Source organism: Python bivittatus, unplaced genomic scaffold, assembly GCF_059951505.1.
Source record: "Python bivittatus isolate LINGU-HERP-01145 unplaced genomic scaffold, Pbiv_v1 ctg000020_np1212, whole genome shotgun sequence".
NCBI lineage: Eukaryota > Metazoa > Chordata > Lepidosauria > Squamata > Pythonidae > Python > Python bivittatus.
Genome location: NW_028277030.1, coordinates 125,832,460 through 125,904,548, shown reverse-complemented (window position 1 = coordinate 125,904,548; position 72,089 = coordinate 125,832,460).

The window sequence follows — 72,089 nt, the reverse complement described above, 5'->3', positions numbered from 1 at the left end:
CTCACACAACAGCACAAGAGAATCAAAGTTCAATTCAATTTTAATAGAGTTGATTAATTTGCAATTATTATGGAATAAGATTTAAATGCATGTAAAAAAAGAAAGCCAGTATAATGTAGTTGTTAAGGTGGACTAGGACTGGGGAGACACAAGTTCAAGTACACTTACTATATAGAAATTTACTTGATGGCTTTGGGACAGTCATTGTCTCTCCATCCAACAGGATTGTTGTTTTGGAGGAGGAAATGTTATGTATCCCATCTTAAAACTCTGGAGATAGAGTTAATATAGAATTAATAGATAATTAATTTTATTGAATAAAGAATAAGGGATGTGAGTAAATAGAAACAATGCAAATCAAACTTAACAGAGGAAAAACACCTTATGAATAAGGTTGGCTGGAATTTGAGAACTCAAATGATGATTACATGAACCTGTCTGGGACTCTCAAGAAACTTAACAAGAGATACTAAGGGCATTAGTTTTAGTCAAACCAAGGTGCTAAAAAACTCAGGAATGTAGGAAAAGTGAAAAAGAAGTGCTAACAAAGATTACTAGAGGAGAAAGAGAAACAGACTGAAGATGCCTAGGAGGCTTGTCCTATGCTAGTAGAAGGAATTGTGTTGAAAGCATCTGGGTAAGTGTATGATCTGTTTGCTATATTTACAACTCAACTATAGTCTAGATCTCTGGGCAACTTTCTGCCATACCAGCTAACTGAAGATTTGCTTAGTTGGGTAATAGACTTCTAAAATATTATCCAGAAATCCCATTAAAACTCAGAGGATTAATTGACTTTTAGATGTCATAGGCCCTGAAGGACTCATCTGCTAACTAGCTTGTGGAAATAATTAATATCTGGGGTCATGTGATCATAACACTAAAATGTCAAGGAAAAACAATTTGTTTGAACACACAAAGCATTGCAGATTATCATCAGCCTTTGTAGCAATGAGGTTTCATTTGTTATGTTCTATTTGTTCTGGAATCAGTATATATGGAAAATGGATTTATATTTAATTCTGAAAGGCACATTATAGAAATTGCAGTTTCTTCAAATATAAACAATTCCAATTATCAATGGGCCAGTTTGTGATGCATTCCAATATGAGGCTCATATATTAAGGGTAGAAAACATCTATTAAGCAATGGAAACAAACAGCTTGTAGCTAGCTATGCCCTCAAAACTGAAGAAAATAGATTTGTGAGCATGAGGACCTCCCACTGAAGATTATTGAGTAGGGATGCTCCCTGAAGCAACTGTGTCTGCTTAAATATTTGAGATCAGGATCCAAATTTCCATTTAGGCTTCCCTGGGTCTTATAAACCCCTGCTCCATCCCCAGCAATGCCAAAAGTCTCTGTTTCTCAGGACAGGCATCTATTACCAAATGTCTTTATTTACTGAAGAGTCAGTTAATAACGTTCAGTGCCCTTAGCAATTTGTTACTTCAATGTTTTCCCACGCTTTCCTTTTTGGGGATATCTTATCAAATGTTGTTACAATAATATGAATTATGAGAATCATCTCTTCTTTTCTGGAGCTTATCAAAATCCAGCCTACTGTGATGGGTGAACACGTCATACGTCTATTGCAGATGCACTAAAACAAATCCATGAGCATTAGGGTTCCATACTGTATACAGTCCATGGTACCTACTGATTTCTATTCTGAAACACTGATAAATGTAATTGATAGGACAGTTACATTTGACTAATTCATCTTTAACCAAGGGAAGCAATACTCTCTCTAAAGGTACAGTGAATATCACATACTTCCACTACATATACTTTTACAGAACTGACTTACATCCTGTGGAAAAAAAGTATTTTAAGGGCTGTACTAACCATAACGAAAGCAATGATTTTCTCCCCCAAAACACGCACTGGGAACAAAGCTGCATCAGGACATAAAAGAATTCCATCACAGGTCTGTAGAAGGCACCATGTTACCACCTGGACTAGCACCAAGGGTGGTGCTGGGGTCTTAATAAAATAAAACATTGGCCATTTTATCTTCAAAAGTAAGAACTTGGGCCCATTCTCTAAATCCATCTATCTTGTTGAAGATCAAACCAATCTTCAGATCTATTTTTGTGGCTTAATATCTCATTTTGTATCTTGTTCTCATTCACCTTAGAAGCCCAACAATATATATTTAAAGAGCTCTAATTGCAATAAAATCCTTCTTCTTTCTCCTCTCTCCCTGGCAGTATGGTTTCCCTTTCTTGTTCCTTCAGTGAAACAAAATCCAGTTCTGAACACACTAACCTAAAAGATGCAATACTGGATCCATCCCTGAAACCCAAAATGTTTACCTGAGCTAAATGCTTTGAGCCAGCACCAACTCTCATTTAAAAAGAAAAAAGAAAAAAATGGGAAACACATTGTGGCTGGAAATTCATTCCTAAAATAAAATAAAAGTAACTGCCATAATCCATTGCTTGAGAAAAACATTAGAATTTCAAAAGAGTGAAATTTAATTTGGGAAAGTGACATGGATACAGACTGACTAATTCGGTGATTGCATCTCCAGGTAGCCTGGGAAGGACTCAGGTCAGAAATCTCACACAGTTGGTGCCTGGCAACTTAGATGGAGTAAAGAACAGCCCTTTACTGTTTTTACTTCTGAGATATTGGAAGGTATGTGAGCAAGCAAAGGTGTATACTTATCTCTTCCACGTTGTTAGAAAATGGATGCTGTGGTTCTAGAATTTTCATAAATACATGCCACTTGAGAAAACATGTTATGCTAATCATATAAATTAAAGGAGTGTGGGTAAACATCTTATTTCAAATCTCAAACCATTAATTTTCATGTGTACATCTGAAAATCTAAATTTTAAATTTGCTATGGTTTCTCAAAGGCTTAGACTTTGCTTGGTTTAGGTTTTTGACAAATCTTTGTAGGTCATTGTGAACATTTTGTTTACAAAACCAGAACTTCCACTACAAAAACAGTTTCTATTTTTTATTAGCACTGGGGCAAAATTTTAGCTCTGCCACAACTGGTAATATTTAGAGAACAACAATGCCCTCCCCTGTCCTATATATTTTTAATAAACTGGTTGAGACTTTCAGTTGAAAAATAATACCTTAATTTCTTTACAGTAACTACAATAAATAGTTTACATTTCTTTGACTTTTTTTTAAGTGAAACCTCATCCCCTAGTTAATTCCTTTCTGTTCTTTTTGGATTCTTTCTTGCCATATAAGCCATTCTCCCCCCTCTTATTCACTGTTTTCAGTCTCATTTCACTACATTTCCTCTTCTTTCATTATTATATGGAATCCACAAACAGCAATTTAGTGTTCATTTTCCTAACTCTGCTGAGTAGATGATCAGTCACATCTAATAGTGACTGATAACTGGTACAAACTATGATGATGCACAAATGGCAAGATTTGCATTGCAATATCACAAAGCAAACTCTGGGCTTTCATACTTGTGTCCCAGTGTCAAATACAAGTAAGTAAGTCACGTGGTTTGTGTCATGACATTGCAATATACATTTCCTCATTGGCCTCTTCCCCCGCCCCCCTGTGGATGCTTATCCCAGGCATTTATTCTGCCCAAATAAATGATGGCTATTTCTACATAGACAAATTACTCTATAATGTGAAGGCTTCTGAATCACTCTGCCTCTAAAATTATAGGTTCTGTGCTTAAAGCTTGGGAGCAAGCCTGATAATGGTGTCTGTACATTGTCATTACTTCATGATATCTACTTAGCTTCTGAGTGTGAATTTCTTGGCACGCCTTCTGTGCTTGAACCTATTTCTGGAAGTTCTTGGGGAAATGAACTGCACGTGTCTTCTGTTTCTCCTAACAATCCAAGGTAGGATTGAAATGTTAAACAGTGTCCCTGCATAGAAGCTGGCTCTGATCATTCTTCTCAACATCTGTTTTAATTTACACTTCTGATAATGTATGTACTTAATCATAGTTATAAAAGTGGGATTGGTAGGCAGCTTTTGCATCCAATCCACAGCATTCCTTGAAATCAAATCAATGAAGGTTCATTGGGGTTTATACCTGCCAGGTCATCATTAGTTATGCTGAGCTATACTTATTTGCAGGGATGGGAATGGCTCTCTAACATAATAAAGAATCCATCTTCCTTTGCTAGATGTTGTATGGTAGTTTGATTCCCTGTAGCTTATGGATAGTGGAGATTGACTGTCCCAGGCAACCAACTGTGTCCAGTCCAAACAGTGTCCATAACTTTGAAAGTTTTCATCAAAATAATGGAAGGGACATTGTACCACTGTGACACAAACTCTGCCCCTCTCATACACAATGAGAGATATCACAATGCCCATACAACCTGGGGAGGGGGGGCTTGAGGCACAATGCCATGACATGTTTTGTCATTTGCCCCCCTGTCCTCCCCCCACAGATATTTCTTTCATGGTCTATATATAGCTGGTAGGATTCAAGCCCATAAAGGTACTTGGAGCACTGTTTATATGTTCACACTGCTGTGAGACACTCTTTCTCAATTTGGTAATACCAGGTCTCTAGAGCTATGAGGGCTTTGGAACAACAGACATATTGTTTAAGCATTGCTGCTGCTGGCAGTCATAACAGCACACTGGTTGACATCACAGAACAGAAGAATTAGAGCTTTGTTTGTTGGATTCACCTGAAATTTTATTTAATTTTATTGTATTATAATTATATTATTTTATTATTACTTAGTTTTATTTATGTCAGCATTGCCCAGTGATATCTGTTTTCAACAGCAGAATCTTTGCTAATTCTTCCGAACAGTTCTTGCTTATCTTCCAAGGCACAACACTACACATACCCTCTTCCACATCAAGAACATCTAGAGTCCAGCAAATCCATTGGTATAGCTTGCTTTGACTGTGGGACAAAATGTGTCTGGCTAGGCTTTCTGCTGGCCTCCTTCTTTAGGCTTGTGACAGTAGCTAGAGCCTTTGAGCAACCTCCTCCAGCCTCTTGCAAGTCAAAACTAGGATCTTGATCTCTTCAAACTTTTAATCATTTGTACAAACCCCTCCTGCAGTTAAGACAGTGTTTATCTGCAACTTTTGGGACAAAGCCTTGTTCAAAATCCCTTCGACCAGTCTGTCTCTAGTAGGTTCACTTATTCTGCCTCCATTTTCCCATGCAACCTTTATATACAGTAATCACCAACAGATTCCCAAGCTTCCTATAGCATTTAATGGAAGAAATCCTTCTCGTGGATCAGATTTTTCTTGGATGTGTAGATCACATCACATTTTTTTGGACATAAAATATTCATCATAATCAAAGGAGATATCTTCATCTGCAAAGCAACAAAGGTGATTTTAAAAAAATGTGCTCTGCCTTGTGGTCCAGTGTCATAAATGACAGGGTCTACATGGATCTCTCCTTCTGTTGTGCAAATGGATAGCAGTTCTGTAACAGAACTCTTGCTTCCAAACAGGCCCCTAAAATCCAAAGCCTCACATGGGAAGCTTTGCCTCCCAATTATAGGATTTCAGATTTCAAATAGGATTTATTCTTATACACAAGAATCTCCAAAATGAAAGGTGGGTCACATATCTAAACCACGTTTGTTATTTATAATCTGTCCTGAACTCTAAATTCAATTATTCTAATGAATTTACAACAAACAAGTATATCAACTGCTTACAGTTCTTGGTGCCTTTTTTTCCCCCTAGTATAAGTCTCTGCCACATAACTTCTAACCTGAAGGACCGTCTCATCCCCGTTACATCAACCCAACCCACCCGGTCATGCAGAGAGGGCATGCTATGGACCCTATCTGCAAGAGAATTTCATCTGATAGGGTCCAGGAGGTGAGCCTTCTCTGCAGTAGCCCCTGCCCTTTGGAACACTCTTCCCCCAGAAGTGAGGTTGGTCCCCTCCCTTTTAGACTTCAGAAAAAAAACTGAAGACCTGGTTTTGTCATCACGCATGGGGTGGGGATGGGAATGGTCAGTTTTGGGGTTGGCTGGTTCCCTAGTCTTACCTTTGACAGATATTATCTGGTCACAGGCTGAAATAATTTCACCATCTCTTGGATTTTATTGTATTTAATAATTGTATTTTATATTTGTATTATTTATGTTTTTACTGATTTTAAATTGTTTTGTTGTGAACCGCCCAGAGTCCCTCCTTGTGGGGAAGTTGGGTGGTGATATTAATTTGACCTATCAATCAATCAATCAATCAATCAATCAATCAATCAATCAGTCTTCTGCTTGTGTCCATTCTTGGTTTTTCCTTTCCACAAAGTATTGTTTCATCTCTTTATTAGAAACCATTTCACTACACACATATGCACAGATAGTGCACAAACTTCTGAACTATATTCCTATTTTTTTCTGTCTACCTTATGAGGAGCTGCGGTGTGTGTTTTTTTCAATCCATCTCCCAGAAAAACAAGAGTCGGGGGCCTTAATGCTCTAGCCATATTGCTAACCAAGAACTACCAGCAGGTTCCCAGACCTCTCCCAGATATACTGAGATGAAAGGAAAGAGAGGCTTAAATAAAAGCTCCAGAAATAGGGAAGAAGAAGAAAATGGCAGGAGGGAAACTCTTCTGACAATTGAAATTATGGAGAAAAGCACATGCCAGAGATACTAAATTAACAAAGAAATGTCTGACTAATAAGGGATGCATCTGGTGTACTGAGAAGAGACCCATAAAAATCTAGTTAATATTGAGGACTAATGTGAATATCTGGCAAACGGCTTAGTTGAAACAAGCATATTGAACTGAACTGAATCCAGATTCTATTAGTTCCTGAGGATGGAGATGGATTGAGAGAGAGACAGAGAGAGAGAGAGAGAGACTACACAATTTTCTTTGGTTTCTGCAAGATTGTTAGTCTATAACAATTGATTATTATTATAGATACCCTGGTGCAGGTCTATTATTATACTTATATATTTAAATTAAATAAATCACATCTTAATTAAAATCATTACTCATCCTGTTCAGAAATATTTACATTAGGGAGGGTGCCTTTACACACACACACACACACACACACACACACAGACAACCAGAAAAATCTATATATTAGGAAGAATGTACATGACAATGCATACACATTTTATTCAGACTATTGTGATAAAAAGTTAGAAGATAAAGGCCTATTCTTTCCACACTTGGAGTCTACATAAAGTCTAAGGAACAGATGAAGAGGACCAAATGAAAGAGAAATGGACAGACAGACCTATCTAGAGCTGCCATCCATATCATCTTAGAACAGACATTTCTTGGCCTGGAGGCTGTACTAAAACTTGCTGTCTTCCCTAAGGACCACAGAAACCATGGCCAATAATGTGATGTCAACGGAGGGTATACTACCAGTTCTTGTTTGGGTTTTGGGGTGTCTTAAGTGTGAAATTGGTGCCACAAGCCTCAAAGAGACTTAAGATGGCAATTTTGCCTTTTAAATCCTCTCCTAAATGGCAAGAAATTGCCTCTTTTTGGGGGGAGGGATAATTTAAAGAGGTGCAAATGATACAGGCTTTCTTCCTTAAATATGTTTCCCAAAGCCTAATAATGTGATGATGACAATGATGATGATGGTGTATATTGTACATTTCAGCACAAAAGTTTTCTTCCCATATGAAAGAGACTTTTGTTTTTCTAATTTTATTTTCAGGCCATGTGAACATTTCTTTCAAATGTCTTTTTGGTGAGTTTTTAAACCTATTCTCTTGTTGAAGATAGCAAAAGTGTCAAACTTGAATCAAAACACTGCATCCTGGAAGTATCATCAAGCTGGTTTGAGTTGGCTGCAGTTCAACAAACATAACTCAAATGGATTTGAGTGTTCCATGATTAGTTAAAACAAAACTCAGGATAGCTTCAAGTGATTCAGCCATGGGAAACAGTGGGGACTCAGAACAAGTCTCTTGAGATGCAAAAATGCTGCATGGTAGCAAAGAGATGCACAAATTCTAACCTTTCCTGCAGCCTAGTGATTGTCTGAATTTTGGTAGCCCCAGTGTAATAGCATTAGCCTTCCCTGAACATGTATCTAATTTGCACTGGGAGTATACTGACTGAAAGGAATGTGAGGAGCAATTACTTCTACAATGGCTATATATTTCTTTTTATCTCTCACATAAGATATAACCCTAGTGGTCACCTGGAGCTTTTCAGCCTGGTAGCCTAGCTTTCTTAGAATTCGAAGTACAATATTAATTTGCCTTGGGAGTATAGTTATATATTAACTGAAAAAAATGTGAGGAGACAGCTTACTGCTAGTTAATTACAATGCTCTCAGACTCTTTGTCCAAAAGATTCTGAGCCAATCTAAAATACTTTCCAGCTTTGGGTCCACTGTGACCTGGACAAATGCACTGACGTTTCTTATTGCCCATTCTTACCAGGGTAAATATCTCCTGGAGGTTTACAGCACCATCCTGGTGTCCAACTCACTCCAAGTGTGCCCCAGAATATCTCCAAACTGAGAACCTTTGAGCAGTTCAACCAAGAAGATAAAATATGATAATTCTACTTGAGATGGTTGGAGCAGCAAAGGACTAAAAATATTTAAATTTGTAGGAGCATATTAAAAGGAATATTCACATGTTACTTCTACAGTGGCTATATATTTCTTTTTATCCCTCACACAAAATACATCCCTTTCAGTACAAATCTCCTCCAGGACAGGAGGATTTCCTAACAGAAAATATAATATTCCAAGTCAATCTTTTAATGGGTTATTTAATTTAAATACAGTATATATTTTATTTAAATATGTGTGTGTGTGTGTGTGTGTGCGTGTGTGTGTTAAAATAAACTTCTAAATCTATATTTTCTGTGTCTAAATCTAAACTTGCAGGCAATTACAAACATGGATTGTCCCTCTTCCTCAGGTTCACCAGTGGGTTTATTTTTTCTTTTCTTTTTGAGAGCCAAAGAAAGAATGAATGGTAATTTCTGCCTGATGGAATGAGAAGATAGGAATGAAAGAACAAAAGGGAAAGGGAAAGAAGAAGGGAAGGAACAAGCCAAACTGCTGGCCAGAAAAGGGGCCTCATCTGGGGGAAAAATGGTTTCTCTTTGCTGGCTTTTATCCATGTAGATGCACAGACACTCCTGTTACATTTTTCTCCAGTAATTTATGGCTTTTCTTTTCAAGGACATGTACATTATCCCACCCATGTTGAAGCCTAATTTCTGTTCTTGAATCTTTACCCAACCAAATCCTCTCTCCCAGCCCCAGCTCAGCTCCCATGCAATCCAGTAATGGCATGATGAGTGGAGAATGGTCCTCATCTGTCTCAGCAATGTGCCATACGGCTGGCCATAGCATTATCTCCATGCTGTGTGTGTGTATATGTCATAGGTACATGTGGCCCCCAAGCCAGTCTGAAAAGATAAGCAGATGAGCCATGTGGATCTCCTCCAGTTTGACTCTCAATCATTATTTACTCTGGAAATGAAAGGGACAGGCAGATAAGCCAGATAGATCACATCCAGTGTGCATCTCTCAGATAAGCAAGAGACATACTGCTAGGCAATCACTGCCGAGTCTAAGCAGACCTTGCAGTTGTTGTCCAAAACTGGAATTGGTCCATCTCCTCACCTTCCCTTGCTTGCTCATGTACTGCAGAACAGAGTATTCTGGATGACATATCTCTCTTGTCCTTGAAAATGGCCTACCACATTGCCCCAGGTTGAGGTTGGCATGCTTGGATCTGCCAAGGAAAAGTCCATGCCAGAACTGAGGCCCTAAGTGCTCCTGCTGACATAAGGGTTGAAGCTGGCAAGGAACCAGCAGTTCCCAGGACACAGATGGTATTATGGAAGCATATCACAAGTGTCTTACTTCAAGACCTCCAAATATCAACTATCTTTTATATGGGAGCAAAAGCTCTCAAGTTTAAATCTTTGAGAATACAGAAAAGTCCCTGACATCTTGGTACTGCAATGGGTGATCAACCATTGTGTATGTGGCTTCATTTTTGACTGTGATATGCTATATCTCTGAGCCTTTTGCCAACTCAAGCCAAGCAGTTGATTTAAGGTGATGCATTGGAATGTTGATAATTTATTACTAAGCCCCAGTGTAAAGCCTGATAGCTGAGGAGAAACATCCACTGGATTAATAGAAGCAAATATGTGTAGCTCAGGGTTGAACCCCAAGGACTCCACAATCCACTGGATTGCCCCAACCATCCTCCTGGCTGCAGTCCGGTTTTGTCTCTTCCACCAGGGCCACTTCTGCAACCAAAAGCTCTTTCCACCAGAGGAGACAGTCAGCATGGATGTTAGTCTCCCTCATCTTTGGACAACCCAGGCTGGCAAGCATCAATGCTTGTTTAGAATCCAATGGCTTCAGCTTCTTCACCAACTGTGCAGGCAAGTTGCTTTGCTTGACAGCCTTGCTGGTTGTATGATACAGGCCAAGCAAACAGAAAGAAACAGACAGAAACAGATGGAAATGATCCATCCCATCCAAAAGTATTTGAAAACTGATTGCAGTATGAATAAAATTCACATTTGATACACAGCAGTTGCTGTAATTCTTTGTAACAACTTGTGATAAATCAGTTATTGTATTCTTGGATGCCTATTTATCTGTTTCAGTCTTGCTTGCCAAAGAGAAGCCGGACAGCTGCTAGTCAACAACACAGGTTGTGTAATACTACTAGAAGTAGAAAGGACATCTGGATGATGTCTGGACAGGTGCTAAAACATTCCTGGGGTTGAAAGCTGCTTGGTGTCTTTCCTCCTGCTGACCTGCAGTTGCAGTGGTTGCAGACAGGATAGTATGGGTCCTCAAGAGCTAGTTCCGCTATAGACGCCTCTCCAATGGGAATTAGATCCAGAACAGCTCCCTCCCTATGCAATGTGCCCCTTAATTGTCTCTGGCTTTCACTCCAAAGACCACCACAGATTGCCTCCCAACCAGCCTAAGCAAACAGCAGCAAGAATTTGACTGGTCTCCCCATCCCCCACCCCCACTCAAATGGCCAAGACAAAAGAATTCACAAGATAACAGCTGAACTGTTCCAGGCAAGAGAACTTCTAATCACATAATCTAAACCAGAATGGAAAACTTGAAAACACTTTCCACCTGAAACAACCATGTTTCAGTCCATGTCTGAAAGAAAATGGCCTTGTTTTGGTTCGAACCAAAAGATCTGAGACACATATGCTTTGTTCATGTATACACAAGTTGAAACAGTTGTTCTTACTTGACATGGTTCATATTTGAGCTGTTTTGCATATCTGTACTCTGGAGCTTAATCTCAGATCTTGTAACTAAATCAATCCTGAACAGTTTTTTTTAAAATTTAATTTAATTTTATTTCATTTATCTTATTTCATTTTATTTATTTTATTTCACCCACAAATTATTGGAGAATTCTGTCTGCTGCAGAGGATAGTCTTGTAAATCCCCCTTTCCAATTTAACTGCCTCCCCTATGCTTCAGCTGCACTGGAAGTATGTCTTCCTTCAGACTTACTGTTTTACTAACCCATCTGCCTGGATGAGGGAAGAGGAGAAAAAACTATATATTCCCCAAATTGTTATTGATTTTGGACTATGAACAGGCAGCACAATGCTGAGTCAGTAGATTTTGGATATGAAATCTCAAATTAATTCTTTTATAGTCAAGTTAAATTAGGGAACTAGGTGAATAGTCTTAAGCCGTCAGAATATCTTGATCAGCTTACTCCACTTTGAGATCTCAGCAGTTCTAGAAGGCAGATTAAGGAAATTTCCTTATGCTGATAGAATCTATCCATGTAGTGTCTGAACAGTTAATTTGCTCCTCATGACATACTATGCTGTGATTGTTACAAAGATTTCCATAATAGGCTGATTGCATCCCTTATTAAATCTTTTCCTGGGTGACCAGATATGTCCATTTTCTTTTCTTTTCTTTTCTTTTCTTTTCTTTTCTTTTCTTTTCTTTTCTTTTCTTTTCTTTTCTTTTCTTTTCTTTTCTTTTCTTTTCTCTTTTTGAGCAGGACACAAAAATCAAATTTTATGTAGCCATTTTTTCTGTAATATCTTGTAGAATTGCCTGCATCCAGCTGATTAATGTATTTTTGATTATCTTAGCTGGAAGTTTTAATACTTAACTATAGCATGGAATGATAAATTCTGAATGTCTAATGGTCTGATGTCAATTTTAGTGCCTTTGTTGTTGTTTTTTCTCTGTCTTTTATTGTGCCAACTCTTGTATTTTATTTGTTAATTGTTGTATTTTATCCATCCCATTAGTCAGTGGCCATAATAAAGAACTGAAATGAACTGAATTAAACACTTTTTATACAAATACTAAATAAGGATATGGCTGATTTGGTAAATATTTGGCTTTGATTTGTTGTTAAAGTGCATATATGGTTGCCTGGTACATGCTTGGTAAGTTTTTTCTAATTCTGAGAGATGGATAGTGGTAGAAATTAAGAAAACCCTTTCAAAATGTATTAACTAGCCCTTAGCTAACTCAACAGTTACATGTGCAAGGACTGAGGAATTGTTATGATCTTCCTAGTCAGTTCCTACATCCAACTGCAATCTTCCACAAGTATTTCTTCCATCTGAGAGGTGAGATGTAACTGATGGCATAATCAATATCCTTCTGCAAAATCATAAATCCTAAAAATGTATCTTCCATTGTAGAGACTTGGAGTTGTTAACTGGCAGAAGATTTTTGGATGGTTGGATGGTCCTGCCTCCAGATTAGGAAGAGTTTTAAAAACAAACAAAATTGTATAATTCTTCCAATTCTGGAATTCCACAGGTCACTGAATTAAAGAAACAGTGCAGTGTTTGAAAATAAAAGATGACGACCATTATCAAGAAGTTGTTAGACTTTGGACTGTGTTTTTGAAGAAAAAAAAACTTTATAGAATGAAATGTTATTTTCACATTTCATAATGTGCATGAATTATATTGGTGTGACTTTTCCATTATGTTTATTCTGTCATTTTGTATGAATAAAATTTCTGTTTGTTATTTTGCCTTGATTTCCATAAGGTGTTTATACAAGATAGCCACATATTTATGAGACTACTTCAAGAATACAGGAGCTGAAAATGACTATGCTTGTGGTTGCAAATTAAAAAAAAGGATAATTTGCATCACATACTTACTATATATAATGGCATATTAAATAGTTTACAATTCCCAATCTACTTGAGCCAGTCTTGTGTAGTGGTTAAGGCATCACGATAGAAACCAGGAGACCCTGAGTTCTAGTCCTACCTTAGGCACAAAGCCAGCTGGGTGACCTTGGGCCAGTCACTCTCTCTCAGCCTTAGGAAGAAAGAGGCAAGGGCAAACCACTTCTGAAAGAACTTGCTAAGAAAACTGCAGAGACTAGTCCAGGCAGTTGCCAGAACATATACAAAAAGAAGAAGAAATGCTTGACTTTAGCTGAGTCCCAAAATAGAGTTTTATTGCTTACCCACAAGGATGCTGAGACTGTTATAAACAATATCCAGAATGCAAGGTTATTACCAGGCATTGATAAAAGTGAATATTTCAAGGGAAAATTGAAGTTCCTATTCCAGTAAATGTTATAACATTTTTGAGGAAAATTAAAACAGTTTCCAAAAGGCCCAAGGTATTTATACCCATCTCTGGAAAATTCATCCATTCTAAACATGTTTGCCTTTCAATCCAGTCTAGGTTGAGTAAATGTGTAGACATAGGTTATTACACAAGGTTTACAGAACAAGATTAACCATCGTTAATCTTCACTGAGTTTATGCAAAATATTGACCACATCAAATGAGGTGTTTCCTTTTACAATCAATTGTCATGGCTTATTAATTTATTTATGTTTCAAAGGGTCAGGTGTTGCCTTAACAGCTTACAAAGAAACAGGCAAAATATCCATTAAAAGATACTTAGCTGAAAAACTAAAACAATAACATTAAAAGGCGTGGAGAATAAATAGATTGTGAGCATGCAGCTGAACTGTAGTAAGAAAGGAATGTGTTTTAATTCCAATGTAAGGTTTTGCCAGAGGGAAAAAATAGAATTAATCTCTGATAACAAGCATATCCATGGTAGGACCTGCCAGTGATGCTCCATTAATGACCTATGAATGTGGGGCACACTACACAGAGTAGGGAGGAACATATGTACAGCTGTCTTCATCCCAAAGCAAACCTCTTAGATGGCCCTCCCATCCCAATATTGGTCATCAGTTAAATAGCTAGTTGCTACCTTTGAGAAAGCACCCAGATCGCTCTTGGGGAAGAACACCTGTGGGCACTCCCTTGGGGGCAGAGTGGCACCAGCAGGATACATAAGGCTACCGGGCCTAGGGTGCACAGATCTGGGCATTCACCAGATGGGAGGAAAGATTTAGAATTGTTTTTACGGTTTTGCTGCCATCTAGTAATTGCCCTAGTCAGTACTCATTCCCATCCGCAGCGTTCAGCTGTTGCTGGCTTCTGTCTACTGCTCCATTCCCAGCCTTTCTGGCATCCAAGGAAAATGGCTAAACTCCTCTGTGAGCCAGTCTGGTGTAGTGATTAAGGCACCAGGCTAGAAACCAGGAGGCCGTAAAAGCCAGCTGGGTGACCTTGGGCCAGTCATACCCTCTCAGTCCTAAGAACCAGGCAGTGGCAAACCACTTCCAAAATCTTGCCAAGAAAACTGCAGGGACTTGTCCAGGCAGTCGCCAGGAGTCAATGATGACACGAAGGCACACAAATAGACCTCTGTGGACACATGCTGGTCTTGCAGCAGATCACAGTGAGGCTTGTTTTTTTAAAGACTGATGATACAAGTGGGGCTTCCTGTGCCTGCAAGCCCCAGTAGCTACCAGCCTTTCCACAATCATATTTACATCACTGGGAATAGGCAGTTTTAAGTCATGTAAGGCTTTATGCACTACTGGGGATATGGGCTCATAAGAAACTGATTGCCAATTCAGTGCCAAGGCAATCATTGAAGTGGTTTCAACATGAAGATAAAGTGGGGCACTACTGCTGTTGCAGCATGGTGGGTCAGCTGCCAGAGTTCCACCTTGATATTACCAGTGCATAATCACTGAAGCTAGTTCTCTCTCCTTCAATACACCTGATTTATCAGGTGAAACAGAAAAGGACCTCTTTGCTGCAGATATTATGCGACTGTCCACCATCATTACTGGCTCCAGGATAACCCTACCCACCTCTGACTCAGTCTAGTCCAGAACAGCCATATCTTCCAAACCCTGATGTCCAGCATCCAAATCAATAACAATTTCATCAATAGAGTAGAGTTGCAGAGTCTGTTTTCTAACCTGTCCTACTGTGAAGGGCTGAAATTAAGTGATCTTTGCCAGATGAGGGACAGGGAAAATGGACCTTTGCTGATTCTCCTGGTCCTTAGTATTACAATATCCTTCTGGAATAGTTGTCCAAGGTATGTGTTGTGGAACAGCCTTGAAATGTTTTTGCCAATATCTAGATGGTTATTTCCAGAAGATAGTACTGAAGAATTTTCACTCAATCCTATGGCTTTTGTGCTATTGGATTCCACAAGGCTCTTTTTTATCTGCCATGTTGCTCAATGTTTACATGAAACCACTGAGTAAGATCATTCAGAGATTCATAGTAAAGTATCCTCAGAAAGAACCTAGGGTGGAAAGGATTGAGATAATCCATTTCCTCTAATAGCAGCAGCATCTTCTTGTAACTTTCACCAAGGCTGCCTTGGTGAAAGAAGCTGCAGGCTGAGAGATCTAGACAGCAAGATTTAATAACAGGAATACTTTGTTTTCACCACAATCTAGATGAAAGGAGCCCAGTATTTTAAGAATCTTTTCCTTGAGAGATGAATATCAGGGACAGTGAAGGAAGTATTGAGGCAACTTATCAATCAGGAATTTGCTCTATTTAGAGAACTATTGTGCTGATGGGATTTGCCATTAACGTTTTTTGAAAACCCTAGGTTAAATTATTTTAACTGAGTAACTGGCTCTCTAATGATCTTTTTTCAGCCTACCATAGTATGGACTGAATCTTGATGCAATGATAGCTCACCTGTCAATTCCAAATTTGGGGGTGGGGTGGGGTAAATTAAATGATGTTCCTGGCATTTATTATGTTGATGCATGATATGAAATGATTTGATCCTTATTTTATGTGCTTTTGTGTTTAACCTGATTTATAGATGTTGGATATGTATACTTTTATTAGTGATCTGGGCAGCCTATAAGCCAAGCAAGCAAGCAAATGAATAAAATCATTTTTAAAAAATCTAGCTCTTCAGGGTACAAAGATTTATATCCATGAATGAGATAGAGATTATTAGAATAAAATACTAACTGTCCATTTTCATGCCTTCAAAGCCATGGCTAACCAGGGATTTACTGTTCCATATCCAGATGCCTTCATAATTATTACTCAAGGCTTTGTGACTCTGAGCTTGCACTAAAGATAGGTGAAGCTCAGTTTGTTATTCCCTGGAACATGCTAAATATATTTGCTGTCTAAGATATTTTTGCCCTTCTGTCCAACTGTTTTTATTTGTCTTCTTTATTTTCCAATTAACTTCAGTGGTGACCCACTGTCAACTCTCTAACTCTGGTATTTTCTAAGCAAATGGCATACCAAAAGCATAGCATCTACAAAATTTCAGACAGACTGGACAAAGAACCACTATTTTAGAAGTGATTAAACAACATGAGTTTCATGCATAATTAAACTATGCATCAATTATTAAACTACTGAATTTGCTGCCATCAAATGTGCTGCTGGCCACCAGTTTAGATGGTCTTAAAAATGGAATAGAAAATTCATGAAGGATCAAGCTATCAAAGATTGCGTACTACTTTCTGAATCACAGGCAACAAGAGCCGTGCTGCTTATCCTGGTAAATGGGTCTGGATATCTATCCTAAAGCTCTACCCAGACAGCATATCCCATTGTAATTATTCAATACAATGAACTTAAATCAAATCCATGGAGTATGGGCTTACCTGCATAGTGCACAGGAAATTCCATATGCAGACTGAAAAGCATTCAAGTTCATTGCATTTCTCATTTTCATTTTAAACATATCAATTGTTCTGATATGTGATCCTTCTTTTTTAATTATCTACTTATCTTCTGTTGTTCAGTGTTATTTTTCCTGTTGACTTTTGTGGAAACAGGCTTTGGTAGAGTTTGAAAGTCTCTACCTTCTCTACCTGCTGAATGGCTCCCCAAATCCCAGAAGAAGCCACACAGAGGGTCTTTCAGAGGCTGTAAGGAGATGTCTTACTCCATTACTAATAGAAACAGGTAATTACATTCCAGGTCAGTTTTTAAAGCCAATCTAGAGAAGAATTTGACTTTCTGTAATGATTGCTTCTTGCTTAAAACTAGAATTAATAACCCCTAAAGTTCAAATCTGGGCCTGTATCTAATGAGTTTCACAATCCCTGGCTAAATATTAATATGCCTATGTATACAATCCTCACACCCCTAAGAAAGACTAGGGGTAATAGGAATTTATTTCATTTGTTCCTTTTTCTACTTTGATGAGCACACCAAAGGATAAAACACATTTAGGACATGCCCTAACTATGTTTAAAGCTACAGTACCCTCTTAGCTACATGAAATCTTTTTTATTTCCTGTGACAAAATCTGAGAAACCCGATCTCTGGCGATCTACCTCTGGGCTGGGGAACTACACCCCCCTATCTTATCAGGAACTATGGATACTGTGAAACTGTTCTTATCCTCCTGTCCCCCCCACTTTGGAGAAATGTGTCCTCTTCATTCTGTGTGTGTCCATGTCCATGAGATGGTGAATGGAGAGACTCACAGAGGGAAGGAACCATGAAACCTCACTGTGCTGCAAAAAGTGTGTCCATTTTTGACTTTGCTCTATCTATTATCAAACCAAGTACCTCTCACATCAGCTGAAGCCCCCCGACTGACTTTTTCATGGATTAGCGGTCATTCATTAGAAAGGACTTTTCTGCCGCAGCCTAGATAATGGAATGAATAATAAGCGTTTCTCAGCCTTAGCAACTTTAGATGTATGGACCAACTTTAAACAAACCCTGGTACCAAATCTTCATGTAGCAAGGGCATAGTAGGTCAGTTCTCTCCCCCACCTCCTGTGAAATCTAGTAAAAATGAAAATCTCAGTTGTGAACAATAATACTTTCACTATTATTAATAAAATGATACAGATATACAAATGGCAAAACACTACCATGCTGGCACAAGAATGACTATAACCCTATGGAACTCAATGAGATGATGTTGTTTTGTCCAACAGTGAGAATTTTGCTGAGACCTAGCAGCCTATGCTCTCTCACTAAGATACCACAGTATATTTTAAACAAATGAAGCTATCCCCCCTCCCTTTGTGTGTGTGCACGCGTGTGCACACGTGCCTTCAAGTCAACACTGACTTGAAGGCACACGTGTGCACACACACACACACACACACACAATGGTAGCATGGTAATGCTGACTCCTGACAATTGCCTGGATGAGTCCCTGCAGTCAAGATTTCAGAAGTGGTTTGCCCTTGTGTCCTTCCTAGGAGTGATTGGCTTTGCGCCTAAAGTGGGATCAGAACTCATGGTCTCCTGATTTCTAGCCTGATGCCTTAACCACTACACCAAACTGGCTCTTGCTTCCTTCCTACAATACACTAAATGCAACAGCAGGAGACTTCGCAGGTTTCTTTTCTCTGCATTCTTCACAGTTAGACTACATCTGTCCTGTCCTATCTAATTGAGTCTCTTTCTCCAATCTCCATGAAACCTGGAGGCTCTTTAGGGCTTGACCTGCCTCTAGCTGGTCCACTGGGCATTTTCCCCACTGGAGATTCTTCCAGGCTGTCTATTCTCTTCCCTCTTCCATTGGCCAAAACATTTATTTCCTTGTGCTCCCAGGCTGCTCCTGCTTCCAACTGTAGGGAACCCTGCTGAGTGGAATATTGCAGGAAGAAAAGCCTTCCGCTTTCTCAGATCTGCCTCTCTGTCTGAAACTTTTTTCTTTTTTCTTTTCTTTTCTTTTCTTTTTTTCTTTTCTTTTCCCTTGATTCTCTACTCCTATCTCACATCCCTCTCCCACTCTGTGTGTCTTTCTTACATACCCACAGCTCACTTCTTCTTTCATAGTTCTCTTAAATTCTGTTGCTGCCTTTTAATCCTTGGGAAATTAGCCTTTCCCATTCTGAGCTCCCTAATTCAAACTCATCTCTGTCTAACTGTGATAATGTATCTGTTCTTTTAATTTGTACCCTCTATTTACTCTGCTCCCAACTCTGGAGGTTATATGCACCCAAGTCTGAACAGCAGCAAGAGCAAGAGCAAGAGCAAGAGCAAGAGCAAGAGCAAGAGCAAGAGCAAGAGCAAGAGCAAGAGCAAGAGCAAGAGCAAGAGCAAGAGCAAGAGCAAGAGCAAGAGCAAGAGCAAGAGCAACTAAACTTCCAACAATTTGCATCTAACTTTTGACCTCTATCACAACAAAAATCTGTGTGGTCACTAAGAGTCAACAATGACTCTTGATGGCACATAAGCGATTTTACCTCTAATTTATGCTGCTTCCCCCCTTTCTGACATGCTTAACACCAGTATTTTCCTACCTCATAACAGATCCAAACCAGGGGTTTCATTTGTTTTTCTTACCTTTTCTCTGGTACACAGACACATTTTCTAACCTTAATCTCCCTACCAAATCTCACTAGTAAATATCTATGGCTAAACATTTGGCTATGAATGTCTCCAAAAACTTGGATCACAGAAGCCATTCATTGATAGGGTTTTTCTTTTGGGATAACTAAAAAAAAAAAAAAAAGTTTGGATTAACACAGGCAGAAAATGTGATTTTCATATTTTTATCATAGACCATTTCTAGTCTCCAGACAATGCCTTATGGGCTAAAAGCAACCGTTGTCATACAGCTCAATCTCTTCACTAGTTATTATAATAATGGAAGTTCTATCTTTCCGTGCCAGTTAATGCACATATGACATACGTGTTCAGCCATAGCTTATATAATATATGAAGGTGCTAAGACATGGGGGGAGGAAATCAAAATAAAATATCTTTGCCTTACAATTTTTGAAAAAAAAAAGCTTTCTATTTCTTATGTCTGTAAATGTGTGCATGTAATTTATATTAAATCTTCAGAGATTTACAGCCACAGTTTGCTTTTACAACCAGCAGAAGGTAGGATTTTTTTTTTGATAAAAATGATAAATTTTTAAATAAGAAAGGTACAATTCACAGAAACCTATCAGAGCACTGGTTTCTTATTTTGACTTCTCAGCATCAATTATACCTCACTGAAGTAGATAACTAAAAGCTGATTTCATCAGTACAGGTCAACAGAATTTATTTTACAATTTTTACTTATAAAATAATTTCTAAGTTATCTTTCAGCCCAGGAAGTGCACCCAAAGATGAACTGCAAACAATTTATAAATATTAAAACATACACAGAAAAATCAAGGGAAAAAGAGAAGTAGTGTTAAAAACAGATTATAGCTAATCGATTCCCTCAGAAGTTAAACAAAAGTATAAATTAATAGCCTACTTAAAACTAAACAAAGAATTTTACAAATGGGATGCCAGCCAAAGGAAACCAAGTATTCTTACCCTAACCTAGTGCCACAAGATCGTGAGACCTAGAAAGGACTACAGTGCAGATTTTAAAACTATGAGTGGATTCACGAAGGACATGGTGGCTTTTCAAACAGCCAGGCCCCTAAACCTTTATGGTTTTAAAAGTAAGGACACAAGCACTGAATTGTCCCCAGGAACCAGGTTTGCAGCCATGGGAGTTTATGCAACACTGGTGCTGTATGGCAAACTGAATATATACCTGAAAATAATCAGGCTAACAAATGTTATGATAATGGCAGTATCTACAAATTGCCAGAGGCAGAACTCAGCACTGGTCAAGTATCTTCCACATTTGCCCTTTGCCAGATCCTTGTCTTCTATACTTGTAATTCCAAACCCAGCTAAACATGATGCCTTTTCTCTCAGAGGAGAAAGGATGTTTCCTCATCAACAAAAACATGTTGCTCTTTTTGATTAAAGCAATTATTCTATCTCTGCGCATATTGCAGTAGTAGCACATGGTGTCAATATATAGCTCTGTTTTTGCTGGGTAGGACATTGTGACTGCCCTAATCTATTTAGTTATTTTCCCTTTGTGATCCTTTCAGTTCCAGAATTAAGAACTGTATATGGGATATAGCACACACTGCAACAGTACAAAAACAGTTCAATCTACTTAGTTATCATAAGGGATGTGAAAAGAATTAACTGGCGCGAATCGATTTGGTTGAAATAAACATGTTATCTCATATACTTTTCCAGTGTTTCTCAACCTTGGCAACTACACATCTTAAAGCTGCCAAGTTTGAGAAACACTGGGATAGTTTATGAGACATGTTTACTTCAACCCAATTGATTCACACCAGTTAATTCTACATCTTAAAGTTGCCAACTTTTTTTTTTTTTTTTAGAAACTAATTTCAGTTCAAGAAAAGTCAACAACTGATAGAAAAGGGAATGGACTTGAATGACTGACAGGTATTCCTCCTAATCATAGTTCATTAGGGACTCTATAGTCACAGTTTTTTTACTGGGGAAGTGTTAATTACTTTGCCTGAAAAAACAAGAGAATTACATTTTATTTTTTTATTTTTTTAAAGCACATAACATAAAGAAGCCTAACTCTAAAACCTTGAATGTATAGTTCTCTAATTTTTCAAATTTCTTGCCAAAGAGTACCTCTACAATGGGGGTGGCAGGATAAACCAGCGGACCTTTTGTTCTCCTGCCCATATACAAAAAAAATCCTTGCAGAAGTCTCTGAATTTATCAGTCTGAAACTGATCTGCTTGTTCCCCACAAATGGAGTAATGGTTCCAGCACATGACATCTCATTCTGGTCCAAAAGCAGGTTTTAGCTCCTCAGGAGAGTCTACTATAACTACACATTTTATCCCTGAACATCTGCAGGATGAGGATCAGAAAAGACAAGATGGGGGCTGCAACAGCATGATTGAGGCCCCATCCCTTTTTTACAAGGGTTGTATGTGTGATATATGTAAACACACACACACACACGCAACAGATGAGGCTCTGATCATGTATTTTCAGCTACCTCCCTGCAGATGCCTCTGTTTCAGCCTATTCTATTCTATTCTATTCTATTCTATTCTATTCTATTCTATTCTATTCTATTCTATTCTATTCTATTCTATTCTATTCTATTCTATTCTATTCCACAGTAAGCAATTACCTGTGTGCCTTCCTTTGGTAGTCAGTGGAAAACAGAAAACTTCACTCTCTCACATCTTGCCTTAGCCCTGGTTTGTTCATCTGTCAGTGATTTATAATCTAACCTGGATTATGAATGACAGTAAATGGAACTTCTGGCTAAGATGCTATCTTCAGTAAATCAGCAGTGCTTAAGAACTGACCCATTAAATCATTGGGTGTCTCTAAATAATACGCATTTCATCTTAAAAAAAAAATCTGTAATTAAGGCGACAAAATGTGCCATCCTTATAAAGCCCCTTTCAGCCAGTTAAAACCAGAAAGCAAGAGTCTTCTTTAACTAGATTTATTGAAAAGGAAAATAAATTAGGTTACAGAAACCTTGGCAACTGAATAGGTTTACTTTAGCATCCAATTTATCTTTAACTTCATTACAGCAGAGATTAATTGATCCTCTTTCTAACCACACACTGATGCACTAGGGAAGTAGCTAGCCAGTTTCCTGATAAGGAATATGCAATTATTCTGCACTTGTAATATTTTGCACACAGCCTATCCTTCTTGTTGAAGCTTTGAGAAGCCTGTTGCAAACCTATTCACACCAATCCATTATTCAGGCTGTAAATCATTTTTTACTCTTCAATGGAAATGAACAGATTTGGACATAAAGCTATTCAGTGTTGGAGATTGTTTCTAAATCCACACATCCCTTGCAGTCCATGACTTTCTCCATGAAAGTCAAGCACAAATAGAGCATAATTAAACAGAGGCAGGGAAGCATAAAGTGAGAGAAATCACATCATGCTAATATCTCTTGTTTTGCAGATGGTGTGAGTTACCAGGAAGGATCAGCACAGGGTTACTTACAGGAACAGCCTGAGAGACTGTAGGAAGACAGGAAGGTGGCTATGAGTCTGAAAGCATAGACAGTCGATGGTATGAGAATCAGTAATGCTAGCTATTGAGGTGACCAAGCTAAAGATACAAAAGCAGCCACTAATGAGCGGAAAGAACATAGCCTGCAGTTCTTAATGGAGGGGGACACTGTATACAAATCACGGTGACAAGAAGATACTCCCTGTCACTTATTTTTTCTGTGAGTTGCATCCTTCAACAGGTACTTAGTTAATTTAAAATTATATAATGATAAGATTATTATTATTAAACAATGTTAACAAGTATTATATAAAATTACAGTTTTATATTATCATTATTATTATTATTATTATTGAGAGTAATCTTTATTTTAACAGACATATCTTACATTTATTATTTCATTTTCCCTTCTATTTACACACACACACACACACACACACACACTCAAATACACTATATAGGAGAAAACATATTATGAGCACTGAGAAGAATGCAATAGTATAAGCACATACATATACAATATGTACACGTAAATGTATATATATAATATTGTATATGTATGTACTTATATTATTGCATTCTTCTCAGTGCTCATAATGTTTTCTCTTCATCTAATCAATTAAAAAAAAATCCAGTATAATGACCCAACAGAAATAGAAACAAAACCCAAATAGCATAAAAGGAGGGGTAAACATAAAATGAAAAATGTATTTTCTTTCAATCTTGAAAAAAAAATGCATCCTAAAAGTTTCCCCCAACCACTTCAGATTGACCATGATTAATTGAACAAAACTTGAACTTATTTGTGACAACTTTTTGAGCATTTTAGCTTTGAGAAACAGGAGGAAATCCAGAGCTCCATTAGATGGCAGCAAAGAGAAACAGAAATGTCTAACACCTTGCTGCCTTCTAGTGACCATCTAGATTTTTGCAGCTCCAGTGTGATAGCACTAATCTTCCTTGATCTCAACTACACTATATAATACGCTCTGGGGTTATGCTAAATGAAAAGAATGTGAAATTATAACTGAGTTCATTTCTTTTTAATAAAATATAGACCAAAGGCACAATCCTTTCAAATCAGTTGCCGCCTCCAAAGCAGAACATCCGGGCAGAAAATATTAAATTTGAATCAGTCCATTAAGAGGTTACTTAAAAAAAAAAACCTCTTCCAAATTGTTGTCTATGCCTAAATGTAATCCTACAGAAAGTCAGGATCCTCCTCCTTAGTAGTTAAAGGCTCACCTGCACTGCAGGTTATTTTTCTTTTTGACAGCCAAAAACAAACAAAAAAGGGGAAAAAATGGATTGAAGAAAGGGAGGGAGAGAGATGGAAATTCCTCCCTGCCTGGCTGCCAGCACTTACATTATAAATGTAAAGAACCTTGTTTTAACAGAATAAAAGAATCATGCACATATCTTTGTTCAACAACACAACTCTTTTTTTACACATGAAGTTCTAAAGAGACAGAAAAACTGCAAGAAAGAGGTCTCAAAGCAACACATTTAAGCATGTATTTGCAGCAAAATTCAGCAGAGACTTCATCTACAGCAGTGTTTCTCAACCTTGGCCACTCGAAGACATGTGGACTTCAATTCCCAGAATTCCCCAGCCAGCCATGAACTACAGGAACCAAGCATATTCGCAGAGTGTACGTGCCCCTAGGTTTAGCAAGCAAGAGTATAGTCTCTTTTTGCATTTTTCAATGCACTTTGAAGACTCCACAAAGAAAAAGAGAAAAGAATTTACAGAGTGCAAAGATGATTGAACACAAGAACTTCGGCAAACTAACCCAAGTTACCATTTGCTTGTCACGTGTACCTAAGATCAAAAACTACATTGTGTGTAGCAACCCCAGATTAGGCAGAACACCCATCAAATCTGTGAAGGTTTTTGGAATTTTTGAAAGACTGTGAAATACTTCAAAGACATATTATTTGATTCACTGCTTTGAAGCAAGTCCCCATTTCAATTTGCAGATCTGTGTCATTGGGGTACTCAGCTCTATAAAGTAGCGGCCAGATTATTACTTCTGACAAAGTACTCTGGGGAGAACAGCTTGGTTCACTTTTGAAAAATCCTGGAAAAAAATGGGTTTTTTGGTGGATTTAGTGATAATGTATTTTCAGTATCAAGAAAGTAGTCCTAGGAAAGACTCTGTTGCCAACTGGAATGAACCAGTTTCCCCCCGCCCCCCTTTCATTTTTGGGATTTTGGGGAGATAGTTGTATACTGTAGTATGTGTTATAAAGAAAAACCAGGTTTGATCCTACAGTCCTTTCAAGACTCTCTGACCTTTCTTGTAATATGTGAAGTGGGCTTTACTTGATACACAGACTTAAGGGAAGTTTGAATGCCAACACTCAAACCTACCACTGTAGATTTACTTGGAAGTATTTTGACCATAACAGCAAAAACAAAGACCCTCTAAAATCTGTCTCAAAATGTTTACCATGTTGTGTCCTGAAGTTCTTGTGGATAAGACACAAAATGCAGTCTCTAATTTTGCTTTCTCTAGTTTGGTTTGCACTTATCTGCTGAGATATTTTCTATTTTCCAGTTTGCTTCCTGTTTTTGTTACAAGTGACATATTTATATGGCTACCCAGCTCGTTAGCAACTCTAGGCAGTGTACAATAAAAAACACCAATAAAATACAGAAAAAAAAATACAGATGGAAAACTTCAGACATCCAGAAAAAACAGTCATTCAAGCCAAAAGACACAGAAAGGATCTGCTGTTCATTCAACTTTAGGCCTGGGGGAAAAGCCAAGTTTTCAAGGCTCTGAAGGCCTTGGAAAAGATATTCAGATGCCTTCACATGTCTGTACCTACAAAGGTCAGAATTGTGCAAGCCATAGTATTCCCTGTGATGGTCTACAGAAGTGAAAGTTGGACTTTAAAGAAGCAGGACTGGAACAGTATTGATACTTTTGAACTTTGGTGTTGGAGAAGGCTCCTGAGAACACCATGGACAGCCAAGAAATCAAAACAATGGATCATCAAATAAATCATCCCAGAGATCTCACTCAAGGCACAAATGACCAGGCTCAAATTATCATAATTTGGATACATTACGCAGAGACCTAGCTCTCTGGAGAAGGGAAAGGTAGAAGGAAAGAGAAGAAGAGGACGACCAGCAGCAAGGTGGATGGATTCAGTTACAGTGGTGATGAATACACTGTTGGAAGACCTGAAGTACCAGGTTAGGGACAGATCGTCATGGAGAAGATCTATCTATGTGGTATCTAGGAATCTACAGTGACTTGATGACTCATAATCAATCTTCCTAGAATAGATTAATGTCAAGGGAGATGGTGTTCCAGAAGGCTGGTGCTGTGATAGGGAAGCCATTCAACCCTCTGGAACACCATCCCTCCCTGAGATTCATCTGGTCCCTACCATGACTGTTTGAAAATCTGCCTGTTCCAGATGATATCAGTACTTGATTTTTTATCTTGAAATGAAACACATACAACTTATTTCAGAAAACAAGCCTCAGAATAAATATTAATCACCTCTGATTCTATCAGTATAATTCAATAAACAATATTACTGTAAAACCTATCAATGTTTCACTTCCTGAATCAATAAATATAGAAAAAATGATTATATTAAACAATTTGTATGATAATTACCTTTTAAGTTTATCATTCCTCTTAAAGGTTATGAATATAGTCAAAGAAATTTGAGTGTTCTGATTTTATCCACACAATCACTATTGAAGCATCTAGCTACTATATTACTAGGTAGAATATTTATGTTTTTATTAAGAATTTAAGAATATTAATGTATACTAATTAAGAAATAACTTATGCATAAATATTGGTTTTTTGTTATATATTATGATAAATGACATACATTCTTTGAATGTCAACATTCACTAAAAAAAATCTTAAGATTTTATAAGAAGTTATCAAAAATATCTGTTGTTTTCCAGTAAATCTGAGTGCTATTATTAAGTTCTGTCATCCTCGTTTCCATAGTATTGATAAGAAAAGGTATCCAGACTGGTCTGTAAGCTTCCAGAACTGATATTAAATGGTAGATCTCAAGGCCAAATTGATACCAGTAGCTGATGAATATATATACTGTAACTACAGTATTCTGTAGTGTTTGTAAAACCCCATTGGCATATGTTAAGACTAGTGTGATGCTAATATCTATGCACAGTATTGATTGATGGGAATTTCACTATATGATGAGAAATATTATAGGATATAACTAACAATGGCTGGGGTTGGCAAGAGCATTGGAATTAATACAACAGTTAAGTCTGAATTCTAATCAATATGAAAGTCTTAGGAAAAGAAGGCCAGGTCCACTATCTTTCTGCAAGGAATGATGGATAATTTCATTGCACTGTAGAATGTTATTGGATTCCTCAAGATGTATTCTTGGGACTTGCTAAATCTTAGAGTCTGGCTAGAATTGGTTTGGCCCGTCAAGTGAAAAATAGAGAAAATCATTTTTAATATGTATGTATACTCACTATAATATTTCTTATTTAATATGAGACCCTTTGATCCATATGCCATCAAAAATGTTATGTTAAATATAAATATTACAGTGAATATCTCATGTTTTCTACCTGTAACCATCTTATGTATACTTATGTAAATTTCTTTGTTGTTTCATCTATTATTAAGTAATAAGGACTCAGAAATTCTTGCTGATCATTTCTGCAAATGATTCAGAGATCTATCAGTAAAATTATCTACCTTTTTCTTTCCTGTGGACCATGGAATAAGCCATTCTGGCTGTACTGTAGGAGGAAAACAAAAGACTTAGTTGATAGACTTCCATATACAGTATTTAAATACTTTCCAAAAAGAAAATGGACTGGTATTAGATACCATAATACTGCCTTTTAAAAAACTACTTTATTGTTTTGTGGAGCTATCAAATTCTGTGGAGCTATCAAATTTGAGATGCAAAAGTCCAGATGATCCATAGATGGAAGCTAAGGTTAGATTCCTTGCTGTTGTTCAATTTTTGCAGCCCAGATTTGCTACAATTTCTGATATCTGGGGAGTAGTAATAACATGTGAATTATAACACATGTATAATTGTCCCACAGTGCTATTTCCAACCTTTCTGGTATAGTATTTTTGTCTTTTTCTCCTTTAAATGGAAGTAGGAAATGAGATGAGTGAGGATAAACCATGTGGACTAGAAGATCAGTTGGTGGTGGGGGGATGGAAAGCTGCTCTTAAACATTTGCATCCCACTCAGCAGAAGGAAGGTTTTTTGACCCAAAGTTTTTGTTGATACTGCACATCAAATTGCTTTTTTAACACTTTTTGTGACTAAATTCATGAAAACAATGTCAGAGAATTAAGCCATATAAACCTATGACAAGCTATTTCTAGGGCACCATCCAGGCACTATGTTAAATCCCGCTGGTTTATTTTGCAAAGATTTAAGACATAATTTTTCCACTGCTCTTGGATGAATTATATTGCTAGAGTCCGTACATCTTCATTGTTCCCATAAGAAAAACAGTTGAAATCAGAAAGTTTGAGCCATAATAAAACATTAGAGAAAACTTGATCACATCCTACAAAGATATAAGGTGTTCTGAAGAGGGAACATCCATTTTTTAATCCATAAATTCCTAATTCCCAGATTCAAGATTAGGAGAGACATGGAATTTGTCCGACTCTTTGTTTTTTCCACATATGTTGATTCATAAGTCTGTTATAAGTTTGGCTGAAGCAAATTCATTTTACCTTTCCCTGAACTTGGGGTGCTTGCTATCAGGAACCAGTAATGGTTGAACTAATAGACAAGTGAAATATGGAAAGAAAACAATGTTGTTACTACCTGGGAATGGAAGAGTATGCTCTGCAGCTGGGTACATGCTAAGGTCCTGTACTGATGCATGGAGCTGGGAAGCAATTAAGAATAGATCAAACAGGGATGGAGAGCAGCAACCAGTGATAAGAGTGTTAACAGTTAATTGCCATAAAGTAACTCACATTGGACACTGCAACCAAAGAGGACAGGCTCAGGATAAAAAGACAAGCTATACAAGTATCTGTTGGAAGACTCCATTGCCTGAATTCTCCACCCATGCTATTTAGTTGTCTTCCCCAAACCAGGTTGAGCTGGGCCACCTCAACCATGGGCAGAGGTATGTAAGTTGGTATGAGTGAGTGAATGTGTGTTTGAATTCTTTCTTTCTTTTCAGAAATGATGAAATCAATAAAGCTTTATTGTTGCTGAATCTCAGTGACTTGTGTTGTTCACTGCATAAAATTGGACTAGCTCTCTGGAGACTGCAGCTAACCCTCTACATAGGCAAGGTGTGAGACGTTAACCCTATTGAATGAGAAAAAAAGGGCCTCTCATTGGATCTAAGTTCCTATGTAACAAAGTTCATTCCATCCCACCAGACCATTAAGATATCATTTTTAAAAATGAATCTGCATAAGCCAATGTAGTATAGTGCTTACATTGTTGGTCTTGGATTGTGGAAAGCCAGGTTTATGTCCATCTTTAGCCATGGGAATTCACTGAGTGACTTTGGCTCAATCACTCTTTCCATCATCCCACCTTACTTCATGAGTTGTTGCAGGGATAAAATGAAGAGAGATCTCCAAGTAAGTGACTTTGAGCTCCTGGAGATAGGCAAGATATAAATTAAAGGATTTTAAAAAAATAATAACTTACTAAATACATATCTATAGATAATTTTTTCTCAAGGTACATATTTAATACATATTTTACATTTCAGTTTGATAATATTTTGAATTAAGAATTGCACTGTGGTATCTGGGAAATCTGAAGAATACTTATGATCATATATTAAGAATGGATTACAGCAGTTTTAATTAGAATTCAAAAGTTCATATTCCTCCAGCATCTCTACTCATGGTATATGGTATAGTCACCTCCCATTTGGATTTCTGTAGTGCGGTCTACATGGGGCTACCCTTGAAGATTATCTGGAAGCTTCAGCTGGCACAAAATGCAGCGGTGTGGACAGTTATGTGTGCCCCTAGGGTGTTACATGTTATACCTCTGCTCTGCAAGCTGCATTGGTTGCCAGTTTGCTTCTGGGTCCAATTCAAGGTGCTGACTTTGATCTTTAAAGCCCTTCATGGCTTGGGGCCGGGTTACCTGAGGGACCACCTCTCCCTGATTACATCTGCCCATCCCATCAGGTCTGGCAGACAAGGCATGCTGCGGGTCCTGTCTGCCAGAGAATTCCATTTGGCAGGTCCCAGGAGGTGGGCCTTCTCTGCTGTGGAGCCCACCTTGTGGAATCTTCTTCCTCCAGAAGTGAAATTAGCTCCATCCCTCTTAACATTCTGCAAGCCCCTCAAGACCTGGCTATGTGATCAGGCCTGGGGGTCCCAGGGGAATGGGGAGATTTTGCAATGGCTCCCTTATTAATTTTATCCCCTCCTATTTTATGTGCTTTTATAGTTTTTTTATTTGTAATTATTTTTATGTATTTATTCTTTTGAATTGTTGTACACTGCCCAGAGTCACTTTGTGTGAGGTAGGCAGCTATATAAATACGATAAATAAATAAACAAACAATCTGTCCTCTCCAGCCCTCCAGATGTTTTGAGGTTGCAACTACGAACATTTTAACCAGCATGATATTTGGCTGTGATTTTGGGAAATCATATATTCTTCTTTTCCAGCCTAGTACCAGATGTTGTGAAAATGGGGTAGGTGGGTATATGATAAAGCAAAACTAAATACTGATTGGGGCAGATATATTTCTTGCAGTAAAGGTCATGTCAGCAGAAGAATCCTACTTTTTTTTCAACCAATTCTTGTTTTTATAAAAGAAAACTGAATTTGAAATTATTTCAGGAGGAGAATTTCAGATAAATTTTCTTGATGGAGCAATTATAGCTTTGTATTTATTTAAATAAGTGGCGACTTGATGTAATGTGTGAATTTTCTACCAACAGGTCTCTAGTTATCCATAGCCTTCTTGGCTTCCACATTTGAATTCCATCCAAAAGGAAGACTGCATAAAAAAATATTTTCATTGGAGTTTCTCAACAGCGGCGCTACTACCACTGCTAAGGGGAAGTCTCCTGCTTCTGGACAAATTTGAAGAAATCATCCACATAAATTTAGGTGAGGGGGTAAATGTCAAAAGGTTATTTGTACCCAGCTTTAATTGAAAGCTCTCCTGTTAACATACAGTACATGACTTTCAACTGCTCCACTAGCAGGAGCTTCATTAAGTTCAGCATACATCTGTTCATCAGATTTAAGAGCACGCCACAGGCTAATGTTTAGCTTACATTTCTTTTCCTCTCTTTTTTTCCTCCAAGCCTACTATCTTCCCCATCTCCAAGTCTGATTGCTTCTATTTCAAATCCTTCAAAGTAAATTAGACAATTGTTTTGATGGCAACTGCTGCGAAGGAGTGTTCTTGAATTTTACCTTCAGTGTACTAATTAAATTGTATATAATAGTGACAGCACATTGACACTGCAGAAGTAAATGATCCAATCTGTTGGCAGTTGAGAAACATTTGGAGTTAACTTAATTTCATTTATCTTGACCAATGTGAACATTATGAAGTGGGATATTTGAGGGAGAAAGATATCCCAAAGCATATTTGCTGGCTGGATTTTGATCCTTGGTATTTCTAATTTAACAGAATGACATAATCAGTTATTATTATTTGAAGATCAATTATTAGTTGAAGTAGATATTACTGGGCTGGATGGATATATAGTCTTCTTATGACAAGCATCACTGTTGCAAACTATTATTATTACTATTATTATTATTATTATTATTAATTATTCACTAGAATAATAGCTAACTAAGGAGTCTGAGTAATTCTATACTGTTGCTGGAAATAATAACCAGATTCTAAAGGGAGAATTCCTACCTATACTTCAGTGTACAGAATCAGCCAAAGAGGTTAAGACAATCACTGTTACACAATTCTGATTCATTTGAATGAAACTTCATATTGTTGAAACTACTGCTGTAGAAATGCATTCAGAAGTGTGACAAATGATTAGTTCCATTGAACAGCCCTGGCCAAAATCTAAAAAGCTGTGAAGAAAATTCCAAAAGCCCAACATATTTTTGCCCTGAGTATTCTGAAGACCAAATGTTCTTACATCTGAAGGACTAGCCCATCTAAAAGGCAAAGTGGTCTGGAAAGTGGTTTTTCATATAGCACAATAATCTGTTTGTTTGTTCGCTTAAAAAAAAAAACACGCTGAGATGCCTGTGTATAAAACCTTCATTTTGAACAGTGTTCTATATTTTTAATAAAATAAAATAGCCACAATTAGAGGTCTCTTTGGAACACAGCTAGTGTCTTTGTATCACCTGAACCATCTCATAGTCCATATAGATTTTTCTCTGTAGTTATTTCATTATTGAATTTCCTGCCATTCTCATTGGTCTACTAATATACTTTCTGAGCCAATACTATTACAAAGGAGTGCTCCAGTCCCGTGTCATTGCTTAAATATAAGCTTATTGTGTTATGTAGATTGCTTTTAAGAAAAAAACATTTTACACAATGACTATGCTCTGAAAACAAATAAAACACCAAGTGACCTTTCATTCACCCTCTATTAGCTTCATAGCATTATCTGACAGTTTAGAGCAGGTGAAGATTTGCTTCACTTATATTTGCCAAGACACGAGCACTCTGACACAGTAAATAAATATTATTATTAGGGCATGGAAACCCTATCAGACAAAGGAAGTAGCCAATTTCTCATTGGTTGGTGTCACATCTGTGCACAAATGTTATCTTTTCTCCTTCCTCCAGATAAACTGGAGTAATAAATAGCTGTGAGAAATTTGCTGAGCAGCAGTCATTTGCTGCCTCATAAACTCATAACCAAGTGAAACCATCACTTACAAGAACAATTAAACAATCCCATTGCTGCTCTGGAAGAGTTTAAGTGAAGATATTCTGCAGAACAGTTAGACTACCTCCCCCTCCATAAAATATCCCCCCCCCCAAAAAAACAGAAGGCTGGCTCCATGTTTAAAAAGAACGTTCAGCGTTCTTTAGATTTGACATTATTCTGTGTGCTTCCAAGTTGCCTAGATTTCAACACGTTCTCTATGATTTGTGATCTAATTACCATTTCTCATTATATGTGCTACACCAAAAGAGCAAATGAGCATTTGAGGATTTTGTTGTTGCTGGTATGGTAGCTATTGTCTAATGTAAGTTATTTATGGCAGGAACCTTTCAACAGCCCTTTTGCTACAGCCATCAAATGAAGAATTGCACCTTACCCAAGAAATCCAATCAAATGAGCGAAACTCAAAAAGGTGAGAGGTGAATGATCCACATGCACTCAAATGTATTAATGAGCAGAGGCATTAGTTTTCAACCCTTAACGAGGCAACTTGTAAATGGAAATGCCTATGATTTTTTGTTTGTTTGTTTGTTTATGACTGTTTTTAAAATAAGTTTGCTAAAAAAATCATAGAGGTCATGCAGCAATACTTAGAGGTTCTCAACAAAACAATGTTTGGAGGCTCACAAAAGCCTTCTTTCAATGAAGGACTTGAAAAGAATTCTTAGTTCCCCTGCCCCATAACTCTTCCCGTCAGCACCCAACTGACAGCTTTCCCATCCTTTCCCTTTAAGTGCCAGCAGTAATGTGTGATGACAATGACCTAAGAGTATGCTCTGAAATAGGAATTTTTTTTTTTAGTTTCAAAATTCATTGCACTTCTTTGTAAAACCAGTGACATGGTGGCTTAAGTAGCTGCCTTGTTTGTCCCCTCCCTTCCTCCTCTAAATAATTTTATGAATCTGGACTGAATATAGGGTGAGTCATCTCACTGGATTGCTTTAGATTTAATAAACATATTCTGTTTTTAAACAAGGAAAATGCAGAATAAATTATGCCTCACAAACAGAAGACAAAGAAAGTTTCATCTCCAGTTGCTGAGTGACTAGTCCCTCCTCTGTAGAAGAATTGGCACACTCAGTGAAAACTCAAGATAAAGAAGATGCCTTTTGGCTGTGAACTTTGACAACGAGCTGGGAAAGTCTCTTTTGACTCTTGATACAATTCAAGCCAGTGCATCTAAGGAAGAGCTTGTTCTCCAGCTGATGGTCAAATTGCAAAATCTGTGTGATGGTATGGAGTTGAGTCATGATAAACTAGGTGCAGGGACTGGGTCTATTCATGGGCAGATGGTAAGCATGCATAAAGATATTTGTGCACTCAATAAGAATATCATATTGAGAGCAACATGAAATCCCTGTGCGATAAAGTAAAAATGATGCAGGCTCACTTTGCTAAGTTTCATCAAAAACTGGGGGTTTGAAGACTAATATAGCACACTCGCATGAGCTAGAACTGAAGGCAGCTGTACAGGTAGTCTTCAGTTTAAGAACCAGTTCTGTTCCCAAGGTCTCTCCGTAAGTCAAATTTGTATGTAAGCCAGAACAGGATTATTGTATGATACTGTATAAGTAGTATTGTGTAATGAACTTGAACCATTGTGTATTTAACTCGAATTTTGCTACAAAAGGCTCTGTTCTTAACTATGGGTTGTCTGTAACCTAGGCATTCTTACCTGGGGACTACCTGTATGTAAAATTCTTCCAACTTTCCAAAATTTTGCTGAGAAAGGAACAAACAAATGCTGTCTTAAGTAAACCTATATGGCCCCTTGATATAGAATTGAAAGATAAGGGGTTTTTGGAGGAGAAGGAGGAGGAGGGGGAGGAAGGAAGGAAGGAAGGAGAGGAGGAGGAGGAGGAAGAGGAGGAGGGAGAGGCTGTAATTATTTGCTTCTGTTCATGCCAACCCATAATAGAATTCTAGATTCACCTCCCCACACACACTATGGTATTAATATTTCTGAAATGTCTTAAATTTCCAGTGCAAATAAATACAAATGTAGAACCTGTCCTATGGTTAAGCAAAATGAAGTCCTCAGCCTGCCCAATGGGAAACTATTACTCCTCCTTCTATGTATGGTTGACAGTGTTAGTTGTGTAATATTGTATTTCTTCTACTCAGTGTGGTCAAGTAGCACACTCTGTGGGACCATAAAATGCCCATTTGTGCACCATATGCTTCTTGCTATTCTAAAACGATTAAACAAGCATTGAGGATGCCAAGGATATCACACGGCATAGCTGTCATTCTAGTGATTATGTACTCATATGCAATAAACAAAGTAATAAATAGGCATACAAAATAATTATTCATGAGTGTGATGCTTATACAATAAAGTATTTTTCTACAGATGCCCACCACAAGTTGCTAGTCTCTGGAGGTTAGGTTCCTAGATATAACTGGTACTTTGATATGTATTCTATCCTTTCTTCAAGCACCTATGACTACCTACAAAAGTGCTTTCATTTCTACAACAAAGTCATGAGATACAGTACATTATATTGAAAGAACGTGCTCAGTCAAAATCCACTCAGTGGACTTCCTGGTTGACTTCGACCTTGACCCTAGGCGTCCTTCTATCCTGGGATGCCCAAGAGGTGGTCAATGAATAGATATATACTTGCAGGTACTTTTCTTGGTTTCTGCTAAGCTCCTGACTGGCATTATATGTACAAAATAATCAAAGAAAGATTGTCATAATGCGAAGCAAAGTGCCATTCTTCTGCATCATCTTCATTTATAAGAATTATTGTGAGCTATACATGAATCTCATTGATATGCCTATAAAAATAGTCCATTGATTTAAGTATGTCCAAATGCACAGAAGAAGAGGGAAAAAATGAATTGTAGTGATAGGAAATTTTGGGCAATCTGTTGACCATTTCATGGATATATGTTGCAACTATTTTGTGATAGTGCCCATGCTTTCATAATTCCAAACAAAAGATTGAAACACAATTACCTTCAAAAATGCACTTATTGGGGAAATTAACAAACAAAAGTTCATATATTAGAAGAAATGTGCTATGCACAGAAATAATTTTACTTTATAAAGACTGAAAAAAAACTAATTAAGAAAAAAACATGCTATGCAAAATGTACAATTATACATATGGCAAACTGAGAGAGAGCAACTGTATTGTAGTACTAACTTTTGCAAGTGGAATTTGTCTTGCAGGGCTGAAAAAGTTAGTCCTATTGAATTTTTCTCTTTTATGTAACAGTGGAAAGGTCAAGACCTTTATTCTCTTTGCATAAGTTCACTCTACTAAATGCTAAAATCTTTTCAGACTTGTATAACAAATGAATCCTGCTAAACCAAACAGAAAAAAATTCAGCTTGCATTCAAACTTTCAATCTATCCACTTCAAATAATTACTGTTGCTAGTAATGAGAAGCTACCTTATGCTCAGTTGTTAAAGCCTAATATCCTCTTCCAGTAGGGAGACAACCTAATAACATGCAGATGTTTGGGGCATAGTTCCCATAATGGCCTTGGTGGCTGACATTGATGAAAGATGTAGTGGGACATTTGTGGTACATGTGGATGGTTTGCTCTCGTCCATGCTGTACTGGTTCTCCAGCTTTCAAACAGAGGACTTTCCCAGCTACTTGGAGATGTTTGAAACTGAATGTTCTGCATGGAAAGAAGATACTACACTACTGAGCTATGGTACTTTTCTGCTCCTCTGTTAATGATCCCCATTAGCATTACCACTTCTATAACTTTTATACTACTGCTACCACTATTCCCATGACCGCTGCTGCTACTATTTCCATTGCTTATAAAAAAGGTAAAGACTTACTTGATTTGAGCTCAGGGTCCAAAACGTTTCCTTTGCAGCAACATGAAAACTTTCATGTTTGACTTTCACTTCCTTTAGGATTTTCCCTTACTTCTACAGGTCTATTACTGTTTAAGTATTAATAGTAGTGGAAATAGTAGTTAATAATGCGGAAGGTGTTTTGAACTAGCACTCTATAAATATTTTTTTTTCTACTCAGGAGACTTGCAGTTTACATTATCTTAAAAAAAAAGAAAAAAGCAATGGAGAGAGATATAGATGATAAATTAATAATAGGTTTCAGTTACAACAGAGTCCCATAGGAACAAATGCTGAAGAAATATGTCTCAGTTACTTATGGGAAGCATTGTAGGTTTCTCCACCCCCCAGTAAAAGTCTTTGGATTGAAAAATTAAAAAATCTAAGGAAGATGATCAAGTGAGGCTGACATCTTCCTTACTCTCTACCCAAACCTTCAGGTTTCAAAATTATTGAAATGTTGTGTACTCTCTACACAAACCTTCAAATCTCAAAATTATTCTTTAAAAGAAACACAGTAGCAACTTGAATAAATTCACTTATTTCTTTATCTAAAATGGTTGGATGTTATCAGTGCAATGTACGGTACATTTCTCTTTCTCATCATTGCAATGGCCCTCAATGAGCAGTGTCCTTCACACAAATACCACAAAATGCAAGAAGGGAGGAATGGAGTGGAGCCACTGATCGTTACATCCACATCAGCTGTGCTCCACCACTGTGGTCTTGCCATCCATAGGCTGACCTTGAGATTTGGAAGCCTGACTACAACAACACAGAGAAAGACTGATCACAGGCATCTGGTTTTCCTTTCACAGAGATCAGAGTGTGGGAAATGGCCCATAGACACTTGATAACAATGAACAGAGGGAACAGGGAATAGAGGGCTGCAACCATCAGGTTAGGGCTGGTCAATGAACCCAGGTTCCTTTCTCCACACAGTTATGACTGAAAGCAGGTAAGGTTCAATCCTTACAAATATTTAACAGATCTGTGAAAGTATGCCTCCCTGCTTCAGATATTCAAGCCACACACCTCTTTGAATCAACGCTGCAAAGCAAACGAACCTACTACTTTTTGAATGGCTAGACACTTTACTTTGCCTGGTAACTGGCTTTAGTGCATAGAAATCACTGTTGTTGAAGTAGATAGTCAGTCAAGAACAACTGGTTCTGCCTCAACATTTGGTTAAGGCAAAAGGTTCTACCCCTTTAAAATGCTTCATTGCTGCAAGGCAGAGCAATGCGCCACCAGAAGGTGAGGTGAAGCCCCCCCTCAGGGTGGATTGTCCACAATCCTCAAACCCTAACAGATAATAGTAATAACCATAACAATAATAAAATTGTACTGGTTCTTGCATTGTTCATAGGTTTGTTTTGTATGATTTTGGTTTTATAAGTCAACTTTTCCCCACAGAGTGGGAAAAAAGTGAATATAAAATATTTAAATCACTTAAAAATAATATATTGAGTCTGATTATACTATAGTTGACATGGAAGTTAGTTCTGTTGAATTCAATAGAACATTAGTCTGCAATTGTATGACTTCTCATCTGGGAATGAGATAAATAAGCAGACAATTATCTGGGAATGGGACTTGCTTCTGAGCAAATATGCATGGGATTACAGCAATGGCAATTTAGTATGCCAAGACAGAACTCTGCGAGTGAACAATTTGGTACTGAAAGGAATCAGATGTCCCTGATCTCCTTTGGCCCTCTTGCCTATATTGGTCAGACTTTCATAAATCATATTTTGCTATTTATCTCAAACTTAATGTTTCTATGCACCAAGTGAGATTCCTTTTTTTTTTTTTTTTAGCTTAAACTGCAGTGACTAAGCACCTTGGCTTCTTTTTATTTTTTGCTCTTGCCAAAAGATTGGAGTCTTTATCCCTTTCCTTCCTTGCTTCATTTGTTTACTGAGGCTCTCCAACCTTCTGGGGGTCAATGGGCTCATTTGGAATTTTGAGTCATAGGAAAATTTAGGCCAGCAAGCAAAAGTTATTCTTATTCAAAATTAAAATCATTAAATAAACAAGAAACACATTTCAAAAATATTATCTAATAAAATCAAGCAGATACCAGGATCAGATTATTTTCCCTGTGAATCCATTGTCTTTCGAAATATAAAAACATTTTACGGAAGACTATCACAGAGGATACCAGCTCTGAGAGAGGAAGGTGCAAAGGTTAGGAGTAGAACTGACAAGACTCAGTTTTGTGGTTTTGTTTCCCCCAAATGGATTTTTCAAATTTGCTAGTTTCCTGTACTAATATTCTGTTGCTAATGGAACTTGGGCCTGATCCTATATAATGTGATCAATGTCTAGCAAATAAAATAATAAGCAAAGGCAGGATTCAGAAGAAAAGCAAATTTCTATTTTGGATAGGAGCCTTCAATCCTGTTAGCTTGGCCATCTTTGAAAATCAGAGGATAAGTAAATTGCATTTTCATGCAGCCTGAAAAGCCACAGTTAAATATGAAAGAATGTAATAGTAAATGTGTGTATGTAAACTTCTGCATGCCTAAGGAGATGTTTGGATTCTGGCATAAAGGACAACATTTGGACACCACAGCACTTCAATATGTACTTCCCATTGATGTCTAATCTCTTCTTCTCCTTCAAGAAACATCTTGGAGTAAAATAAGTATTTTTGGCCAATTTAGCACATCTGGTATTAAATCTTCAGAAAAAAAAATGTGTATGTTATTGAGCAATTTTTTTCTAAGTGTCATATTGATTTCTGTAGTGGAAGCAAAGAGTTCCCAGATGTTAGCTTTTCAAATCACTGACATTTCAGAGTTTTTTGGGGAAAATGTTCACAGCTCTCTATCAAGTAAAACTAGTGAAAATGCTCTAATATATATAGAAGGAAAACTGAGCCAATAACAGTGTTACTTCTGCTCATATTTCTAATATTCTCATGCTAAGATCCATTAACAATAGATTATTAATACAGCAAATACAGCAAATCTTCAATATCTAATTCAGTAGTGATATACAAATCTATCCTTTTGCTTTCCGTTATATTTGCTTTCCTTAAAAAAAAAAAAAAACACAACTCAAAATTCTTTACTTACTATATATGAAGAAACTTATTCCTGAGATCGGTTGGACTAAGAAAGAGAGTAACAGGCCCAAAGTCACCCAATAAGTTTCCATAGCTAAGAGTGGGCTTGGACCTTGGTTTCCCCAGTCCTAGTGCACTATACTACACTTGTCTTGTCATATAAGCTGTAATATTTCATGCTTTAATACCTGCCCTGAACTTCCATTCTACAACCTGAAAACATTGCTCCCTCCCAACACCTCCCTCTCCTTGTGAGACTCTTGGGACTGGAATGGAGATTTCTTCATTAACTAATCAAATCTACATGTAGCAACAGTAGGGGACTTATGTGGACTTGATGAATTACTTTCAGGGGACCCCTTTGACATCTTCCTCCTTTCCCTGGCAGCAGGGAGAGTTGCACTATATTGGAAATTTATTGTATATATCGTTTATACTTGTGGTTAAGCCCATCTGTGGATAAGCCGATCCTAGAATTTTTAAGCAAAATACCATAAAAAACATGCCACTTATAGAAAAGCCAACCCACATATTTCATGGTACTTTGGTTAAAAATTCAAGAGTCTGCTTATCCGCAGAGAGGGTTATCTCCAAGTATTATGGGAAATATGGGTATTTTTAAGAAGCGTTACTGTATATACTTGCAGATAAGCCTATCCACAGGTAAGCCAAACCCAATTTTTAGGTGCATTTTGGCATTTAAAATTCTGGGCTTTCCACGAGTATATATGGTATTCCTTCCTTCCTGAGGGAAGACATTTTGTAATTATACAATGGCAGCTACCCAGCTAGGCATTTTGAGGTCTTTGCAATAACCCATATTTTCCCATTACTTTTGATGCCTCATGTTCAAGGAAATGTTTTCAGACATATTGATATGCCAGGCTTGTTGATGTGCCAAGCCTTAGACCAACAAATTCACTGAATTGCTGCAACCCCTATCCAGCCACAGCCACCTTGGGGCACAGTTTCCATGAAGTTTATAACTTGCAATTTGTCAAGAGTCTAGATGCTATTTTAGTAGTGATGATGATTTTTCTAAGATGTCCCACTTCATTCTCTCTTTTGTCTTTCCCTTCATTCCTGATACAGCCCTGTTGTTCTTTCAACAGTATGAAAACTTGAAGCTGTGGAAATGATTGGGTGGTCAGGAAAGTCACATTTTTCCAGACCACTTGATTTCTAACATGCTTATAATTTACAGCTCGTTTCTGATAGGTGCTATGTCAACCATTGGACAAGTTCTACCTGGTCTCAATCCATCATCCACCATTGGGTTCTGAAATCTAGAAGATGAATGCCACTTGGAGGTTTGCCATAATTGCTTTACTAACTCAGAACAAGAAAATTGGCTGGATTTCTTTTACCTGTGGGAAAGATTCAACTGTCATCCTTTGAGGCCATCTAGGACTATCACCTTCTCTTTTTTCTTAATGTCTTTCAGCTTTTGTTGATCCTAGAAGCCTTCCACTTTTTTCAGAAGCTTCAGGAAGCTCAGCACTTCCTTCATGAACAACTGGATCACATCAAGACCCAAGACAAATGTTCTGCTGACTCCCATAGGCAAAAGTGCTCTCCTCCATCACTGTCAGAGATTGCATCTGGCTTTCTACAAACTATCTATCCTCTATACAACCATCTAAGAAACTGGATGCCAAGTTCATTGGATCATTCTTTTTGGTAGCACAGTTCATTCCAGTGGCTTTTGCTTACTGACATTCTAAAGAGACACCTGTTTTCTTACCATTCCCTACTGGTTCAAGAACACCTTTAGGTTCAAGATATACAATTCAAGACAAGGTATGTCTTGGTTGTATGAAGACCCACAGCAGTGCTAATTCAGTAAACAAAATTTGCTCAGTGCACAAGGTTTTAAGCTCAAACTTTGAAGAACTACTCAAACTGACAATTTCTGATAAAAAATAAAATCGGCAAAACACTCACTAGTTATCTTATTTCTCTTAAGAAGCTTTGGAATATAACTTCCACATCCCTTGTCATTTCTTGTACTGGCTTGGGATATTGGAGGCTATGTATAAATGTATAAAGCCGGTTATGCCAATTATACTTAGATGTTGATATGCTTGCATTTCCTGAGAAGCAAGACTACTGGAATTAAAAAAAAAAGCCAAGTCAGAATTGATTGATTGATTGATTGATTGTGTGCCACTAAGTTCATGTTGACTCTTAGCAACCCCATAGATACACCATCTCCAGGATGATTTGTCCCCAACCTGGCTCTTCAGGTTTTCCAATGGTGCACCATTACCACAATAATTGAGTCCATCATCTTCTTCTCTTACCTTCCACCTTCCCCAGCATTATAGATTTCTCAAGGGAGCTGGATGTTTGCATAATATATCCAAAATATGATGATTTGAGCCTGGTCAACTGTGCTTTGAGTGAGAACCCTGGATTAAATTCTTCTATGATCCATTTGTTTATTCTGTTGGCCATCCATGTTATTTTCAGGAGTCTTCTCTGGCATTCACATTCAAAGGCATCAATACTTTTTCTATTCTGCTTCTTTGAAGTCCAACTTTCACTTTCATAGAGTACCACAGAGAAAACCATTGCCTGCATGATTCTAATCTATGTAGATATACAATGTCACAGCATCTGAACAACTTTCTCAAGACCTTCACTGCTACCATACCAAGTGGTAACCTGTGGCTATTTCTTGACTTCTGGTTCCTTTATTGTTGACAGTTGATCCTAAAAGGCAGAAGCTATCTACCTTTTCAGTATCTTCATTGTCAAATCTAAGTCTGGTTGTTGAACCTGTTGTCATTACTTTGGTCTTCTTTATATTTAATCTTAGTCCCATTTTTCACTCTTCTCCTTGATGTTCATTACTAAAGCTTCCAGATCATTTGCATTTTTAGCTATCAGGGAAATGTCATCAGCATAATTTATTGATTATTGATGTTTCTTCCTCGAATTTTAAAACCATGGTCTTCTTATTCCAATCCACCATCCCTCCATATATAGTCAGCATATAGGTTGAATAAATAAGGAGAGACTAAACAGCTTTGTCTTGATCCTTTGCTGACATGGAGCTAGTCTATTTCTCCATGTTCTATCCAGACTGTGGCTCCCTACTCTGTGTTTGGTTTCACATGAGAATGATGAGATGTTCTGAAATTCCCATTTTCCTAAGGACTTTCCACAGCCTGGCATGTCAACACAATCAGACCTTTCTGTAATCCATGAAGCATGCATTGACTTTTTCTTGGTATTCTTAGCTTTCTTAATCATCTAGCATACATCAACATCAACAGAGATGTCTCTTGTTCCTTGGCCTTTTCTAAAATCAGTGTGAACATCTGGCACCTCCCTTTCCATGTAGGTCTACAGTCTGCATTAGATGATCCTAAGCATTATTTTGCTAGTCTGTGAAATTAAATATATTGTATAATAGTTTGTATTCTCTGTTATCTCTCCTTTCTTTGGGATTGGTATGGAGATTGGCTTCTTCCTACCTGTTGGCCTCTGTGTCAGTCTTCTGTTTTGCTGGCATAGTTTGGTCAGAACCATTACTCATTCTTCTTTTGTAGCCAGTGATAGTTTTGTAGATATTCCATCAATTCCTATAGTCTTCTGACTTTGCAATGTGTCAGCTCTTCAAGATAGATCAGACTAGGAATCCAGTGTCATATAGGACAGTATTACTTTTATTATAAAGCTATAGTAACAGAATCTTGCAAGTCTGAATGCACTTCCCTCCTGTCTCCCTCCCTTCCTATCTTCATGAGAACTAGGGAGGGTCTTGTCTGAGATGTTTACTCGGGTTACATTCCTGCCCTGGACTCAGTCCTCTTTTATCTGCCCATTGTCTTGGTAGCAGCTCTTTCTTCTATCCTTCAAGGCCATTCCCTCTTTTCTCTACACAGGGACCAGAGTGTTGATCTAATTTTATCTTCTAGTACTGGAGGTTCTTGTAAGTGGGAGTATGCTCTAAGGTATTTGAATGTTGACATCTCTATTGTACAGAATTTTGGTATACTCTTTCCATCTTTGTCTTGGAATCAGTTGCTGTCTCTCCATTGGCATTCTTTAGCATACCAATTCAAGGTTAGAATCTCCTTCTGAGTTCCAAGATCTTTGCAAGATTCTCCTTGTTTTTCTATAAAGTTTCCATCTTCAATATCTTTATAGATGTTGTTGTAATACTGCTTCTTGTCTCTTCTAATAGCTCTCTGAAATTCTTTGTTAAGTTCCTTCCTTATATTTTTGTCTTTCCTGGCTTTGGTTTCTCTTCTCTTCTTAGAAATTTCCACTGTCTGTTCTGACATGCATTTTTCTTGCTTGCTTGTTTGTTGCTGGATGCTCTTTCCACATTTGTCCTTGACAACTTATCTGATTTCATTCCACAGTCCCTCCGGTTCTTTATTAATGAGGTTCAGGATTTCAAAGTGGTTCGTAAAGTTTTCCTTGAAAACGTTGGGTAGAAACTGATTGGCTTTGTTTTTCTGTTTTAGCTTCACTTGGAACTTACACATAGCATTTTATGATCTGTTGAACAGTTATAACTGAGCTTTTCTACCTCTCTGTGCCAAAAATATAGTCAGTTTGATTTCTGTGTCCTCCATCAGGCGATGTTTGTGTATTTAGGCATAATCTTGGTTGTTTGAATAATAGATTAGCAATGAAGAAATCATTGGATGGCAGAAACCTCTGCCAATTCTCCTATTTCATTTCTGTTTCCTAGGCCATATAGTCCAAATATTAATTCATCCTTACTATTTTCAGCTTTGTCATTTCTGCCTCCAACTACAAGCAACACATCTTGCTTACATGTTCTGTTGATTTCAGATTGAACTTGAGCATGAAACTGATGAACCCCCTCTGTGTCTGCATCAGTGGTTGAAGCATAAACTTGGACAATTGTCATATTAAGGGTTGTTCACAAAGTCTAAGTGATAGTATCCTGTCATAGACTGCACTGTATCCAATACTGTTTTTACTATATCCTTCCTGACTATGAAAGCAACACTGTTTCTTCTTTGATTTTTGTGTCCTGAGTAATAAATAGCATGATCTTCTGACTGAAAGTCCATTTCAATTTGCTAGTGCCTAAGATGTCAATGTGTAGTCGATTCATTTCACCTTTCACTGTGTTGAGCTGTCCTTGTTTATGCTTCTTACATTCCCTGTCTCTACTGCAATTCTGTCTTTGTAGCTTTGGATTTTGTTTTCTAAGTTGCAACATCAGCAACTAGATATCTCAAAGGCTTTAATCTAGCTGTATTTTATAAACATAATTAGCACTCTGAAAGATCCTCAGTTCTTCCTCTGTAATATGTTGATTGCCATCTGACCTGAGGGGCTCATCATCTAGCCCATATCATCAATCTTTATTTTTTTTCCTATCAATGTGGTTTCCTTGAGAAAAAAAATAAGGGTGGTTTACCTTTGCCTTCTCCTGCACAGTATGAAATGATTCCTTTGCTGCTGAAATGGTCATCCACCTCCAGTATCTTCCTATATCACTGATGCCTAATATAGGTGCCTTCTTGCTTCAGCTGGACATCTAGGCTGACATTCACACAGACACTTCCAGCATTCTTTGCTCATGACTTTACGGAGCACCTCCCTAGCACAATGAGACAGCATAACATACAGGACCTGAAGTCTGAATTACTTGGTGGGTTTTTTATATGCTTAAGAAGAAATATTAAATGTAATTATTTATTCATTTGAATCATCATTACAAATTTCACTTTTTATTGAAGATAGGGCCATTTCCTTACACTAACTCATTCAAGATTAGGAATCTACTGGATACTCCAAATACAACATCTTAAATGAGTCACTGGGAATCTAGAGCTAATATGTCTCACCTGAAAAAATCCAGATGATAACTAGTTGGCAGCAAAGAGATACAGAACACTCTGTTTCATTGCTGCCGTCTAGTAGTCCTCCACATTTTTGCAAACCAGTCCTAAGGTAATCATGATCCCATAACTGCACTCCTGCTCAGGGTGCCTAACAGAGTTGTGAGACTGAAATGGAGACACTGTGGCATATAGTAGTAGTAGTGGTAAAATGTGTTTAAATACATTGAACATGGTCATGTTCTACCTAGTCTGAACTTTTTCAAATATACTTGGATTATTGCATGATATGTTTGCATGTGTCATCCAGAACACAATATAAACTCCTTGGAACATTCTGCCCCCAGAGGTGCGATTGGCCCCCTCACTCCTGGCCTTCCATAGGGCTTTGAAGACCTGGTTCTGCCACTTGGCCTGGGGTAGGGAGGGAATACCTCAAGCATGGGGATGGCTAGCCCCATTGAGGCCTGCTGTCTTCAGCCCCAGATTTTTCATCTTCTTGGACTCTTCTTTCCCTTTTTTAATAATGTTTTTTTTTATTTTGATTTTTTATATATTTATATACAGTATATTTATGGTTTTAATGTTCTGTGTGAGTTGCCCAGAGTCCCCCCACTGGGGGGAGATGGGCGGGGGAGAAATGTAATAAATAAATTTAATAAAATAAATAAATAAACACTCTTTGCTTTCAGAAAAGCACAGAGAAGGAAGCTATTTTTTCCACAGTCAACCATTTATATAAGTACAATGAACTATATTAATATGTGAAAAATAATTCTGACAAAGGACTAATCAGATAGTGCTGTCACATAATAAATGCTCATAATGCCTGCATCACTGATGCCGTGCCATTTCTTTCTCTCCTTTGCAAATACATTTAAATGCAAAGCTCAATTTTACCTGCAAAATCCCGTAGAATGCCAGCAGACGTAGGTCTTAGAATGGCCCTTTGTAAAGCAACTTAACAAACTGCAATTTTATGGAATGTAGGAATAAAAATATGCTGGCAAAAATAGTCACATTCTTTTGAGAGAAAGGAACAGCAGTTGTCTGAAAGGAATCTAGAGATCTGGTCTATGGACTTTCTCAGGAAGGAACTTCAAAAGAAGACACTCTTTAAAGCATTGCCCTTTAAAAAGCTTTTGCATTAGGTCAGCAAGTAACTGAAAAGTCTAGTTGCTCTCTGCCCAAAGGTATACAATGTTTGTTAGAATAAAATCCCCATAGTAGTCTGACCACTGTGCTCTGACTATTCTTTCTATTCACTTCAGTGCACTTTCAAATTCTAGGAAACTGTCAAGATGTAAAGTGCATCACTGACCTGTGGTAATCAGAGCTGAAGATGCAGTTCTGAATTATCTTGCCAACAATTGCTCAGTTAATACCATTTCTTCCCATAACTTGGAAGAGCTGACTACATTCAGACTGACATTTTGTGATGCAGTGCTTATTCCTATTCTATTTGCTATTAAGTGTGGCCAATGGCAACTGATATCTCCAAAAGACAGGGATTTCCCTCTCTAATCCATTCTACCTCCTTCTCCATCAGTTCCACCCAGTCACCTACAGCAGGGTTCCTCAACCTCAGCAACTTTAAGATGGGTGGACTTCAACTCCCAGAATTCCCCAGCCAGCATGGGGAGTTGAAGTCCACCCATCTTAAAGTTGCTGAGGTCGAGGAACCCTGACCTACAGGATCCTGATAACTAGCTTCCATCCCCTCTCCTTCTGCATAAGCACATATGTAACTTATATCCATATGGAAGGACAAGGAGAAAATCTCAAAGCAAATGTGCCAGTTCATCCTCAGGCAAACCATCTGAGGAATGTCAAGGGGAGACAAAAAGCAGTTTGTATTTATTTCTATTTCAATATTCTGCCAAAAAAAAAAAACATAAATTAAAAACTAAAACTTTTACCCAGTATGAGAACAATGACTAATGGGAAGGGGCTGGTGAAAGAAGTGGGTTTTAATGATGACTTATCCTTGAAGGCTAGAGTGTTTTTTCCCCATCTCTGCATGAAACATTGTATGGCCTATGGAATACCATCCCATAGGCCAAGGGATTGCAGCCTAAAAATAAATTTAAAAGCCATGTAAAGAGAGATATCTTACTATCGTTTTTACCCCCTCCCATATATATTTATTTATTTATTTGTTTATCAAACTTATCCCCACCCATCTCCCCCCAATGGGGGACTCTAGGTGGCTTACAACAGATTAAAATAATAAATAAATATATAGTTAAAATTTATAAGACAACACATTTACACAGAGTAAAAGGAAGAGGAAAAATCCAGGAGGCCAATGGAAGCAACACCAGGCCTTTAGGGGGCTAGCCAACCCCATAACTGATGACCTCCCTCCCCACCCCAGGCCAGATGGCAGAGCCAGGTCTTCAAGTCCCTCCGAAAGGCCAGGAGTGAGGGGGCCTGTCTCACCTCTGAAGGAAAGATGTTCCAAAGGGTGGAGGCTACAGCAGAGAAGGCCCGCCTTCTGGACCCCGCTAGTCAGAGTTCTTTTACCGAGGGGGTCTGGAGCACACTGTCTCTATGTGATCAGATAGGTCAATATTATAAATATTGTTATTTATAATCCATTTCACTCCTCTGATGAAGTAGCTTCCTATCTTTGGGCTCAAAAAGGACCCTTCGTTTGTTCTTATTCTTGCTGATTAGATTACTCTTTCATTTCAACTATAGAATGAGAACTTGCTTTTAAAAATACAAAGTGAAGGTTTGCTGCTGAAAGCAGAATTGCCATGGGAAAGGCATAATTATAGTGACTGTACATTTGGAGTCTTCGGTTATAGGTTCAGTGTCCCTTGAAGCAGATGGAAAAACAGGTGTGGTGTCAGTGCCATAGCTGTACAACAGATGGTCATTCAATACACACAGAGCAGTGTAGTACCCATTGGTCATATAAATGATGCATATTAAAAAGAAGTGCACGGTGGCCTTGAATTCCAGCTTCCAGGTCTCTGGTGTCAGTGATGTTTCTAGTAGAAATGTGTGGAGAAATCACCATGTCTACTGATATTCCAGCCAGATGTTTCTAGAGAACATTCTACTTTTCTTTCACATTTCTGTGCTGCTCTCAAGGATGGTTGGAGGCATCAATGCAATATATTATTTGAAGGTATTTTTGGTTTGTTCCTCAAGCCTTTACGGCAGGTGCCACCACTGTAACATTGGGAGAATACCAGCAACCATTTGTTCAGGGGTAATTTCTTGTGCACATGTAGTGACTTGCTAAGCAGGTTGTCAGTGACCAGCTTACAAGGAGAATTTTCCCAGTGCAGAATCCAAGACAGGATTCTTTTTGCTGGCAGAACTGTATAGATGACTACTTTTTCATTTGGCTCTATAGGATGTATAGTCATCAGGTTTTAACTTACCTGCTATCAACAGCCTATCCAAGGCTCTTGTAAAAAAAGATTTACTTTGGACATTATTAGAAAAATATGTCTTCATATAAAGTTCTGGTCATCACACCTCAAAATGAAAAAGGCAATCCATTTTTTTTCTTTTTGAAAACCTTTTAAAGAGTTTATTGTGGAATAATATTAATTCCAGATAACTTCTTTAAATTAACCAAGATAAATAAAAGCAGGTGTGTTGTGGTTGGACTATGACTTGGATTGTCTCCACACCTGTAATTATAATCCTTGAAGACTAGTAGGTAATTTTCTGCAAGTCTTTTTTCTTTTTCTTTTTCTTTCTCTCTCTCTCCCCTCCTCAATCTTGTAAGTGGATCTTCAGGCTTTTTTTTTTTTGAGGGGGGTTACCATTTGAAGGTAAAAGAATCATGTTTAGCATTGTGAAATTCTTGGTGGAAGTTTCAGCCAGCATCATAGTATCATAAGCAGTACCAGTCTCTGAATTTCAAAGAGTTCAGCATTTAGACTGCAGAACCCTCAACACCCTGATATTAAAATATGCACCGTACCGTAACTATTGATCAATAATAAATTTTATTAAAGTCTTAATATTGCCCATTTCAAATTAATAACAATTTATAACTTGTGGACAAAAAAAAATGGCAATACAATATTTTATCGTTAGCTCAGGCATGCATTTCCCCCAGTTCTCAAACAATGCCCTATATCATTACTTCATTTACAACACACATACACTCTGTTGCTTAGCCTTGTTATGTTTATCTTTACTACTGTTGATTGTGCAGTAATGAAAACTAGAAAAACTCAGCAATGAAATTTAGAAAAAAGAAATAATTTTAATTAATTATTAAATTAATAATTAATCCCTTCCTATAATTAAAAAAATATAGGAAGGGATCTGAGCCTGTCAGCTGAACTCTAAACTGTTGACATTAACAACCATCCATCTTTATTTTAGTACCTCTAATTATTTACTTATTATAGTAATTAATTATTTACTTATTATGGTAATTAGCTCTTGGCTTGGAGCTACGTGGCTGAGAGTCAAGCAGCATATAAATTTAACAAATTAACCTCTTGAACTTCCTCACTCCACTTGCTAACAATGAAATTGCAGTAAGGCATAGGAAACTGGAATTTCCCCAAATTTCTCCAGAGAAATAAGGAATTCTCCAAAGATTTCTAAAGGATAGGGCTCACCATTAGCAATGGCACATCTCAGTTGTTTCATCGTCTTAAGATGACTTGGTTTTGCCATGCGGCAAATGGTATAAATGTCCTGACAACCATTTTGCATCCTCCTCAACCTTCAGGATGTATTATTGTTCTGAGCCACAAAGGGGAAGGAAAAGGCAGCTACTACAAAAATAGTCAGTGGGAGAAAAAAATCTGCAGAACGGTCTTGTTAACATCATACATTTTCTTAGGAAAACTCTCCTCAGAGAAACTTTAGCTCTATTGAATTGCCCTAAGCCCTACAAAGGCAAATGTCAAGAAAGTGCAGCCTTCTGGATGCTGAGAGTCACATAGGTTGCTCTCTGTGGTTCTTGGTCTGAAGTTTAGATCATAAACACAAGCCACTTCCAAGACTCATACTCTATTCATTTCCATGAATGAGCGCTTTTTTGTTAAGGATCATCGGGTCTGCTCTATGCCCTCTACAAGAGCCAAAAAGACTGTTGGGGGGCGGGGGGGCAGGGAAAGACAGAAACTAATGAAAATTAATTAAAATTTAATTACAGTTAATACGTTTCTCTGTTATAATGAAAAGCAAAAATTTGTGGCAGCTTTCTGAGGAGCTGCATCTGAACTCTGGAGGCTACAGTTTATTGGACTGCATCTTCCAATTGGCAGGGAGATCTTTGTGATGCTGTACTTACTTATTGGAAGGGGGGGGAAAGCCTGAGGTCTCTCCTTTCCTTTTAACAAATCTGTTTGAGTTTGCAGGGTGAAGAAGGAAAGCCATAATGCAAGTGGCTTACCCATGTGAAAGGTGTTTTTATGCACACATCCTTCATTCAAAAGGCATTTCTCTACATAAATAGTTGATATACACATAACCTGGCAGCTAAATCCCCAATCGCATAGTTGATACTAAAAAGAGAATGTAAATAATACTGAACACTTTTTCAGAAAGAGACAAAGTCTTCTCTTTTTCTCCTAAAATATTGATTTAATTTTATTCAGAGTAGCCTAATTTAGCATTGGCCTTATTGTCTAAGGATAGAAGCTATAAGTCAACATGTTCAGGGGGAGTTGGAGTTAGTCACATTGTCTGATTAGTGCTTTGTTTATATAGGTTTTAACTAGGGCTGTTTCTGGCTTGGCTGATAACCTCAAAGGAGATTTGACCTCAAAGTAGGTCTATGCTCTGGCAGAACAAAGTACTAACAAAACTTCAGAGATTTCAGTGCAAAACATTACAAACTGGGATAAGCCTCAGATGTAGCTTCAGCACCCTGTTTAGATTTAACTGGGGCCTTAAGAAGAGTAAATAATCAGATGGTTCTTTAGTTTCACAACTTTTATGTAGTTGACCTAACCCATTCAGAAGTCTAAGATTCCTGCACAGCTAAGTCATCACAAACATGATGGCAAAATCTGAATTTTCAGATGAAGGGAGTTTTCGGATACCAGGAAGGTATAAAAGAGGGTGCAAAGGGCTTCCCTTGAATTAGGGTAAGCTTAAGACTACCATGTCTGGGATGCAAAATCTAAACAACCATTAGATGTGAGCAAAGAACTAGAGTTTTCAGTATCTCTTTCCTTCCACCGAGTACTCATTTTGCAGCCCAGATGTGGTAGCCATGGATAAACTGGGGTTGATCATACTCTGAGTCCTTAACAGAGTCCTTTTGTGCTCATGACCCTGGGGATATGATAGAATACCTGATGTTTATTTGCAGAAAAGCTGTATTTTTGGCCCCTCATGGGTATATTTATTACACATACTCCACCTTTTTGTCCCTCCCTTTTCCTGCCTTCTGACTATCAAAGTTTAACTCACACTAACAGCATCCTTTGCCAATGGATTGCATGAGTTATGCATTTGCAAAGAACTTTCTTTTCATTGCTTCAGATTGATTGTCTGCAATTTCATGGAATACAAAATGCTTGAATTTAAAGAAGTTATTTTTCTCCTTGTTTGTTCTACTCCCAACTTTTACTCTATCACGGTTTTCCTCATAACCATTGTTTCTAAACCAAATATTTATATGAAAAATCCTCATTATCCTTATTATCCTAATCACTTGGTTATACTTTTTTTCTCTCCTTTTTCCTGCTCTGTTGCAAGATGACACTGGATAAAATTTGCCTTTATTGAGGTTAATTGGAGAATTGTTGTCTTATTTACTTTACTGATTTACTCAGTCAACAATCTTTTCAGACCACAGGAAGTAATAATTCTGCTCTATTCTGCATTATCAGGCCAAATTTGGAGTTTTCTGTCTCATTTTAAATGTCACCATTGAAGAAGGACATTGTCAAATTAGAGCACCACCAGGAAAAAGGAACTAAGATGTTGAGTTGGCTGCAGACCAAGTCCTCTAAGGAATGGTTGAAAGAGCTGAGCTGGCTTAAATTGTGGAAAAGAAGATTAAGGAGAAAGTCCTCAATAATTTGAAAGGCTGACATGCAGATGATGAAGCAGACTTGTTCTGTATTGCTTTAATGGTCATGACTTGAACTAGTGGGCATAAATATCAGACAGGCAGTTTTTGCTTTGCTTAAGTACTAGGCAACACTTGAAGGTAAAAGCTGATCAGAACTGGAAAAAATCTGCTTATGGGCTTGTTTCTCACTGGAGATATTTTGAAACAGTCCAGATAGCCATTTCACAGATATGTTGTAAAAACTCAAATATGTTGTAAAAAGCACAAAGCAAGGAGTTTGCATCTTCCTTTCTGTGGAATGAAACATAAATGGTTTAGATAAAAAGTTGTACATATTTACTGGAACCATCACCACCAATAAGGTCCTGTAATTGTTTTTCTTCATGTCTGAGCATGTTTCACTGGCATTTCTCTTATAGCCTCATAAACTTTTACTTGAGGGTGGGATGGTTTTGTGGGTGTGCATGTGTGTATGCCTTTAAGTCACTCTTGTCTCTTGGTGACTGATTGGACAAGTCCATGAAGTTTTCTTGGCAACATTTTTGGAGGTGGTTTGCCACTGCTTTCTTCCTAGGGCTGAGAGAGAGTGACTGGCCCAGAGTCATTTAGCTAACCTTGTGCCTAAGGCAGAACTAGAACTCATGGTCTCCTGTTTCTAGCCTGTTGTCTTTAACCAACTGACTCCAATTTATAATTCATAGCATTGACATTCTACACTAAAAAAACTAAAAAACGAAGACTAAAAAAAACTAACAAATAGAGACCACAAGAATAATGAATGTACATAAATAATTTGCTGATAAAAATCTTACTGCAGATATAAACATATAAACTAAAAGCTCCATTTCTGGAAACATTTAAGTAGAAGCTAGTCTACCACCTGCCTGTTGGGGATATTATAGCTAGTTAAAAGTTGCATTGTAGATTTTGCATGATCTAAGAGGTTGGACCAGATGGCCTCTAAGCTCCCTACAATGCTAAAATCCTATGACAGTATAAAAGCTACTGCAAATTGCACATCAATTATATTGTCTGCAAAATTTGGAAATAAAAATACAGAAGAGGGAATTAGTTAATTAGGAACTCTAGAATCAAGGGGAAAATTGGTTTGAGTAGAATTTCTGAAGTATACCCTGGAAAGTCATTCCCAGTCAGAATAAAAAGAACTAAACTAGAAAGACTGTTGGTCCAAAAGGCTCAACATTCATTCACAATAGACTGTGAGCATTCTGGCTTTTCTGGGAGGCAAGCCTGTATGGGTCTCCTCCACAAACTTCCCAGGTTCCTTCCTTAAAGGGACAGCTTTCTGAAAACAAAATGTATGGTATTCTTATGTAACACATTAAACAGGCACCCCATTCCTCAAATTAGTGTAGCTAGCAATTAACAGAATGTAATCATCTATAGTTGAGTGAAATAAGATGAATAGGAAATGCATTAAGGGTCTGTGCAAAATACAAATGTATGAGGAAATAAGACAAGATAACAAGAATTCAACATTTAGTAATACATTCCTAGTACCTGGTCATCAAATCACACATTCACTGTGGCTGATTCAAATTAAATGCTCTACCATGTATACCTCCATAGGAAATGGGTCAGGATGCATGCTATGCTCAACATAAAGCCTCTTTTCATGGAAGCTAAAGTATGGATACCCTCTCTGGACTCCAGAAGTATGAAACACCACTGGAGTTTTCTCCAAATCTTTTCTGCTACCTAGCTGCTGATCCAATTATGCAGCTCAGATGTGACAACCCTACCTAATGGAGCAAAGCCATGTTCAAGTCCCAGATATCATTTATACAGATAGTTTTCAAGTTACAATGGCAGTTGGGACTGGAATTTCCATCACTAATCAATGTGGTCATAAAGTGTGACATCATGTGACCGCATCACTTAGCAATGTCAATCCCTGCAGCCCCCATTACCATTGTTATGTGAGGAACATGGGTCATTAAGCGAGCACCTCCTCGCAACTTCCTACCAACTTCCAACAACCAAAGTCAGTGGGGAAGCTGACAGGAAGTTGCAAATGCCAGGCGGGTCACAAGCAGGCCAGCAGGCAGGTAAGTGGCTGCTGTCGGGTGGAAGAGGGAGTGAGGGGGTACACAGGTGGTGGGGGAGGCATGACACAAGTATGGTGGGGCTTGGCGTGGTTGCTGCCAAGCAGGAGAAGATACACGATGGTGTGTGAGTGGCTGGGGAGGCATGGCATGAGTGCAGCAAGACTTGGGGAGGTTGTATGAGAATGTGTGGGTGGCTGGCAAGGTGCGGCGTGAGCACAGAGGGGCTGGGGGAGTGTGTCCAGGTGGGGGAGACTTACCCGAGCAACCTCCAACCTTCTCTGCCAGTTTCCCCATTGAATTTGCATGGGGGAAGCTGACAGGGAAGGTTGGAAATCGTGATTATGTGACTGTGGGGCTGCTGGGAAGGCCAGAACTTCAAGGACCAGTCATAACCACCACTCATTCAGGGCCATTGTAACTTTGAATGGTCACTGAACAAGTGGTAGTTAACCGAGGACTACCTATATAAGGGCTGTTTATGTTGGGCATTGGGAATAGGCAAGAGAATTAAACTGAGAGGTAGGAAAAGTACTATTATCCTGGATATCAAAACTGGATTCAAGACATGTATAATTTATCCAATTTTTTAAAATATTTTTTTTTCTATGAAACAAAAAAAATGACACAATATATTTCTCTTTCTTAGATTTCATAATTTTAAACAATTTTATGCACACTTTGATACATTGTTATTAAATAATTAAGTGAATATGTGATGTTGAATTAAATACATGATGTTAGATGATTTATATTAATTTAGTAGGTTGGGGGGATTTTTCTGTTTATTTGATTAGTCTTTGTGTGTGTGTGTGTGTTACTATTTCACAACTGATTAATTTGTTGGATATTACTCTTTATTTTAATTTTTGTATATTGTTTCTCTGTATATTGTTTAATTTTTGTATATTGTTTTCTCTTTTGTGTATTGTTTTCACTACAGAGAAAAGCGGTGAAGGCATCATAGAATGTGTCAATTATGGAGGGTGAGTAAGGATAGGAACTGATCCAGACACAGGAAGCTGAGTGATCAAAGAAAGTAGCATTAATTTCTATTTACAATGGATTCCACTAAAGAAGTGGTACAGTTTGTATATGTATAAGTGAGTCCAAAAATTACAACAAAGAAGCAGTGCAATTAGTGTGCATATAAATGAGTGTAAAAGTGAAGACCTAATGGAAAACTTAATAATATCCTGTATGTACTTATCCATCCCCTGTCAGCAAGACCCTTAACACTTCCCAGCCTGCAAATCCGCCTTGCTTTCATCTCCTCCCTTCTCCCTCAATCACTTTTCTTAATTGCCATCTTCAGAATGCTAACTTCCCACCTTTGCTAGCCTTGCTGCTGCCACTATGGGAGAAAAGCCTTATTCTAATGAGAAGGGAAAGAGATTCTTCTCCTCCCATCCAAACATCATGAAACTCTCCTGCCAGCACCTGAACCATTGCAACAGTGCTCAGTCCAAGGCTGCCTTTTCTGGCACTGCTTGGGTTCTTCCTCTCTGGATTGATTCTATTTACAATGGATTCCACTAAAGAAGTGGTACAGTGGGCTTCCAGGTACGATTCAAGGTGCTGGTTCTCAGCTGATAAAGTCTTTCCTGTCATAGGGCCAGGCTATTTTGCAGGACTGTCTGTCTCAATTGTTTTTGCTCGTCCCACCAGAACTGACAGGAAGGGCATGCTCTGGGTCTTTTCTATTAAACTATGTCATCTTGTTGGACCCAGGAGCTGTACCTTCTCTGTCGCAGCACCTGCCTTGTAGAACAGCGTACCTATGGAGATTCAGATGCTCCCCACCCTGTTAGCTTTTCATCAGGCATTCAAAACCTAGCATTGGGATGTTAAACAAGCTCTGTTGTTTGATTGGCTGATTGGTTTTATTGTGCTGTGAGATAAACGGGAATGACTTTTCTTGACCTTGGATTTTGTTGGGTTATTGGTTGCTTAATTTTATTGTTACTTGGTTTTAATTGTTTTTGTATGCCACCCAGAGTCATTGCTATGAGATGAGCAACCATATAAATTGCTTCAATAAATAAATAGTAGCAAAGAGGGGTCACTTCTCCGCTCCTTTGTGTTTGCACTAATGCACAGAAAAGGCTGGTGACACCTTTCCATACTGTGTGGCATCTCCTCCATCAAAATCTTGGGGAAAGGGAGTTGGAATAGTTGGAGGCTTGCTGTGAGCCATTTTCTTTTTGTCTTTTTTTGCAAAGTTAATCAAATTTCCTGTGACTTGGACTCCAGTGTTGAGGCATGTTATAGGGAAGTAACCTTATGAAAATTACATGTTAGAAACTACATGTTCTGTTGATATGGATTTTTGCTTGTTGTCTTGAAAGTGTGGACAGGTTATGTGGAAAGGTGAAGTGAAGGCCACAAACTGTTCGCCTGACCCTTGTCTCACCTGGTTAATTAAATCAGAAGGCTGGGATTGGGGTGCATGGTTATGGGAAGTGATTATGCCTCCTTGACTCAGGGAGGTATTTCTGTTTGTTTAAAGGAGGCAGTTATATTACCTTCATAGGAAGAGACCTCCCTGGACTTGTAAGACCCTTGTAATTATAGATCCCAATCTTTAATATTCCTTTCCTGAGTAAGGTGATTGAGAAGGAGCTTCACAGCTCCTGATAAATCAGAATGAAACTGATTATTTGGCACCATTTCACTTGGAGTTACACACAGGATGTGATCGCCTCAGTAGATGTCTTATATCAGAAACTAGATGGAGGCTATGACCCTGCTAGTTCTTCTGGATCTCCCAGTAGCTTTTAGTAACATTGGTCATCATAATCTTCAGGGCCATTTGCCTGCTTTGCACTGCTTTGCAGTGATTTCAGTCCTTCCTGTCAAGAGGCACCAAGAAGATGGCATTGAGGGACTGATATTCAGCACCTACATCACTGACTTATGAAATCCAACTGACTTCTAATCTTGTCCATGATGAAATATACTGTATATTAATCTATGAGTGTAACCATACAAATATTTGGTTCAAAAAAGTGTGTGTGCGTATGTGTATATGTATGTGTGTGTGGGTGTACATATATGATGTTTCTCCTGTTTGTTCATGCTCTTCATCTGGGCCTCCTGAAAGCTACCATTCACCCATACTACCAAAATCAGGATATTTTACTTACTCTTTAAGTTGATTTATGAAATACTACTTTATTTCCTGTCTTTTGGTATTCTTGAGGCCTTCCCACTAATTCTCCAATTTTCTTGTCCACATTTACTTCTATTGATTGTAGTATGTAAGACTGGACATTTTCATTATCCTGAAAAAAGGTTCTCCACCCCAGTGTGTAGTTTCTGGGTATTCAGAGAATTAATTCTACATAGGAATGTTTCAGATTATATTGTTAGCTACTAAATTTTTTCCTAACCTATTTATTTTCTGTATGTGAAGAATTGTGTTTATGAATGAAGGGTCATTTATTCATCTCCATATCTGAAAAACTGAAATTTTAAGGTTTTTTTGAAAAATTGATAATGAAGCTCAAGCTCAGATACTTTGGTCACCTAATGTGAAGAGAGGACTCTTTGGAAAAGACCCTGATGCTGGGAAAGATTGAAGGCAAAAAGAGAAGGGGACAGCAGAGGATGAGATGGTTAGATAGTATCACTGAAGCAATGGGCATGAAACTGAGCAAAGGGAGGCAGTGAAGGACAGGAAGGCCTGGCGCGATATGGTTCATGGGGTCACGAAGGGTCATACATGACTTAACGACTGAACAACAACAATGAATATCTGAAAAAAAATATGGTTAGAAATAGATGGCTTTGGATACATAGCTTTCAGCTGTATCAGAGAAGATACACTTTTACTGCAGATCAGAAGGAAAACTGGCTTACGTTGCTATTTGTTGTTCATATGTCATGGGTTGGATAGTGTTCATTGCTTCTTACCCCAACAGTAATAATCCTTCTTCACACTGGGATAAATACTATTATGAACAAATCCTAAATACGGCACCATGTTTCCTGATTACTAATAAACATTTATAAAGTGTAAATGATCACAGCATGTTAACAAACATGATCCAGCTCATTTTTCTGTGACAAAATACTGATGGTTTCATCAGATGTGTTCTCAGCAACTGAAATAAATAACCAAAAATAAAAGTGTTATATGTAAACAACAGCTTTGCCTTCTATTTTATCAAAAGCAGATTGATGATTTGGTCTTCCTTACTGGACTAATTTCCAAAGAAAGAGATAGGCTAAATAGGGCAACAATTTGCAATCGAATATTAACAGCCTTGTTTACTAGCTGAAAAATTGTAGCAGGGACTCTTTGCCCCAGTGCAGATCTTGGTAATCCAGATTTAGGCATGGGCTCATCTCTTAAAACAGCGTTCCTCAACCTCAGCAACTTTAAGATGGTGGACTTCAACTTCCAGAATTCCCCAGCCAGCATGGCTGGCTGGGGAATTCTGGGAGTTGAAGTCCACCCATCTTAAAATGGCTGACATTGAGGAACCCTGTCTTAAAATAAATGTTTAGTTGTTTCATCCTAATTCATATAGTTATTCATTACCTGTGGATGAAAAATTTCCTAGCAATGTGGTAGTGGAACCAATTTCCAATTTCACAGAAAGGTAGTCAAGATTTCCTTTACTGGAAGTGTTCAAGCAGAGGCTGGACAGCCATGTGTTAGGGATGCTTTAATTTGCATTCCAGCACTAAGCAGGAGTTTGGATATGATGGCATATATAGTCCTTTTAAACCCTATGATTTTCTGATTTCATATTAAAGATCATAAAAGCATCAGCATGCTGGAGACTTTGGAGATGCATTTCTCATCTAACTTTGACTAATTCTCCACATAAAACATCACTCTTTGATGCTGATGTTCCTCTCTGTTTCAGTAAAAGGAATCAAATCAAAATATATTCAATTCAAATCCTTCTTGAAGTTAGTGCTAGTTTTACCCTCAGTCTATTTTACAGATAACTTTACGTGTCTTTGTTCATTCTAAATGTTGATGAAATGTGGATTTCCATATGAATGGACTGAATGCGGTCTCTATAAAGATGTTCTTGTACTGTAAGCACAAGTACTGTAAATACTGTAAACACAAAGATAGACACAAGAAGTTCATTTTTAAGACTTAAACACATGTTTAAGTTGTTTATGCAAAAGAATGATTTTGCTACACTTGGCATTTAGCAGTTAGCAATATTTAGAAAATAAAAGACACCTTACCTTCTTAATTACAAAAATGTGCTTATATGAGCATTTGGAAGGCTGTAGCTCAATGGAAGAGTACCTTCTTGCAAGCAAAAGACCCAAATTTCAGTCTCTGTTTACTAAAGATAACAATTACTAAGTAGACCTGTGCTCTGACCTGATACAAAGGTATTTCTTATGTTCTTAAAAATGAATAAAAAAGTCAGCATGGTGTACTTACTGGGTGATCTGGGAAGGGATGATGTGAGAGTGAGTTCTTTGCTGCCAAAATATCATTTCCTACTCTAAATTAAGTTTGTTGTTACACAGATCCTCCATTGAGTGGCAGATCAATTACAGTGGTCCACTCCAGGCACCTTATGAATCCTGAACATTTCCAGCAGAAGTTTCAGGAGTTTTTCAACTAAAAGGAAGGTCAGCTGGTGCTTGGTCCAATGTTGGGAGCAGGAGGTCATTGGAACTCAAACAAGATACTTCCTTAGTGGGCTGTTTCTGCTAGCAAATCTCAAGATGCTATCTGGTTTACCTGGGAGTGTCAGGAGACGTAATGGCAAAAAGATGCCTGGAACATTGGTCAAAGAAGTCAAAAAGTGAATTAGCTAGGGAGGAGTAAGAGCTTACATTTGAGCTTATATTGGGGTGATAAGGGTGATGAAGCTTTCCCATTTTCTGTCCCTGTTTCTGTCCTTGTTAACATCCAGCAGCTGTGTTTAAGGTTAGGGAGCAAGAAGCAGGGAGATCTACTGCTCAATTACTGCAATGATTTTGCACAACACTTTGCTAATGAACTCATTCAAATTTGCTAAAATCTTGATTCCTCATGTGTTGGGTCTGAAGTGGTTATCATAGTATTATCTGGGATTCATTTTGGTTTGATCACGCCAATGACATGGATAGGGTGGTCTTTGGCATGAACTCTGATACTTTGGTTCTGGCAGACAGATGCGTGTGAGTAACTAAGTCTGGTAATGTGTGATCTTTTAAGTGGATAATGTGTCCTGGCTACCATTAAAGAGATATTGGTACACCCATTTCTGAAGTGGCTATCTCTGGACTCACAAGATATTATCATCATCAAGTTTCCAGTCTTCTCTTTTTTTAGGGAAGTTTGTTGAGAAGATCGTGTGGTTTCAGCTGCAAAATGCCCTTAAGAAAATGGATTTTTCTCACCCCTTTCCAGTCAAGAGTCAGGCCCAATCGTGGGACTAAGATGGCATTGGTGACTCTGGTAGATGACTTTTGTCAGGATGTTGGCAGAGAAAGTGTAGCCATCTTAACCATACACTTGACCTCCCAGTGGCTTTTAATAACATTGACTATGGTATCTTTCTGAACTTCCTGTGAGAGTTGGGGATGGAAGCACTGTTTTACAGTGGTTCCACTCCTTATTTGATATTGATTTATTTATTATCCAATTTATATGACCATCCATCTATCCAAAGATACTCTAGGCAATGAACAAAATAAAAACATTCCATTAAAACCAAAAAAAGGAACCAAATTGAGGCCCCAATGAAAATTCAATTCCCACTTAGCACATATGCCTATGCCAGAGGTCCAATAACATTCCAACCCTAATGCCTAACTACATGGTTCCAGTCAATAATAGTGAGGAGGACAGTTTAATTTCTTGGATATTCTCATTAGTTTGAGGTGAGATGCCACCAGTATACTGATAATACACAGCTATATAACACTACCCCAGGTTATGCCTTGGATAGTGTTTATGATTTGACCAAATGACTGTGAGAGTCTCAGTTGGATGACACAAGCGGTGGATGGACCTAAACAAGTCATGAGTTGGTGTTTGTCAAGAGATGATCTGATTCACTGAGTGTGCTGATGGTTACTCTACATGGGGTAAACAATGCAGAGTATTCACTCTGAAGAAAAAGTTCCACAACTGGAGTGTCGTTCTTGATCCACAGCTACTGTTTGGTAGGTAGATGCTCTGGCCAGGAGGGCCTTTGCCCAGCTTTGAATTATGAGCCAGTTACAGCCCCATCTGAAACAAGAGGTACAATGATAACTCATGCCTCATCACCACCAATATAGACTACTACAAAGTTTCTACATAGGGCTACCATTGAAAGCTCTCAGAAGCTGCAACTTATACAGAAGCAGCTCATGTGCTCATAGGCGAGAGCCATAAAAAGATAAGTTACACTGATACTGTGGAAATTTCATTGGCCGCCAATAGGTTTCAGAGTAGAATTTCTCCATTTCTGGAAACTCCTCCTGTCTTGCATCCCAGTTTTTTACATTGACTTACCTCCTTGTGTTGCCACTCATGGCCAGCCAGGAGCCAATGGGTTCTTTAGGATTTAAAGACAATAGGCTCAAACCAGGGTGAAATGCCAACAAGGATTTTATTGAATAAATTTCAAGAGAGTTACAGAGAAAAAGATGCCAATCCACATCTCTTCAGCTTGCCAGGAACACCAAAGAAGAAATGGCAGCAGACAGACTCTCTGGAAACAGGATCTCATGTCTATGCTGAAGTTCACTCTGTCTGGGGCTTTTGCCACCTTTTCATGCTTTTCTTAAGGGGCAGGGAGTATAAACAATAACACTTGGAGATGGCTTGATACCACATCTTATCTTGACCCACTGCCAGGGATATTTTTAAGTAAGGCAAGATCTCAAGTAAGGACCATTTGGGCATGGACTGATGACATGTCTTGTCAGTAACTTGGGAACTCAGACAGTTGGCCCTTTGCTAAGAATATTTTAATGGGAAACAATGTTTCTAGTGTGAAGCCCTGCTTCCCCCCTTGCCCCAAAGGTGCCTGATTAGGTGAGTTCATACTGCCCTCTTCATCTTTATCTTGTTACAAGTAGGAATACAGAGAAAAGGCTCAAAGGTGACATTTCCAGTACACTGCTACAATCCTCAAAGCTTGCTAACTAACTTTTCCTAAGCACACGTATGAAAGAATTAAGACCATAAACCTTGCTAAATTATATATAAATTGCCTCAGCTGATTAAGTAATCCTTCTTACACAGATTTATCTTATATTCACAAAAGCAAAAAGAGTACCAAACCACAATCTCCTCACCAGTTTTCTGACATGCCATTACAGGTAGTCCTCGCTTAATGACCCTAACTGGGACTGGACCTGAATTTCTGTTGCTAAGCGAAATCATATGACCATACTGCTTAGCGATGGTAGTTCTGGTAGTCCCTGTTGCGGTCATTAGGCAAGTACAGCACCATTGTTAAGTGAGGACCTCATGCTTCTCCTATCCTGCTGCGCTTGCCTCTGCTTCAACTACCCCCACACACCTATCTCCCCCCCCCCATTTCTGCCCTTTAGGCTGCTCCGCACTCTGCCACTGCTGCCTCCCCCCACTGACCCCAGTGGAGCTTTGCTGTCTTCTTTCTCCCGCTGCCGGAGAGGTGTGTCCAGCCAAGGCAGCTGCTGAACCTCCGCGAGGGTATTGCGGAGGCCTTGCGAAGGGCCACCAGCTGCCTCAGCCAAGCTCAAAGAATGGCTTTGCCACTCCAACCTACGGTGGTTTCTCTCTGTTCAAAACAAACATGGTGAGCAACAATTGAGGGCAGAGAACTGGCTTGAGTGCTATTTGTTGTATGCCCCTTTAGCCAGCTGGACACAGTACTCGTTAATTTTTCTGATAGCATGTAGTACAGGTATGGGCAACCAGGGTCTCATTTTTGTGCTCCTAAAAGCCCTTCTGGCCATGGCTGCTGAAAACTAACACCACCACATCCCACCATTTTGAGGCAAGAGTCGCATTAAAGCTGTAGTATAAGCCTTTAAACAGAGACTGTACGGTTTTTTAATTAAAACAAAATTCACCCTCCAAATTTATCCTACCCACTTGTTATGCCATTTATCTTCTTTGCATCCTGCAGTTCTCACAAGACAGCATTAAAATGCAGCATTTGCCTACCAAAAAATTATCCACCTCTCATTTAGGAGTATAGTGGTTAAGGTGTTGGAATAGTATCCAGAAAACCCTAATTCAAGTATTCTTTTAGCCATGGAAACTCTTGTGTGACATAAAGCCTCTTTCAGCTCAACCTGCCTCAGAGGTGGTTATGGACGGGAAAATTGGAGGCGGGAATACTAGTCACTTCTTCGTGAGATGGGCGGTGTCTAAATTTGAAATATAAATAAAATAAAATAAATAAATTTATGTCACCTTATGCTTCTGGAGGAAAGGGAAACTATGTCTACAAATCTAACCCCCAAATATGCCTTTTTGCTCCCACATCTTGAAGGAGTACCAGTTGCTGGAGTGACCTAACCCCTGTGTTATTTGACATTTGTGTGTGTGTGCATGTGCGCGTGCACATGTGTTAGTTGTCTGGATTGCCATTTTGTTACTTCTGCTATTGTATTTTTATCTTATATTTGTATTTTGTTTTTTAATACTGTGTGTGAGAGAGACAGAGAGAGTTACAAGGGGGGAGAGTAGGATAAGGAAGAATAGAACATACACATGACAGCTGATCTCAGTAATAGTCCTGTGTTTCCTCTGATCTTATTTCAGCAACTTAATGAAGAGGTAAGAAGTCACAAAAAAATAAGCTGATGAAACAATGTGTGTGTGTGTTTTTTCCTTTCCCCACCTATCCCACTGCATTAATAATATAATGAAAAGCTCATTGCAAAATGCAGTTATTGATCAGAATGGGGAAAATGTGGTTATACTTGCTTAACAAAATTCCAACTTCACATTATTTGCATCTTTGTATTTTTCCCTAGGTTTCTGTGCTGTGCATTGCAAATTATACCAAGAAGCTTGTGTTTCAGAATATGCCAATCCATTGTTTCTCTTGTGCTTATACTAGAAACATTTTCTGCTTTAAATATGACAAGCCCAGCAGAATAGTTTTTGAAAGATAACAAAATATTGTAATGTGATCAAAATCAAATACAGTATGTTCATTTTTTTTTTCCTTTCTCTCCCACCCTCTCTTTACAAAGATAATGATTTATCTTAATTGCCACAAGCGGTTTACAGATGCATGCGATATAAGACAGAATCATCACAATCAGCACATGGCTGGGACAAGAAATGCAAGAGGAGAACTAGTCCCTCCTTTTTTGTGCTCAACAGCCACCTTTAATTAATGAATATCTGGTATAAAATTATAATGACCTAGAAGACAGCATTGTCACTGGTGACAACCTCAGGTAGTGCTATGGAACATAAGGCAAAGGATATTTTTAAAAGACCTCAGCGGTTTTAATTCTTACCATAGAGATGGCACTTGGTAGGACTCTCTGGCTGGTCCTTCTGACTGCTTTTTAGCCTGTGGACAGCTATCTTCTCAAGTGGGGCTTCCTCTTTTTGGGAGCTGGTGGCCCCCTTCCTAGTTTCAGGGTCCTCTGCCAGTTGTAGAGCTTGGTTACAGCTGTCCAGTACAACCCAGCACACTACTGCCTCGGGCAGGATGGTAACAAATTGCTTTAAGACTACGCATTCAAACAGACTTCTTGGGGAGTCTGCATTACAGGAGACAGACGCTTTCTGGCAAGGTTTCTGAGCCAGTTCAAGGCTTCTCAAGGTCCTTCCTCCACTTTCAACCTATATCCTCAAAACTCTTGTTGATAGGCCTTAGCATGGAGTTCAAACTGTTGCTGAGTTGCAGCCTGAACCAGTTTACAGTCAGCAGGCTCCTAAGGTGAAAAACTGCTAAAAGTTTTCAAGGCCTTTCCAGTCAGGTAGGGAGCCAACCATGTCACCCATTCTCCTTCTGCCCAGTGGCACACAGTACTGTTTTAAAATGGAGCTGTCTAATACTTTGGGATCCAAGGAGGGCCTCTTAACTTCTTCAAGGGCTGCTGGCATTGTTTCCTCCTACAATGAAGCATTCATTACAGGCCAGAAAGAATCCCAGACAACACAGTGAGATGGTGCCCCAGTCACCACACAAGACCTTGCCCAAATAGATGCATGTACACATTTGAGTAACTATACCAGCAAAACGTTGTAACAACTGGTCACAGTGGCCAGGTAGCATCTGTACTGGATGGTTCTTACGTAGAAGGTAATCAGCCATCCCAAAAACAGCAGGTGGATGACAGTTGGCTGATATAGTAAAAGAGAAGAATGCTTCATCTCTCTTATCGCCTTGGAGTAGGCCTCAATCTGGGCACCTATCCATGCTTAGTTAGATTCAGTCTTTGTCATTATCCACCTGCTGCTGATGTCCCAGAGATCCTCTGAAAACTAAAGAGCCATCCCAGATTGGCTGACAGAAAGAAGTTGCTTGGGACTGATTTCATCAAAGGGCCCTCAAGCAGCTTGCCTGCCAGACAACCAGGGAAATCCCAAAGTGCCCACCAGAAATCAATCAGATCCATAAGGCACCTGGGGTAAACCATAAAGGGACCCACCCTGCAGAGGGAATAGGTGGCAGTCAGTGGCATATGGATCAGAATGTGATCTGACTGTGACAAAGGGAAGATGGTAATACCCTTCACGTTCAGATCACATAACAGCATACATGTGTTGGAGCCAAGAATACCTAAGAAAAGTCCACGACAGACCAGCCCCTCCTGCGTGGAGGTTGAAGAACCCCAATACCAACTGACAGAGGTCTCTACCACCAAGCCAGCAAGCAGATCAAGGAGCCCAGGAAGGGATCCCAATGAGAAGCAGGGCAGGCAGTGCACCAAAAGGACACCTAAATTGTCTATATAGGCCAACATAAGCCATAGACATTCAAACTACACCACCTCAGGAACAGTAATCCTGGGCACAGATAAGTTCTCATGATAGATCAGCACCATCCTGCCTTCCTGACCCTGTCATTGATGTTGGTACAAGACCCAAAACCTGCCCAGGCAGATTTGTGATAGGGTGACATTCCTGCCCTTTCTCAATCAGGTTTCACTAATATATACCAGATCTGCCAGCTCGTCCACTATCACATCCTGAATGGACTTATTACAGACAGGCCTGGTGTTAACTAACAACAACCCTGAGGCTACTTCCTTTTGCCATTCAGCTGTTTTTTCTCTATCCCCCATCGCAGCAGATTCAATGGGGTTCTGCACTTGTCCAGTATTCCAACCGTAATTCTAGTGGCGTCGATAATGGCAGCCACTGTTCTGAAGTGCTTCACTGCTGGAGCTGGCAGAACCACTACTACCAATGCCCCTCTGGCCCCAGCTATTCCCCTAGTATGGAAGACAGCTCATCACAGGTCTGCTACCATTGCCACACCATTCCACGCTGAGACCACCTCTCCTGTCTGTCCACCAGGGCCAACGGCCATCCAGAGCCTAAACATTCTCCAGCAGTAATGTATTCCAAATGGCTTCCAATAGCAATACGGCCCAAGCAGCCACCCACCAGTGATGCAACAGGTCTCCCCATCCCAGTGATCCTAGTCACCACCTTAAGCCTCCTAAAATTACTGACCTGCTAAAACAAAAAACAGAACCTCCAAACCTCCATCGATCCTCATGACAAAATTTCTCATTTTCTACACCTCATATAAACTGCCCAACCTCTCTGATGCCATCTTTTTCCATACATATATACATATATGCAGTAGATACATACTTCTGTATGTAAGTATAAAGTGATCTTAGAGAGTAGTGAAAGTGCTTTAGATTTCTCTATCACAATCTGTTAAGGGGGAAAAGTGTGACTGTATGTGTGCGTACATGGATGTGTGCAGATACAGATACTGTATGTGCATTTTGTACGAGGGTATATAAAAGGATGAAGCTGTTACCCAATTCTCCTTACTAAATGTGACACTTAGTTATAGCCACTTTTGTTAGACTGTGAAATAATATTATTTTACAATGTATATTCACTCACTCGTGAAGTGAATAAGGCCACTGAATGAAAGCTAAACATTTAAGGTTTTCATCTATGGAATATTTAAGAGGACAAGAAAAAAGGGTTACAAAAATACTTCAGCACAAGGCTATGCTTTTTTCAGTTTCTTGCACTATGAAGCATTTAATTAAAAATTATGAGCCTTGTATTCATATGAAACTGAAGATCTAGGATAAGAATAAACAGATGTCATGACTGGACTTTGAAACTTCCTTGTGAACTCTGCCACGCCAAGTTGCCTTGGGAGTTTCTATGCAGAATTAAAAGCAGGTATACATATTTTAATGAAAGAAATATCAATCAAAATTTTAAATGGGTTTATGTCTTGCCTCTCACCATGAGAAAGAATCAGCATATTTTCTGTAAACAACAGCCTTCTCTTCGTACCAAACAGTATGAAGATTAATCTTTTAAACCAGGAATAGGCAACTTGATTCTCTCCAGAGGTCTTGATCTACAACTGCCTCAATACCTTGCCATGGGCCATTCTACCTGGGGCTTACAGAACTATATTTGTTCATTTTATTGTAAAAAAAAATTATATGCTGCCACTCCCATGTGTGGCTTTTGAGAACTTACAAGACATGTGGAAGACACTAGGTCGCCTACTTCTATATTAGCATTATATGCTTGGCTTCCAAGAGGTACATAGTTTAAATCAGATTTAGTATTTGGATTACCTGCATTATTAAAATCTCTTTGGTGATAGTAGAGACAGATTTGCTCCTTCTGCCCCTTGAGCGCCCTATAGCCATCCACACTTCTCCATGAGTTACAGAGTGGAAGTGTGCAGCAGAGAGTCTGTGCTGCTAATGTCATTTTGCCATGTGATGCAACATGCTGGAAGATCATGGAGCCTGCACATAGAACCAACACAAGTTGTGCAGTCTGTCTGCTGCAAGAGTTCACTGTTCAAATTGTAGAGGGTGACAGACCTACTATTTGAGGAGTCAGAACTACTGTACTTATTTCTGCTCCCCTCACTATGATACCAATTTTCTAGGGCTTAAAATGTTCAAATAAGACTCAGCTCATTCAAATGCTTCTGAATGAGCTCCACAGTCTTAGAACTAAAGGAAAGGTCTTCCTACCAACTGATAACCAGTTAAATAATGTGAAGCAACATATAGCAGTAAAATGGGAAACTAACCTCTACCTCTCTTAAATAATGTCATAGAACTGGAAAAGATGCAAGAAAGGCTGAGCAAAATGATTAGGGGGTTTAGATACTTAGGAGCAAAGCTTATATTACTTTATAGTTTAGAAAAAAATGTGATTATGGGCCAAAAAAGATACATAAATTATGCCTGCTGCACACCAGGGGATGAGGCAAACTTCCAGCAAAAAGAATTGATCCATGGCACTGTTGCGCTCCCCCAACCATTGCTCCTCTGCCATGGAGCCTCTGCAGCAAAGAAAATGCTGTCTGCTGCCAATCTGCCTGTCTGTCACCTAGGGAGATCTTGATGGGACCGTGTTGTAATTTAGTGGCCACTCACTCTGCAGCCATCGCTCTGATTGCTTGCACCACCACAGCTCCCCTCTTCCCCATTGGCCTGGACAGTCTCCACCACCATTGCTGATCAGACCCCACTTTGGCCTGGACCACCAACCACCTCCACACTCCATCAACAGCATACTGTAAACCACCCAGAGCAACCTCACACCTCATGCATCGGCTGTGGTGCCATCATTCGTTGGGCAAGTCACTCTCTCTCAGGCCTAGGAAGAAAGCTGTAGCAAACAACTTCCAAAAAAATGTTGCCAAGAAAATTGCTTGGACTTATCCAGGCAATCACCAGGAGTCAGGAATGACTCAAAGGTACACGTAGCCCACCCCACCCCTCCCCAGGCACACCACTGATGAAAAAGAAAAATCCTATACTATCTGGATCCAGCAAACATCAAGAATGTCTCAAGATGACTCACAAGTATAAGAAATCATAATATATTTTAGAAATACAGCATTCAAATAAATGATAAGCCACAGAGAATAAAACACTACTAGCAGATAAAGAGTAACTGAAAATATTTCCTAAAGGTATTATTTTAGGCATGGGAGGACAGGACAATTTTCATCTGGTCCATAAAAATTGTGCAAGGGAGAATGGAAATCCTTTGGTACATTATGACTTTGCACACTTATTGCCACTACTTGCAGTATATTTGGTGTAGGAAAGTCATTCATAAGTGGTAACTATCTGGGGGGGAGGGATGCAAGGGGTTATCATATTCTTCCCTGTTGCAGAACCATCTATGATTATTGTCCAAAGAATATTTATCATATATAAAAAGCACTCAAATGGTCTTGTAACATACAGCAGTTCTTCTTGATGTTTAATATAGTGGGTGTCCAAATATGATTCTAAGACAGTCTCCCACCAAGAATAATCCTCGCCTCATTATATCTTGTGATTTAATATTATTTAAGTTTTTATACTGATACTTTGTTTCTAGCATGTTACCTGTTCATCCTGTCTTAAATGATAGCATTAGCAGGAAAGTTTTTTTTAAAAAAAATGCAGAAACATTATCCTGCATTTTTTTTAACCAGTTCTCATTTAATTTAATGAAAGAAAATTTGCTTTCAAAATTTCAGTGAAATTTTCAAGGGTTGAGTGCATCTTGGTGCAGATATCTGTAAATCTCGTGTCTTCCATTGTAATATCACCTCTCTAGTGATTGGTGGTTTTCCTAGCTACCCACACTTCAGTTAAATCCCGAAGGAAGATGTTCCCATTGTTCTTTCTCAGGTTGAGAAATATGGATAGCTGGGGTGACTTCGAAACAATGGAAAGACATGTAACAGAAAGCAGCAATAGTAGCATCTTCTGCTGCTTCCACCAATAAAGTAAGCCCCAACCCAAAGTGCAATCCCCCCCATACCCTAAAAATGAGGTTGGAAAACATGGGAGGAAATGTTTGAGAAACTGCAATGTAGTTTTTAGGACTGTAGTAGAACAAGACAGAACAGAACAGAACAGAACAACAAGCCCCCACTCTACTATCCACTGAAACGAAGTTTATTTTTTAAATGAGATTTGCAATGCACAGTTGAAGTTCTGGGGAAATTATATCATTTCTCTCAAGCATTCATAATGTCAAAGGTTCTTAAATATCATAAGGCAACTGGTGCTGCAGCCTAAGGAAGGCTGCAGATTGAATTGTCAAACATTTGTTATACAGTTTTGTACTATATAAACTGGTATAAAGTGGCCATAGGAAGCAGTTACAAAGATTGCAGGAATAAAGCAGTAAAATGCAGCTACCTCTTGTGTGTAAATGAGATAAAAAGTGCTGAATGTTCATACTTTAGTTGCAATGCATGCAGACCACTTTTTATATATGCACCATGCTAATTTGCTCTCTGGGCATACTGTGAACCATTTACATAATTTCAGCTTCCTAAAATCTGGAAACATCAGGAAAATCCATGTGTTCATCTGCCTGCAGCAAAAATTCATTGAACCTCCAACAATTGGTATGAGCTCTTGGAAACATGAAAAAGGGGGAAAGGAAGTCACTTTTGGAAACCTGCATTTTAGCTTTGACAACTAACACCACAATTTCAATTACTGTTCAACCCAAGGCTACTTGTCACAGTGAATGGTTGTTTAAAAATGGCATTATAGTTCAAGCACAATTGTTATAGATATGAAATTATGGAATGGTTATTCCACAACAGCCACAGTAGCAGAAGTGGTATTTGTGATTCTGCAAATTATAATTTTCGGTATTTTTTTTAAAAGGTTCTGTAGTGGGGGCAGAAAAAAGATGATCAGGAAAAATGTTTCAATTTGGTTGTGAGGAAAGTTCATATTTTATATGTATAATTATCATTTTTAAAACAAAGCAAAACAATTAGAGGTATTTAGTTGCAGCCATAAATATGTTTAAGCAGTTCTAAGCACCATTACATCACAACCCTCTATTTACTCAGAAATAAGTTGTCTGAACTCCAAAGACATCTTCCAGGCTCCTAGTTCATATGACTGCATCCTCATTATGCAATAATATTTACTTGGACTTAAGTTATATAATTAGCTATGATTACCTTACACTATATAATAAAGAATACTTTTGTGTAATGAAAACAAGGACCACAATCCCATTAGCTATGCCAAAGGAGAACATGCCACTGAATGAAATCCATGGCTCTGTTATAACATTCCATGTCTGCCACTTCTGCAACCAATATGCTGTTTCTACCCTGGCAAGTTGTGATTCATGTGTCCAGACATTCTAAACATAGCCATTCTATGATTGATCTTTGACCATCCAATTCTGCTTCTCCCT